Source organism: Canis lupus, chromosome 8 (assembly GCF_011100685.1).
Source record: "Canis lupus familiaris isolate Mischka breed German Shepherd chromosome 8, alternate assembly UU_Cfam_GSD_1.0, whole genome shotgun sequence".
NCBI classification, from domain to species: Eukaryota; Metazoa; Chordata; class Mammalia; order Carnivora; family Canidae; genus Canis; species Canis lupus.
This window is the reverse complement of record NC_049229.1, coordinates 7,690,161-7,762,249: the sequence shown is the minus strand read 5'-3', so window position 1 is coordinate 7,762,249 and position 72,089 is coordinate 7,690,161.

The following is a 72,089-nucleotide window of genomic DNA, read 5'->3' as shown; positions in this document are numbered from 1 at the left end:
GATGAAATGTAATTTTAATAGATTTAATATGCTAATAATCAAGCAAATGTTTTAGTAGTAATAATTCTAAGGCATCCACAACTTGTTCACAATTTATGTTTCAAAGTAGAGGGAAAGTGAAATGAAATGAGATTAGAAACATCTTTATATAGATAGCCTTTTTTCCAGTCCTTGTAGCCTTTAGATAGATCAATGAGTTTTGTTTCCCGCCTGCTCTCTGCCAGCAGTTGCCTGGTGGTGATTTAGCTTTCCTTTTTGTGCTTAATGTGATGCCATATTTTTCTTAAGATCCTCTACATCTCAGATGTGATTTTTCAAAGCATTCGTTTTTCATGCAGTGCTTTTGCAGGTTGCCCCTCCATTTTCAAATGCTGAGTATTATCCTCACTGCTCCAAAGAAATAGACCTCATATTTCAACACCTCATCTAATAGGATTTTTGTTTCTGCTCTGATGAAATGTGGTTTAGATACATTTATTTTCTGTACTCTTTGCTTGCTAGAAAAAGTGCATACCAAGTAATGTGAATGCATTCTTTGTTTCTGTATTGAAGGGTGTTTACAAAGAAATGAGTGACTTTGTATGCAAATGCAATCGTTGGCACAGAGTTCCACCTAGTTAAACACCTAAATATGCCCCCTGCAGAAAATTAGGTGCTGAATTGTGCACCAATGTCCTTAAAGGCATTAATTAGACCTTTAATTTTATCATGTGGGAAATGTGCTCCAGTCAAGAAACACCTGGTGAAGACAAATACGAAAGGAAACAAATTAAAGTGTCTCGATAAACGGCACTGAAATATTAAACGAAATGCATTGTGATTAAACAAACAGGGAGCTACAGACACAAAGGAAAGGAAAACTCATACACAGGCTTCTAACTTCAAGTAAGAAATTTAAAAAGTGAAACACATTACAGGAATAAGTTTTCCCAGAAAGGAAAGAAGGTGCCCTGTTCATTGGGCAAAAATCATCTTAGACTCACTTTAAAAATATTAATACCTGGTATTGAATGGATTTGGGTGCACTCTGCAATTTAAAGGTCCTTTTTTCCCCTATTCACACAATATAAGTAGATGGCAGATTATTTCTACCAAACCTCGGTAATGTAAAAATCTTAAAGCTCCTTCAAACACAACAGTTATGATAATTGAATGTTTCTAAATACAATAACTAGTCAGGACAGAGCATAGTCAAAATATTTTCTCGTAAGCATATGGAAATATATACATATGCATACGTATGTATACATAACTTTTATTGGTTTTCTATGGGGAAAGAGATTCTATTTCTGCATGTTGTTTTATGTTTCATGTTGCCCTCCCCCGTTCTATAAATCATGCTAAAGTTATTCCCACTGAAGAGCAGAGGAAGTTCCCATATTGGGACTCCTTGAATTACCTTCAGTGGGTATTAGTAGGCAAAGAACACAAGCATGAGTCATCAAGTTCCTCCTTAGAACATACATGGAGAAATCTGTCTGGCTTTGTGAAATATGAATATCACATGTCCTAGAAATCTAAAACTCCCCTCTGAACATAAAATGTAGTTTTCTTCATTCTTTTATTCATTTTCATAATTTTCTTCATTCATTCTTCTAGAAACCATTACTCCTTTTGTTAGTTTATCTAAAATAGTGACTTTGGTAACTTCCTCATGTTGATATTATTCCAAAAGCATTACAGAACAAATAAGGATGAAAACTTAATATGCTACATCCCAGCAAACAGAAGTTGCAAGCCTATGTAAATAAAATATTCCAGGTGTTTAGATAACATGGAAAACCTCTATTTTAATATAATTTACACTGCTTTGATTTCTATGTCACTTTTTAGGAAAGGGGGAAGAAAGTGATCTCTAGGACAAGATCAGCAAATGCCTCTTCAAGAGCCAAAGAGAAAGTACTTTAGGCTTTGAAACAGGTATCTAGCCACATGTAGGCCTGTTGTTTGAGAATCTTTGTTTGGCTAGGCTGGGTGTGAGAGGACCAATGATGAGAGAAATAAACAGACCTAAGGAAGATCTAGTTTCTCAAGTAACTCACTGTTTTAGTCAAGCTGCTTTATTGAAGACTAATCAGGCAAAAGTGGTTTAAACCTCAATGGGTCAGATTTATCATTAAATATAAGTGTACACTTCTGTCAAAGGAGGCTGCGGTTTTTAGTTTCTCTCCCTTTTTTTTTTGAATTGTAACTTCTTTGTATTCCCTTACAGTACTTAATCCAAAATCCTTAACATTGGACCCCCATTTGTTTCCTCCTACTCTTCTGCCATTACTTAATGCTATCTCACTAAACTCTTTGTTTCATGATTCTGTCTCATTTGCCATTATGTAGATTGCCCTGATTAAGCTCAGACATGCCATCTCATGAGTTAATATCCTCTTTATCTGGAATAACATTGGGAAAAACACAGTTTACTTTTTCATTACACAACGTTCTCTTTATAAGCTAACTCCCCTGGAAGGAGGTGATGTTTACAATCTTTCCAAATTTGTTTAGGACCTTCACTTGGCTCCCTAGCAGCATATTTATAGCCTTACATGTCATTAAGAAGAAAACTTTAATTTCAGAACAGTATTAGATTTATGAAAAAATTGTGAAGACATTACAAAGAGTTTCCACATATCCACACTAAGTTTCCTCTATTATAAACATCTTATATTCATATGGTACAACTTTTATAACTAATGCACCAATACTGATACACTTTATTGACTAAAGTACATACTTTATTCATATTTCATTAGGTTTTTTCTAGTGCCCCTTTTCTGTACCAGGATTTCATCCAGGGTACACATTACGTTTATTCATGTTTCTTTACCCTCCTCTTGGCTATGAGAGCTTCTCGGGCTTTCCTTGTTTTTGATGACCTTGGCATTTTTAGGACTGTTCAGATACTTCGTAAAATGTCCCTCAGTTGGAATGTGTCTCACATTTTTCTGTGATTGAATTGGGGTTCTGTATTTTTGGGAGGAAGAATAAAGAGGTATAATGTCATTTTCATGTCATCAAATCAAGGATACATACTGTCAACTTGACATCATTGTTGATGTTAATCTTCATTATGTGTTTGGGGAAATATGAATAAGATTCATCCAACAGTGAAGTTATTCTTTTATCTCTCTTTCCACACTTTACTCTTTGGAAAGAAGTTACTATGCACAGCCCACACTCAAGGAGTGAGGAAATTATGTTCTATGTCCTTGAAAAATGTGGTAGGTACAATGAGACCTCTCACAGATATCCATGTTCTAATCGTCAGAATCTGTCACTTTACATGAAAAAATTCAAATGGCATTAAAGCTACTCATCAACTGCCTTCAAAATAGGGAGATTATCTTGGATTTTCAAGTTGGGTCAATTAACTTCAAGGGTTCTTAAAAGTGAAGGAGTTGGGCAGCCCTGGTGGCGCATAGGTTTAGCACTGCCTGCAGCCTGGGGTATGATCCTGGAGTCCTGGGATCGAGTCCCACATCGGGCTTCCTGCATGGAACCTGCTTCTCCCTCTGCCTGTGTCTCTGCCTCTCTCTCGCTCTCTCTGACTGAATAAATAAATAAATCTTTAAAAAAAAAAGAAAAAAAAGTGAAGGAGTTATCAACAAAGTGAAAAGACAACATAATGAATGGGAGAAGATATTTACAAATTATATACCCAATAAGAAGTTAATATCTAGAATACATAAATAACTCAACACCAAAAAAAACCAAAATAATATGATTAATAAATGAGCAGAGGACTTGAATAAACATTTTTCCAAAGAAGACATACAGATGGCCAACAGACACACGCAAGGATGCTCAACAACACTAATCATCAGGGCAATGAAAATCAGAAACACAATGAGATATCACCTCATACCTGTCCGAAAATTTGGTATTAAAAAGATAAGAAATAACAGTGTCAGTGAGGATGTGGAGAAAAGGAACCCCATGCACTGCTGGTGGGAATGTAAGTTGGTATGGACACTGGAAAACAGTATGGCAGTTCTTCAAAAATTAAACATAGAACTACCATATGATCCAATGATTCCACTACTGGATATTTACTCCAAGAAAATAAAAACCCTAATTTAGAAAGATACACGCACCCTTATGTTTATTGAGGCATTACTTGCAATAGTGAAGCTATGGAAGCAACTTAAATGTCCACTGACAGATGAATAAGAAAGATGTGGTGTGCACACACATACACACACCATAATATTAGCCATAAAAAAGAGGAATATTAGCCATAAAAAAAGAATGAGATTCTGCCATTTGTGACAACATGGTTGGGTCTCAAGGATGTTATGCTAAGTGAAATAAGTCAGAAGCAGAAAGACAAATCCCATGTGATTTTACTTCTAGGTGGAATCTAAAAACAAAGCAAAACAAACAAGCAAGCAAACAAGTCAGAAATAGACCTATAAATGCAGAGAGCAAACTGGTTGCTAGAAGGGTACAGGAATAGATGGGCAACAATTGGTAAGGGGGTGTGAGAGTTACAGGATTTCAGTTATAGAATAAATAATGGGAATTAAAGGTACAGCATTATATACAGGGAGTATAGACCATGTTGTACTAGCATTATATGGTGGCAGATGGTAGTTAAACTTGTGATGAACATAACATAATGTATAGATTTGTTGAATCACTATGCTGTACACCTGAAACTAATGCAGCATTGTATATCAACTACACTTCAATAAAAAAATTGAGGGGAATCAGTAAAAGAGACATGACTATGGAAGAATACTGAGATGTAATGTTGTTTGCTTTGATGATGGTGGAAGATGCCATGATCCATGGTATATGTGTGTCTTATAAAAGCTGACAAAAGTAAGGAAAAGGATCCCCCCCAAGAACTTCCAAAAATGAATGCAGCTCAGTTTACACCTTGAATTTTACCTAGTGAGAACTGTGTTGGAGTTCCAGCCTGCAGGATTCTAAGAAGGTTGGAGTAGCTAAATAAATTATTTGGAATTTTTCTTCATTATCACATCACCTCCATCTGTTTTATATTCCATTACCTATATGAATGTGGACTTGCAGATATCTGTTTCATATTTTGAGTTATAATCCAACACTATTTTGTCAAACTCTTCCAGCTTTGATCATTGGGAGCTCTTTCAGTCGGCATCTATGATTTTGATACCTCTAATTGTGTGCGTGTGTGTGTGTAGCACTTCCTTAGGTTTGACATTACAGAAATTTCAGACTCATCTTGTCTACTTCCTTCTCCAATCCTAGAAATAGCCATTTTGTACCAAGAACCTGGGACAGTACTAGTACTAGGAGACAGTACTAGAAATCAAAATCTGAAAGGTAGACTTGCTTGTTGGTACCAGGATGTCTTTCCTTCTGAGTTCTCAAGCTGACAAAGCAAGGACTTACATATGTGTACACTAATCTGTGTGTATAAATGTTCCAAAAATATTTCTATATGTATGCATCAATATTTATATTAAGGTGAACATGAATTCATACTGATGCTTCAGCTTAGATATATTATCACATGATCTTCCTAGTCTTCTCCCCTTATGTATAATCTCTGACTCCAATGGTGAGAAAATTGGCTACCACCAACTGTCATTCACTTAAGAATTTAATTCCAGTATATATGTATATTGGTATCACATTTGTTAACCTATACCCTAGGGAAAACAACTTTACCAATTTGAGTACAGGTTTTATGTGTAGTTCTTCATGGAATGAGTCAGAGATTCCATTCATTTCCAAAGTTAGCTCAGGGTGGTGGTGTTTATTTTCCCCCACCCTATATAGTATGGTTGTTTCAGACAATTTTAAGTGAATGATTTTGTCAGGTCCCATGTTATATATGCATCAAACATAGCTTGCTAAATATGTGTGGGTTATACTTACACTAAAAACATCATCATCTATTGTTTATATGAAATTCAATTTTAAGTGGGTGTCATGTATTTAATCTGGCATTCTACTCCTTCTGTTCTACTAATGCCTCATTTTCACTGGCCATACCTTCGGTTTCTATCCTGAAAATGTAACCCAAACTGTAATAATATCCACAAAACACTAAATTTTACATACATATTGACTGAATGCAGGACTCCTAACTAAAGGCAGAAATATCCCTTTAATGTGGTTCCTCAAAGTCCCACAGAACTAGACTTTAAAAAGAAAAAAGATAAACAAAATAATATATCTAACTATAATTTCATTGTGATTAAATATTGGATAATTAACAAGAAGATTAAAGAATTGCTTTTTTGACCAAGAGACTTGCAAAGATGTAATAATGGTTGTAAAATACCTAAAAGGATATAATAAATTATTGTCTGTAGGTGAAGATTAAACACAGCATGGGCTGTTAGAGTTAAAATCGTTAAGATAATACAAAATCTCTTTGAAGCCTAAGTTGATCATCAGTGGAAATATTTTCCCATTAAATAAGAAAAAAAAAATTCCAAGGTTTTTTTTAAAGCATATCACTTCTAAAGTTTTTGAAGTGATTAGAACATAAATCTCTGTAAGAGAAAGTGAAAGTCAGAGTCAAGTTGGAATAGAGAAGGTTGATTTTCTTTTAATGGTGCTAAAACTGGTGTTTTCAAACAAGCGGTCTCTGGTAGATCTATTATGGTTATCAGCTATTGGCTGATGTCATATTACTTTTAGCTATTAGTTTAAACAGTAGTAAGAAAATGGCCTAAGATTCCTAAATGTAGGAAACTAGAAAATATAGAGTGCCTACTAAATTTGACTATAATAAAACAAATTCAGTTAATCAAAGGATATATGGAGCTGTAAGCAAAAGGCATTATCATTATGTTCATATAACATAGGAGAATGCAGTACAATTGAGTTACCATAATGAAAAGAGATTAGGAAGTGAGATGGTGAGGAAACATCACAATTTATTCTGGTTAAGTGTTGTTGAATTTTCTCTTAGAAATATATTTGAAGTGGGCAGCCCGAGGGGCTCAGTGGTTTAGCACCGCCTTCAGCCCAGGGCATGATCCTGGAGACCCAGGATCGAGTCCCACATTGGACTCCCTGCATGGAGCCTGCTTCTCCCTCTGCCTGTGTCTCTGCCACTCTCTCTCTGTGTCTCTCACGAATAAATAAATAAAATCTTTTTTAAAAGCCCCACAAATATATTTGAAGCTAAATGGAAAACCACTAATGTGTCATGGATATACAAAAGTTTTACCTAATACTTTGATTTTTCTAGTTACATACTCTAATCTAAAGGAGGTGACTTACTTTTTGTTGTTTTTGAAAGCATACTTATTTTTTAAATAAGACCTAAAAAATAATCAAATTGGGCAATCATATCCAAAACTTTGAAAATGTTCTCTCTAAAAAAACCTCTTCAATAATTCACTTACTTATCTTGATGGTAAAATTCCAATATTGTGCAGAACACACTGCTCATATATCTCTCCCAGATGAAAAGTTGAGACAAATTATTACTTAATGGCAGTAATGTGCTTTAACTTTTCTCTTTGACCTCATTATCTCTGGTGAGTCAGTAAACAATTTTTAAATCACCACTTTTGTTGTTTGAGACACATACTATGTCTTGCTGATTTCTGTTAATAAAATGCAAGCATAGGAAGCTAGGGAATACAGAGCCATGCTGTTGAAAGTGTTCACTTTTAAGTATTAAGGGCATTCATTAGATTTCCACACTGGCCATATTCCTTCAAAATACTATGCTAAGAAATTTTAAGGAATTCTTTGAATGTTACTATTATGGGTTGCATTGAGTCCCCCAAATATTTTTATGTTTACCTTATAAGCCCCAATACTTCAGACTTTCTTTGGAAATATAAGCACTGCAGATGTAACTAGTTAAGTTGATTTCATAGTAGAGTAGGATAGGGCACTAATACAACAGGACTTATATCCTTATAAGAAGATAGCCACGCGAAGACAGAGACACAGGAGGAACGACATGTGAAGCCAAATTATTGGAGTGAAGCATCTATAAGCCATGATCACCAAAAATTGTGATAAGAGTTAGAAAAAATTCCTCCACTGGTTTCACAGGGAGTGTGGCTTTGTGAATATCTTGATTTCAGACTTGTAGCCAGTAGAACTATAAGGCAACGCATTTTTGTGTGGTACTTCTTATAGCAGCCCCAGGAACTAATAATAAATGTGTAGCTATATTATGGGTAAGTTTTTGGATATTCTAGTCTTTTCCATTGATCCATTTGCTATCTCAACATGAGTAATACACTGACTTATGATTACAACTTTCTAATATTTTTTTACATCTATTTGGCTAAATCCTCCAACCTTTTTTATTTTCAGAAGGGTGTCTTAGTTATCATTGATCCTTAAGGATTTTATATTTTAAAATCAGCTTGTCAAGTCCATAAAAATAAACCAATTGAGATTCTGAACAGATTGCATTGGCTCCATAGAACATTTTAGGAAGAACTGATAACGATAGAATATTAAGTCTTTCATAGTAAGAAAACAAAATTTACTTTTTATATTTTCTTTAATGTTTTTCTTTATTTTAAAATAAGTGTGACTTCTATTTAATTCACTTCTATGCAATTTATAAAGCTGATGCTAATTAACAGTAAAATTACTAGTAAAATTATTGTTTTATGTTGATTATTGATAGGATATAATTGGATTATAGGAATTTAATTGATTTTAATATACTGACTATGTATTCTAAAAATTGCTATCATTTAATGAGTAAATTTCTTTCCAAATATATACTGGATTTTCTGTCAACCTAGTTACATTACCTGCAAATAATGGCAAATTTTTTCCCTAATCCGCTTATTTTTTCCTTCCTTTTCTTTCTTTTTTTTTTAATATTTATTTATTTATTCAGAGAGAGAGAGAGAGACAGAGACACAGGCAGAGGGAGAAGCAGGCTCCATGCAGGGAGCCCAATGGACTCGATCCTGAGTCTCCAGTATCACACCCCTGGGCTGTAGGCGGCGCTAAACCGCTGCGCCACTGGGGCTGCCCTTTCCTTCCTTTTCTGGATCCTAACTCCAATGCTATGTATAATTGTTACATGTAAATAAGCATCTTTGCTGTACTCCTGGTCGCAAAGAGAAAGCCCTCCATATATCAATATATATTAAGGAGTTTATTTTAGGATTTTATAGTCACCATTTTTCAGGTTAAGTAACTTTCTTCCTGGTTTGCTAGGAGTTTTATTGTGAATCAAAGTAAAATTATTTTCTCATCTTTTGAAACCATTTTAATTTTTTACAAACTCTCCTTTACATTTTAAAAGTGGTGTACTACTGTTTCCTGCACGTTTTCTCACTAGCATTTTTTCAAACATTTTAAACTCACTTTACATTCTTTATATTACTGTGATCATTTAGATATCTGAAGCTTTAGGAATATGCTTATGCTAGGTTGGGGTTGTTTGTTGGTTTTCATACTTTTTCCTTTGTTCCTGGTAATATTTGACTGAACTTATCATCTCTCTTGAAGAGTTATTTGACGGACTGGCCTCAGAGCAACCTAAAATGAAAGTTTATCTTCTGTTTCTTTCAGGCACCTGGGTATAACACTAGCATAGAAACACCTTGAACTAGGAAAAAAATGGCTTGATTTTTTTGGTACCATTTAGAAAATGTTACCTAACTCGGGCTTCACGGTGACTTGCTTTAGTCAATAAAATGTAAGCAAAAGTAACATGTCACTTCTGTGCAGAAGCTTTCAGAGCAATGTCATAATTAGCTTTATCTTCTTTTCCCTCTTCAATCATGTTTCAGATTAAGCCTGTTTTTTTTTTTCTAACCCTGTTACATCAGCCTGTTTTCCAGTAGGAAGAAAACCCAAATGCACACCACACTGTACCTAAAATGACCATGTCGTTTAAGGAATACATCTCCACTGATATGAGCTGTGAGGAATTTGAATTGATTAAGTACTACCATATAACCTAGCCTATCTTGACCCACAGAGGCAGTGACTATGTCATTAGGGAGCCACAGTGGGATGACTCTTCTTCCTCTCTGCCTCTTGATCCAGAAATTTTCTAAGTTTGTGCATGTGAGAAAATTCCTGACTTTTGATGCTATGTCATGTAATGGAGCTCCCAGGACATGACTCATGGAGCCTGAGAGACTTTATATATTGCTCATACGCAGGCTGCAGTAGCTTTCAAAGGTTGGAGATCTGTACTGTTCTTCCTAAGTGATGGCTTATCAGGGCTTACCTCAAGAAACCTTCCATATCTTCCCCTACATTCCTTAAGGCAGAGGAATAAAGCATGCAAATATTCAATTACTTTGCAATTAAACAAAAAGTCATACATAATCATGTTTCCTAACTTTTCATCTAATGCCTCACTAAAGCTGATAAAATAATACATGGAGAGTAATGTCTAAACTATAAAACATCAGTTTTTCTTCATTTAAGTACCCTATCTCCTAACCAATGCTCTTTAAATTCCTAATTTAAATGAAAGTCTTTGGGGAAATATATTTTTTTTAAATTTATTCATGAGAGACAGAAAGAGAGACAGAGGCAGAGACACAGGCAGAGGGAGAAGCAGGCTCCATGCAGGGAGCCCAATGTGGGACTTGATCTCGGGACTCCAGGATCACGCCCTGGGCTGAAGGTGGCGCTAAACTACTGAGCCCCCCGGGCTGCCTGAGAAAATAATTTTTATAAACAAAAGCATAAAATATAAACAAATTATGCTCAAGACAAAGGATTTTCTATTTTTGGCTCTTTATTTTGATTTCTATCTCTTCCTTTACATCTATAGCAATAGAAAAAATCTGTCAATACAAATAATATATTTTTTATTTTGTCAGTATCATGGCTTGCCATTTACAAAGATGCACAATACCTAGAATCTGAAGGACTGTGCCAGTCTGTGATCTCCATTCAGGTCAGTTTCAGGGGAGCGTTATCCAGATGGGTTCTTTGAAATCCAACAGGCAGGTTGGCCCCCAGCCAGTACAAGTCTATGGAGCTGCAGCATTAGGCATTGTCTCTAGCTGCAGAATCACAGTGTCTGTTTGTAGAAGCTGTCAATAGTTACCCATTTAGAAGACGACTTGCCATCTTGCTTTTGTTAGCAAAAAATACAATTCTACATCTGCCTGTTAAATTTGAGTGAAGTTCGAAAAATGGCTACAGTGTCATAATGAAAATTTCTGCTCCATGGCCAGTATTTGAAAATACTACCTGAGAGATGAGTGCTGAATCTATGTATGTGAAAATACCTTACTGTTCCTTTGAATTTAATATGTATCATTAACTGACTTTAATAACTCCAATTAACCTAAAGTTCTTTCAACTATAAGAAATAATTCTAAAGGAAATGACTGAGTTGAATGGTTACCCATCCATATAGTGTAAGATTTAGAAAAAGCATATGCTACTATTTTTGATTTAGGTTATCTAAACAGGTATCACAATAGTTAATAAAAGGAACATTATCTGAACAAAAGGAAATTCAATTTCTAGGCATGGAATTTTATTCATTAAAGGTATGTATTTTCTTTAGTTCTTGATTTCTACAAAAAAGAAAAATAAGTGTATATTTAGTCAAATATTCAGCAGTAATAGCTATCAATTACTCAGGGTTTACTGAGTTTCAAGCATTGTACTAAGCACTTCATAGGTCTGTGTTCATGCAGAGATTCTGAAGCCTATGTAACCTTCATCAAATAGCTTATCTAGTGTAAACATCATATATGACATGGAGAAGCAACATTGATCTTTCTTAAAAACTATGATAGTGGGATGCCTGGGTGGCTGAGTGTGCCTTTGACTCAAGGTGTAATCCTGGAGTCCCAGGATCAAGTCCCACATCGGGCTTCCTGCATGGAGTCTGCTTCTCCATCTGCCTATGTCTCTGCTTCTCTCTCTCTTTCTCTGTGTCTCTTGTGAATAAATAAATAAAATATTTTTAAAAACTACGATAGCTAGCTATGAAATTATAGAGAAAATAAGAACATCCAAAAGAGAAAAGAAAATACTGCACAAGTGTTTTTAATTTTATTATGAAACAATATTTCTGTTAGATGCTTCATTATTATACTCATAATTGCAAATTGTTTTTAAAAATACTAATTTTGAAGTCAAGATTTATACAAGGAAAATCTCCCAAATATACGTAATATTGGGATTATATGTTAGCAAAATAACCTCCTATGAATTTGTATAATAATATTCATCAGCTTCAGGTAAAATTGAATATAAGGCAAAGTGGTCAGTTAAACTATTTTCAGAACTTTTAATCATATAAAGAAGTAAGAGTTCTCCAAATCTCTCTAAAATTGGTATAGTATTTGATGGACTGGGGGTTATTTATCTGTGTTTGGGTTGTTATAAAATATCATGGAGTACAAATCAAATCCTTGGATCAGTTATGTATAATGGAAGCCTAAAATGAAGAGTTGCTCTCTGCAAAGATAAACTCTGTTGCTTATAAATATGTAAAAACTCTAATTGAGGTGAGCATATAGTGACCACACAATACCTATCTAGGCAGTTGTAATGGGACAAGAAGTTTTGTCTTTTTCATATTCTAGCTGCACCCTCCAACTCTGTTTTGGATGGTGTTAATACTAGTAGTTGGTACAGATGCAAAGTCTACAGATGAATTAATGCCAATAGCTGCTACATCTGTCAAAATGGCAACAAATATTCTTGGTTATTGCCATTAATTTTGCCAATTTACATTCCTGCCACTGTCCAGATTGCTGCAACTTTTCTAGGAAATATCCTTAGTAGGCTTGAGCACAACTGGTACAGGGAAGTAACACCAGAAGAATCATGTTAAGTTCTAAAGAAGTGAAATGTAGATGAAAAAAGAATTTGGAGTCTGGAGCTGTATTTCAGGGAAAATTCTTATTCCCAAACTTTTTCACAAATGTGTGACTGCTCCTATCTGTTTCAACTATTGGTACCTAAGTTTCCTTACCAGCACAATGAGAAAATACATTTAGCTCACAGTGTTTTCATGAGGGTTTAAAAAAAAAAAAAAAAAAAGAATGTGGATGAGCCTAAGGAAGATGGAAGCAGAGTAGGAGGACCTGAGGTTAGGCTCCTCCCACAAATATAACTAGATAAATATCAAATCATCCTAAACACCCAATAAACTGACCTGAAGACTGACCAAACAAATTCCACAACAAAAGGGAGAGTAGAGGCCACACTGAAGAAAGTAGGAAGTATGGACATTTGGCTAGGGGAAAAGTGGATCCTGGCATCTGTGGAGGAGAGGGAACCATGATTGTATAGAAGGAAGGGAAGAATTGGGGGAAAGGGAGGAGATATGAAGGGTGGGAGAAGAAGAGCATTCAAAGGAATGCATAGGAGAACATTTCCTCATAGTCATTGGCTTGGAAAATGAGATGGGCTGAATTTCATGAGTTCTTGCAACCAGTGAGGCTGATAGCCTAGAGTTTAAGGGTCTGGGCTAAGATAGAGCCAGAGAGCATTGTGCTGCTTCTGAAGAGAAAACAGCCAAATAACCTGGGGGCAGACAGGAAGAGTAATCTGAAGTGCACCTGGAACACACATTTAGGAGATTATTTGCTCTTCTCAGCGAAGGTCCCTGAGAGACAGCATTCATGGAAACACCTCTCTAGGAACAAAGGATCTACCCAGCGCTATTTTCCTTCCCTCTGCTCAGCATAAACACAGAGCCACTTGAGGGAAACATCTCAGCACCAACACTGGCTGCCTAACTTGCTTATGCTAACTCCCACACCTCTGTGCTCCAATGGAACTGCCCTTCTCAGTCCAGTTTGCCTTAGTCCCAGAGTGGCAGGCTCTTCCCCTAGGGGATCAGCACAAACTCTCCCATACGCCAATTTCCCAACAGAGTTTTCCAGACCTCAGTTCTAGAAGAGGTGGTGACATTTTTCATTTCACAAGCACCTAAGAGCACATCTAGTTAAAACTCACCGTATTCAAGCCAGAGACCAAATGCTGCCCATAGCAGACAAATGGCCTGAAGGACAGAGCAGTCAAAACACAATAGCAGAGCACACACAGCACACAATGGAGACAATTCCTGAATGACCCGACCCTGGGGACTACATGACCTTTGCTTCATCAGGTCAGTACTTCCAGGAACAGAAAATATAAATAGCTTTTCTAACACAGAGAAGGAGGCAGAGACAGACAAAATGCCAAGAGGGAGAAATTTATTCCAATTGAAAGAACAAGAAAAGGCCATGGGCAGAGATCTAACTGAAACAGGTATAAGTAAAATGCTTGATAAGGAATTTAAAGCAACAATCATAAGGATACTCATTGGGCTTGAGAAAAGAATGGAAGACATCAGGAAGACCCTTACCACAAAGACAAAAGAGTCAAAAAAGAATCAGTCAGAGATGAAGAGCACAATACATGAAATTAGAAACACACCCATTGCAATGAACAGAAGGTTAGAAGAAGTAGAGGAATGAATTAATGACCTAAAAGAAAAAGTAATGGCAAGCAATGAAGCTGAACAAAAATGCAATAGGAGAATAACCATAGGGAACCCCATGACTTCATCACATGTAATAACATTTGTATTATAGGAGTCCCAGAAGAAAGGAGAGGGAAGGGGGCAGAAAATTTATTTGAAGAAATAATAGCAGAAAACTTCTCTAACCTGGGAAAGGAAATAGATATCCAGGAGACACAGAGAACTCCCATTAAAATCAACAAAAGCAGACCCACAGCAAGATATATTGTAACTACATTTGCAAAATATACTAATAAAGATAAAAAATCTTAAAAGCAGTAAAACAAAAGAAGTCAGTACTTTACAAGGAAAAACCCATAAGGCTAGCAAGTAGCTTCTCAACAGAAACTGTGAAAGCAAGAAGAAAGTGGCAAAATATAAGCAAAGTCCTGAAAGGGAAAAATGTGCAGCCAAGAATACTCTATTGAGCAAGGCTATTATTCAGAATAGGACATAAAGAGTTTCCCAGACAAACAAAAACTAAAGGTATTCTTAATCACTCAACCAGCTGCGCAGGAACTCTTTGAGCAGAAAGGAGGAACCAAAAGTGACAGTATAAAGGTCAGAAAAACAAAAGCAGTAAACATGAATATTTCTGTAAAGAATCAGTCAAAAATTTAACCAGAAAAAAGGATATAAATATAGCACATACATAAAACTTGAGGAGGAGAGGAAAAGAATGGACTCAAACAAACAACAACTTAATATAGACTCCTATATGCAGAAGAGGTTATACAAAGAACCTAATGATAACTGTATGCCAAAACCCATTAATATAACACTGTATGTTAACTAACAGGAATTTAGATAGAAACTAAAAAATACACTAACAAACATGCAAAGAATAAAGAGAAAAGACTCTAAATAAATCACTACAGAAAATCAACAAAATATAAAAGAGGAAAAGATCAGAGAAAATTTTCAGAAACAACTACTAAACAAGTAATAAAATGGCAGTAAGTACATATCTATAATAATTACATTGAATGTAAAAGGACTAAATGCTCCGATCAAAAGATACAGGATGACATAGTGGATAAAAAGTCAAGATCCATCTATATGCTGCCTACAAGAGACTCATTCCAGACTGAAACACACCTGCAGATTGAAAGTGAGAGACGGAGAAGTATTTATCATGTAAACGAATGCCAAAAGAAAGCCAGGTATAGAAATACTTAGACAAACTCTAAGTTAAAAAGACAGTAACAAGAGACAAAGAAGGACACTATATAAGAATAAAGGTGACAACCTAACAAAAAGTTATAATAATTGTAAGTATTTATGAATACATGGAAGCATCCAAATACATAAAACAACTAATAACAAACCCAAAAGAACTAATGATAATAAGGCAGCCCTGGTGGCGCAACAGTTTAGCACCGCCTGCAGCCCAGGGTGTGATCCTGGAGACCCGGGATCGAGTCCCACATCGGGCTCCCTGCATGGAGCCTGCTTCTCCCTCTGCCTGTGTCTCTGCCTCTCTCTCTCTCTCTCTCTGTGTGTGTCTCAATGAATAAATAAAATCTTAAAAAAAAAACTAATGATAATAATACAATAATAGCTGGGGACTTTCACATCCCACTTACATCAATGGACAGATCCTCTAAACAGAAAATGAACACGGAAACCGTGGCTTTGAATGACACAATGGATCAGATATACTTAACAGATATATTCACAACATTCCATTCTAAGACAACAGAATGCATATTCTTCTCAAGTGCACATGGAACATTCTCCAGAATAGATCACATATTAGGCCACAAAACAGGCCTCAACAAATATAAGAAGATCGAAGTCATATCATGTACCTTTTCTGGCCAAAGTGCCATGAAACCTGAAGTCAACCACAAGAAAAAGATTGGAAAAAAACACAAATACATAGAGGTTAAATAACAAGCTTACTAAACAATGAATGGATCAATGAGGAATTCAAAGAAAAAAAAATACATCAGAAAAATAAAAATGAAAACACAACAGTTCAAAACCTTTGGGATGCAGAAAAAGTCATCTTGAGAGGTAAGTATTTAGCAAAACAAGCCTACATCAAAAGCAAGAAAAATCTCAAGTAACCTAACCTTACACCTAAAGGAGCTAGAAAAAGAACAACAAATGAGGCCTAAGCCAGCAGAAGGAAGGAAATAATAATAAGGATTAGAGCAGAAATAAATGATATAGAAACTAAAAAAATAAAAAACAAAAAAACAAAAAAACAAAACAAAACAAACTATAGATTGATGAACCCAGGAAATCATTCTTTGAAAAAATGAATAAAATTGATAAACCTCTCACTATACTTGTCAGAAAGAAAAGAGAAAGGACACAAATACATAAAATCACAAATGAGGGAGGAAGGACCACAACCAACACCACAGAAATATAACCATGCATAAGAGAATATTGTGAAAATGTGTATGCCAATGAATTGGACCACCTAGAATAAATGGATAAATTCCTAAAAGCATATAAATTACCAAAATTGAAATGGGAATAAATAGGAAATATAAACAGACTGATAACCAGCAATGAAATAAATTGAATCAGGAATCAAAAAACTCCCAATAAACAAAAAGTCCAGGACCAGACAGCTTTACCAGTGAACTCTACCAACCATTTAAAGAAGGTTAGTACATATTTTTCTCAAACTATCACAAACTAAGGGGACGGGTGGAGGGGGAGGAAGAAAACCTCTAATTTCCATTCTGTGAAGTCAACATTAACCAAAACAAAATAAAGATATCACACACAAAAAAGAGAACTGCAGACCAATATATCTGATGAACATAGAGGCCAGAATTCTCAAAAAAAAAAATAGCCTATCAAATTCAATAGTACATTAAGAAAAATCATTCACCACAATCAAGTGGAATTTATTCCTGGGTTGCAAAGGTGGTTCAGTATTCCCAGATCAACCAAAGTGATACATCACATTGATGAAAGAAGGTAAAAAATATATGATTATTTCAATAGATTGGGAAAAGAATTTGACAAAGTACAACTTCAACTCATGACAAAGGAAAAAAAAAAACCTCAACAAATTATGTTTAGAAGGAATGTGCCTTGACATAATAAGAGCCATATATTAAAAATCCACACCTAATATCTTAAATCCTAACATCAACCAGAAGACAAGGTTGTCTGCTTTTGCCACTTTTATTTAACATAGCATTGGAAGTTCTAGCCACAGCAATCAAACAACATAAAGAAATGAAAGGCATCTGAATCAGCATGGAAGAAGTAAAACTTACACTATTTGCAAATGACAATACTCTATATAGAAAACCCAAAAGACTCCACCAAAAAGCTGCTAGAACTGATAAATGAATTCAGTAAAGTCACAGGATACCAAATCAACATAGAGAAATATGTTTCATTTCTATACACCAATAATGAAGCAGAAGAGAATTTAAGGTAACAATTCCATTTATAACTGTGCTGAAAATAATGTGATACCTCGGAATAAACCTAACCAAAGTAGTATAAGCTCTCTACTCTGAAAACTATAAACACTTATGAAAAAAAATTGAACATGACCAAAGAAATGGAAAGATATTCAATGTTCATGGACTGGAAGAACAAACATTGTTAAAACATCTAAATTACCCCAAACAATCTACAGATTTAGGCAATCCCTATAAAAATACCAACAGCATTTCTCACAGAACTAGAACAAATAATCCTAGCATTTGTATGGAACCACAAAAGATCCTGAATAATCAAAGCAATCTTGAAAAAGAAAAGCAAAGTCAGAGGCCTCACAATTCTGGACTTCAAGTTATATTACAAAGTTGTAGTAATCAAAATGGTATGGTACTGGCACAAAAACAGACATATAAATCAATGGAACAGAATAGAAAACCCAGAAATGAACCCACAATTATATGGTCAATTAATCTTCAGCAAAGCAGGAAAGAATACTGAATGGGTAAAAGACTGTGTCTTTAACAAATAGTGTTATAAATACTGGACACTACATGCAAAAGAAAGAAATTGGACCACTTTCTCTACACAAAAATAAATACAAAATGAGTTAAAGACCTAGACATGAGACCTGAAATCATAAAAATCCTAAAAGCCGCAAGATGAAGCCCAAGCCAGAGGAGAGTGGCATGATATTTTCCATGCTGAAAGGGAAAATATGCAGCCAAGAATGCTCTAGCCAGCAAGGCTATCCTTCAGAACAGAAAGAGACAGTTTCCCAGACAAACAAACTAACTTACTAAAGGAATTTGTGACCACTAAACCAGTTCTGTAATTAATATTAAAGGGGACTCCTTGAGTGCAAAGGACAGGCTGAAAGTGACAAAGACAAGAAAGGATCAGAGAAAATCTCCAGAAACAATGACAAAACAATAAAATGACAATAAATACACATCTATCAGTAATTACTTTGCATGTAAATGGACTGAACACTCCAGTCAAAGACACGGGGTGTCAGGATGGATAAGGAAAAACAAAACAACAAAAAACAGCAACTAACATCTATTTGCCTACAAGAGACTCATTTTAGACCTAAAGACACCTGCAGATTCAAAGTGACAGGATGAAGAAGCATTTACCATGCAAATGGATGACAAATGAATGTCAGAGTAGCAATATTTACATTGGACAAATTAGACTTTTTTGTTCTTGTGTAGTTTTTATCCTGCTTTGGTATCAGAGTAATATTGGTCTCATGGAATAATTTTGAATAGGTTCCTTCTATTCCATTATTTATAAGATAAAGATTGCTTTAATTACTGTTTTTTTAATGTTTTGGTAGAATTCAACAATGAAACCATGTGGTATTGGGCTTTTCTATGCTGGAGATTTTTTATTCCTATTTCAATTTTCACTCTTGTTTTTGGTCTAAGAAGATTTCTTACCTCTTGGATTCAAGATTCATGATTCTATCTTGATAACTTGTGGGTTTTTTAAGGAATCTTCTTTTTGGGTTTTTTTTCCTAAGAAATCTGACTTGTTAGTATGTAATAATTCACAGTAATCTTTATTCATACTATGTATTTCTATATTTATCTTTTGTATTGTTTTCTCTTCCATTTCTCATTTTGGTTTTTGAGTCTTTTTTTCTTAGTTAATGCAGCCAAAGCATTGCCAATTTTGTTTAATTTTTTGGAAAAACTGCTCGTTACATTCAATGTTATGTTATTGTTTATTCTGGTCTCTTATTTCTGATTTTTCTTTCTTTTTTAAATATTTTATTTATTTATCCATGAGAAACACAGAGAGAGAAGCAGAGACACAGGCAGAGGGAGAAGCAGGCTCCTTGAGGGGAGCCTGATGTGGGACTTGATCCCAGGTCTCCAGGATCATGTTCTGAGCCTAAGGCAGAAGTTCAACACTGAGCCACCCAGGCATCCCTGATTTTTGTTATTTTCTTCCTCTACTAAATTTCAGCTAAGTTTCTTCTTTTTCTAGTTCCTTATATTAAGTTGTTTACTTGAACTTTTTTTTCTTAATACAACCATTGTGGCATAAATTTCACTCTGCTTTTGCTGCATCCCATAGTTTTGGAATATTGTATCTTTGTGTTCTTTTGTTTTGAGACATATTTTGATTTGCTGTTTGATTTATTTGGCCCACTGCTTGTGCAGTAGTGTGTTAATATTTACATATTTAATATTTACATTGTAGATTTTCTAGCTTTGTTTTATTGTTGATCTTTAGTTTTGTATCACTGTGGTTGGAAAATATACTTGGTATGATTGCAGTTCTCTTAAATTTGTAATATTTTTATGCCTATTTTTATGTGATTTAACCAGGGATTCTTCTGTGTTTACTTGAAAAAAAAAAAGTGTCTATTTGTCCTAGTTGGAATGTCTTATATAGATCTTTTAGAACTGTATGTTCTGAAGTATTCTTCAAGTAAAAAAAAAGTTCTTGTTGAAAAAAAAGTAACTTTAACTGAGAGTACTTGTTTAAAATAAAGCATATTAGAGGGAGGGGGATGGAAGGATTGGTAAAATAGGTGAAAAGGATCAAGACTATACACATCATGATAAGCACTAATTAATGATGTATAGAATTGTTGAATCACTATATTGTATACCTGCAACTAATATAATACTGTATGTTAACTATATTGGAATTTAAAAACTTTTAAAAATGACAGACAAGTTAAAAACAATTTAAAAGGGGGATCCCTGGGTGGCTCAGCAGTTTAGCACCTGCTTTGGCCCAGGGCATGATTTTGGAGTCCTGGGATTGAGTCCCACATAGGGCTCCCTGCACGGAGCCTGCTTCTCTCTCTGCCTGTGTCTCTGTCTCTCTGTCTCTGTCTCTGTCTCTCTCTGTCTCTCTGTCTCTCTCTCTCTCTCTCTCTGTGGGTGTCTCTCATGAATAAATATTTTTTTAAAAAATAAAAAATTGACTAACATAAAATTCAGAATACTTCTTATTGAACTTATTGAGTAAAATAGTGTATACTAGAACTTTGCAAAAAATTTAACCTCCTTTTCATGCAACCATCATGAAATTCATAGGAGACTGTGTTAGTTTGCTAGTGCTGCCATAACAAATACAACAGAGTGGCTTGAACAGCAGAAATTTATTTCCTCACAGTTCTATAGTTTATAAGCCAACACCAAGGTGTCAGCAGGATTGATCATTCTAAAACTCTTCTCCTTATTGAAGATGGCTGTTTTGTTAGTCTTCACATGGTCTTTTCTCTGTGCATGTCTGTTTCCTTATCTCCTCTTATAAATAAATCAGTCTTTTTGGATTAAGGCTCATCTAATATTCTCATATAACCTTAATTGCCTTTCTAAAGACTGTCTCCGACTATAATCATATTCTGAGATAATGGGGGTTAGAATTTCAACAGATAACTTCTGGGGAGATGCAATCCAGCCCATAACAGAGACTAAGAAAAGGGAAGTAACAGACTCAAAGTTACAATGCTACCTCATGGTAGAGCCATTGAGTCAAAACTACCTAATGGTAGAGCCATTGAGTCCAGAGACTAAGAAAGGGAAGTAATTGACTCAACATTACATTGCTACCTAATGGTGGAGCCATTGAATCAAATCTACTTAAATGTCTGTCACTTTAAGAAGTATACAATTTTGCCTAACCATTTTAGGAACATATTGGTAAAATAAAACATATATTTTATTTTATGTTATATATATAACATATATAATATAAATATAATAATATAAATATATATAATGGAATATTACTCAGCCATAAAAAAGAACGAAATCTTGCCATTTGCAATGACATGAATAGAGTGAGTATATTATGCTAAGTAAAATAAGGCAGTTAGGGAAAGGCAAATACCAGATGGTTTTCAATCATGTGGAATTTAAAAAACAAAAACAAAACAGATGAGCATGGAAATGGAATGGAAAAAGAGAGAGAAAGGATGAAAGAAAGAGAGAGATTGAGAAATAAACCAGAGATTATTAATGATAGAGAACAAACTGAGGGTTGATGGAGGGAAGGGGAGATGGTGATGGATATTAAGGAGAGCATATGTTATGTTGAGCACTTGATATTATATGTAGAGGGTGAATCACAAAATTCAACTCCTGAAACCAATATTATACTATAGAATTATAGAATTTAAATAAAATTTTGGAAAAAAAAAAAAAAAGTCAAGCAGAATAGCTAAACTCTGAAAGTCCTGTAAGTTCTACTGTAGGTTTTGATTTTATTTCAGGGGTAATGGATTTCAAAGGTGGTTTTTAAATAGGGAAGCAAAGTGATAAAGTTTTGTTTTGTTTTTTTTGAAACATTATCGTACAGCTACATGAAGAATTTTTGAAGGAGGCCTAAACTGACTGAAAGGTGAAATATTAAAAGAATATTTCAATTACATAAGTTATATGTGATAAAAACTTTAAACTTTGATAAATTAAAAGTGTATCAGTCAGAAATGTTTAAGAAACATTCACTACTCTGATAGAGCAACTTGTCTTAGTACACTTTCCTCCTTAGGAAAAAAATGGATTTAAGAAGAATTACTAATGAATCGTGCTTGGTGGCTCAGGCAGTTAAGCATTTGCCTTCATCTCAGGTCATGATCTCAGGGTCCTGGGATAGCGCACCCCATTGGGGCTCCCTGCTCGCTCAGCAGAGGGTCTGCTTCTCTCTCTCTCTCTGCCCCACCCCAGCTCATGCTCTCTATCTCTTTCAAATAAATAAATAAAAACGATTTTTAAAAAAGAATTACTAATGATTAAGAGGTAAATTTTATAATTATAACATGCTAACTCAGTAGGAAAATGTTAACATTTATAAATTTATTTAAAACATTGTGTATGCAAAAGTAAAAATTGAAAAGGTGTGGTAGAAACTTTTTGAGATTTGCAAACAATTCTTAAAATAACTGATAGAAGCAGATAAAAAAATCAGTAAGACCTAAAAGAAGTTGAAAAATTCAATCATCCAAACTGAAATAAAAGAACTTTATGATACATCATTTTATACATCTGTAGACTTATTCTTTTCAAGTATACAAAGTAAACCATATGCTGACCTAGAAGGCTAGGTTCAGTAAATTTCAAAGCAATTGAATCATACAAGTTTGTTCTCTATTATGCAATTAAAAATATGTCTCCCACTTTGTGAATTTACAATGTATCTAAGGTTAAGTAGAAGGAAGAAAGTAAAAGATATAAGAATGTTTTAAGTATTAGTCAAGTAAAAAGTGTGTATAAAATTAAGAAACTCAAGGAATCTAAAGGTTTGTTCTTTGAAAAGATTAATAGATTTAACAAACTTTTAGCCTGACTCATCAAGCAAATAAAAATCACAAATACCCATATAGGAATTTTTAAAAAGTTACAACCTACATACAAAATATAAATATAAAACAAATTAAGAAGGTATTATGAAAAGTTTTATGTGATGAAATGGACAAATCACAAAATGAAATTAATAAAACAGACATAAGAAAAAAATAGAAAATCTAAATAGTCATAAATCTGTCAAATTTTATCATTAATTCAAAGCTTACCACAAAATCTCCATCCCTGACCAGATACTTCACTAAGTTTTTCCAAATATTTAATGAAATATTATTAAGTCCAAACATTTTTTTCTGAAAATTGAAAGAGTGAAAATATCCTTGTGAAGTCAAAATAACCTTGTGCCTAAACCTGACAAGAGCAATGTGAAAAAGAAAATTAAAGGTATTATCTCTGTAAGCAATGTAAAAAATCTCAAAAGAAATACCACCAAACTGAATGTAGTTACGTATAAAAAAATAATTAATCTTGACAAAGTGAGAGTTATGGTAGGAAAGAAGAGATGCACAATATTTGAAAATTAAACATTGCAATTCAACATAATAGGAAAAAAAAGGAGATAAGTCATAGTTTCTGGGGAGCAGAAGCATTCGAGATAGTTAAAATTCTTTTTGTGACTCAAGCAACAACAAAATCATCTCAGCAATCTTAGAATATAATAATATAATATAATATAATATAATATAATATAATATAATATAATATATAATATAATCTTAGAATATAATATAATATATTTACTTAACCTGAAAAATATACCTTAAAATTAGTAAATAAAAATTAGTCAAAGAATGGTCTAACTAAATATTTCTAAGTTAACTGAACATCAGGTTTTATAAAAGCATCTTGATCCTACCTCACATAAGGCACAAAATAAACACTGGGCAAATTTTAAGCCTGCATGTCTATGGTAAAAGATCAAAGATTCCATCTAAGTGATAATGTTGAAAAACATTATAATCTTGATTTTGCAGATTTATTTTAAACTGGTAGACATTAGCAATAACTATAAAAGAAAATTTAAACATTATTTAATTTACAAATTTAAATTATCCAAAGATATGTTAGAGTATAAAATGTCAACACACAGAGTGACAGAAATTACTTATATTATACTCACAAAGAGCTTGTATTTGAAATATATAAAGGTCTCTTACAAAGGAGTAGGATAAAAGCAAATGTTTTATTTAAAAAATGGATCACAAGCTCTAATAGAAAATTTATCATAAGGATAATAATATTTTCATAAGGATAATAATGTTTCCACTAAACATTAAGGGAATGCAAATTAAAAGTATATAACATTTCACCAATCATTATCAGAATAGCTAGAGTAACTTTTAAAAAAAAAATAGGAAAACTTGTAATACTTAATATCTGTGAGGTAAATAACTGAAATTCTTATATCTTTCTGATGAGAACAAAAACTGGCACAAATTTGAAAAACTATTTGTTAGTATGACTAAATAAACATGAATATATGACCAGCAATTCTGCTCTCAAGTATATTCTCAACAGGAATGCATTCACATGTTCACCAAAAGACATATATTAAAATGCTCACAGCAACACTGTTCAAAAGCACCAAAACCTGGGAAAAAATTAAATATCTACCAAGATTACAACAAAGAATTTGTTGTAGTATATTTGTTTAATGAAATAATAATACAAAGCAATAAGAACAAACCACAACAGCATATGATATAAAACCTCATAAAATCAATTTTTCAGTGAACTATTTCAGATACAAAGTAGAACATGTTTATATAATTCAATTTATGTAACTTTTAAATCAGACAAACCAATCTATAATGAAAGTGGGACTACAGGAAAGATAACTGGGCTCAATTTTGTTAATCATGTTTTTAAGTGGACCATAACAGGAAATACCAAAGGAGAAAGTACACTTTTCTATATCAAGAATTTCCACACTTTTCTATTTCCTTCCTAACTGCTTCCTAAAAGGCAAGAAGTTATCAATCTGATTGATCAGAGTTCAGGATATTCACTAAGCCAAATTTCACTAGTGAGTGAATGACAGAAAATTAAAATGCTCCTTATTGTATGTGTCTTCTCTTATATTCCTACTTCCTGTGCCATGTATTAAAGAGAACTAGGCAAGGCCTAACAATTTGAGTTCATGATTGGTTAAGTGCCACACTCTTTTCTTCATCAACTCCTGTTGCATACAATGGCAGATAAAAAATAAAGACTACAAGTATCATGCCAAATGATTTATTATTTTGCTCAATGGACAAGATGTTCAGATATAATTCACTTCCTAGCCTGTCTTACAACTTGCAAAAAGATCCTTGTAATGAGTGAATTATAAATTTTGAAGTTAGATTCAACTAGATTTCTATCAGATATGATATGGAATGTGAGGGGAATAGTAATCATTAACCTTTGTTAATCAGGTTAACAAAGTTGTTGAAACAGAACAATTGAGAGGTTGATGTTGTAAATAACCGTGATAAAATGAATAAGTCTTAGAAAAAATTTAGTGTTCTTTTTTAGCATGTTAGGTGTAAAGTTTTTATTATCTAGCTAAGTGGAGATGTTAAGCAGTCACTCAGATTTAACAGACCTGGACTTCAGAAGAGAAAAATGAATCCTGGGGAATTTTATCAATGATAGGTTAAGGAGAACATGAAAATCCAGCAAAGGAGAACTAAAAGTGATAAGTGAAATAGAGAAAGAAAATAAAAAGAAAAATGAGAGATATGCTGTCCTCAAAGTCATGCGAAGAAAGATAATCAGGAATCAGAGAATGACAACTATGTCTAATGCTTTTGTTGGTAAAACAAGGTAAGAAAAGACAATCTGACATGGGAGGTAGCACCATGGAAGCCAGATGACCTTTTGAAGTTTCAATGGAACTGAATGAAAGCAGAAATCCAGTGGATGAAACAGGGTTTTCTTTGTTCAGTTAAGTGGATAGAGTTAGAGACATGTAAAGAGTGTCTGCATAGATCTTGAGATTTAAACTAGGAAAAAAAAAAAAAGGAGAGAAAGAAAACCAAAGAAGTGAGAGACTGAAAAAGGTGATCTAGAATGACTTGAGTATGCTTGTGAATTGAATGACTTGGAAGGGGCAAGATAGCAGAAGAGTAGGGTCCCCAAATCACTGTCCCCACCAAATTACCTAAATAACCTTCAAATCATCCTGAAAATCTAAGAATTCGCCCTGAGAGCAGCTGGAATGCTACAGTGAGAAGTTTCGCGCTTCTATCAAGGTAGGAAGATGGGGGGGGGGGGGGAAGGGGGGCAGAGAAATAAAGAAACCAAAGGCCTCCAAGGGGGAGGGGCCCCGTGAGGAGCCGGGCTGAGGCCGGGGCGAGTATCCCCAGGACAAGAGAGCCCCGTCCCGGAGATGCAGGAGCTGCACCAACCTTCCCGGAGGGAAAGGGGCTCGCGGGGAGTTGGAGCAGGACCCAGGAGGGCGGGGATGCCCTGGGGCTCCCGGGGACACTAACAGACACCTGCGCCCGGGAGAGGCGCCAAGCTCCCTAAGGGCTGCAGCACGCACGGCGGGACCCGGAGCAGCTCAGAGGGGCTCAGGCGGAGGAAGTGCTCCACGCGGAGGGGGCTGCGGGGCGGGAACAGCTCGGAGGGGCTCGGGGGCGGTTCCGCGGAGGGGGCTGCGGGGCGGGAGCGTGAATCCAACAGCGCAGGCGCCGGAGCACAGGGCGCCGGGACACAGCCCAGGATCCGGCCTCCCCCGGGACAGGCAGAGGCCGGGAGGGCCCAGGACAGCAAGGACGCTCCTGCCCGGAGCTGAGCAGATCAGCGGCCCCGCCCCGGAGACTCTAGGCCCTGCAGACCGAGAGCTCTGTAGTCACTGCGGGAGCTGACTCCAGGGCTGCAGAGCTGGCCTCGCCACTGCGGTTGTTCCTCCTGGGGCCTCACGGGGTAAACAACCCCCACTGAGCCCTGCACCAGGCAGGGGCAGAGCAGCTCCCCCAAGTGCTAATGCCTAAAAATCAGCACAACAGGCCCCTCCCCCAGAAGACCAGCTAGACGGACAAGTTCCAGAGGAAGTCAGGGAATTAAAGTATACAGAAATCAGAAGATATACCCCCGTGTTTTTTTTTGTTGTTGTTTTTGTTTTTTTTTTCTTTTTGATTTCTGATTGCTTCCCCCACCCTTTTCCCCCCTTTCTTTCTTTTTCTTTCTCTTCTCTTTTTTCCTTTTTTTCTTCCTTTTTTCTTTTTTCTTTTTCTCTTTTCTTTCCTTCTCTCTCTTTTTCTCCTTTTCCCAATACAACTTGTTTTTGGGCACTCTACAATGAGCAAAATGACTAGAAGGAAAACCTCACCTCAAAAGAAAGAATCAGAAACAGTCCTCTCTCCCATAGAGTTACAAAATCTGGATTATAATTCAACGTCAGAAAGCCAATTCAGAAGCACTATTATACAGCTACTGGTGGCTCTAGAAAAAAGCATAAAGGACTCAAGAGACTTCACGACTGCAGAATTTAGATCCAATCAGGCAGAAATTAAAAATCAATTGAATGAGATGCAATCCAAACTAGAAGTCCTAAGGACGAGGGTTAACGAGGTGGAAGAACGAGTGAGTGACATAGAAGACAAGTTGATGGCAAAGAGGGAAACTGAGGAAAAAAGAGACAAACAATTAAAAGACCATGAAGATAGATTAAGGGAAATAACCGACAGCCTGAGGAAGAAAAACCTACGTTTAATTGGGGTTCCCGAGGGCGCCGAAAGGGCCAGAGGGCCAGAATATGTATTTGAACAAATCATAGCTGAAAACTTTCCTAATCTGGGAAGGGAAACAGGCATTCAGATCCAGGAAATAGAGAGATCCCCCCCTAAAATCAATAAAAACCGTTCAACACCTCGACATTTAATAGTGAAGCTTGCAAATTCCAAAGATAAAGAGAAGATCCTTAAAGCAGCAAGAGACAAGAAATCCCTGACTTTTATGGGGAGGAGTATTAGGGTAACAGCAACCTCTCCACAGAGACCTGGTAGGCCAGAAAGGGCTGGCAGGATATATTCAGGGTCCTAAATGAGAAGAACATGCAACCAAGAATACTTTATCCAGCAAGGCTCTCATTCAAAATGGAAGGAGAGATAAAAAGCTTCCAAGACAGGCAGGAACTGAAAGAATATGTGACCTCCAAACCAGCTCTGCAAGAAATTTTAAGGGGGACTCTTAAAATTCCCCTTTAAGAAGAAGTTCAGTGGAACAATCCACAAACAAGGACTGAATAGATATCATGATGACACTAAACTCATATCTCTCAATAGTAACTCTGAACGTGAACGGGCTTAATGACCCCATCAAATGGCGCAGGGTTTCAGACTGGATAAAAAAGCAGGACCCATCTATTTGCTGTCTACAAGAGACTCATTTTAGACAGAAGGACACCTACAACCTGAAAATAAAAGCTTGGAGAACCATTTACCATTCAAAAGAAAGCAGGGGTAGCCATCCTTATATCAGATAAACTAAAATTTACCCCGAAGACTGTAGTGAGAGATGAAGAGGGACACTATATCATACTTAAAGGATCTATCCAACAAGAGGACTTAACAATCCTCAATATATATGCCCCGAATGTGGGAGCTGCCAAATATTTAAACCAATTAATAACCAAAGTGAAGAAATACTTAGATAATAATACACTTATACTTGGTGACTTCAATGTAGCTCTTTCTACCCTCGATAGGTCTTCTAAGCACAACATCTCCAAAGAAACGAGAGCTTTAAATGAAACACTGGACCAGATGGATTTCACAGATATCTACAGAACTTTACATCCAAACTCAACTGAATACACATTCTTCTCAAGTGCACATGGAACTTTCTCCAGAATAGACCACATACTGGGTCACAAATCGGGTCTGAACTGATACCAAAAGATTGGGATCGTCCCCTGCATATTCTCAGACCGTAATGCCTTGAAATTAGAACTAAATCACAACAAGACGTTTGGAAGGACCTCAAACACGTGGAGGTTAAGGACCATCCTGCTAAAAGATGAAAGGGTCAACCAGGAAATTAAGGAAGAATTAAAAAGATTCATGGAAACTAATGAGAATGAAGATACAACCCTTCAAAATCTTAGGGATGCAGCAAAAGCAGTCCTAAGGGGGAAATACATTGCAATACAAGCATCCATTCAAAAACTGGAAAGAATTCAAATACAAAAGCTAACCTTACACATAAAGGAGCTAGAGAAAAAACAGCAGACCCTACACCCAGCAGAAGAAGAGAGTTAATTAAAATTTGAGCAGAACTCAAGGAAATAGAGATCAGAAGAACTGTGGAACAGATCAACAGAACCAGGAGTTGGTTCTTTGAAAGAATTAATAAGATAGATAAACCATTAGCCAGCCTTATTAAAAGAAGAGAGAAAAGACTCAAATTAATAAAATCATGAATGAGAAAGGAGAGATCACTACCAACACCAAGGAAATACAAACGATTTTAAAAACATATTATGAACAGCTATATGCCAATAAATTAGGCAATCTAGAAGAAATGGACGCATTCCTGGAAAGCCACAAACTACCAAAACTGGAACAGGAAGAAATAGAAAACCTGAACAGGCCAATAACCAGGGAGGAAATTGAAGCAGTCATCAAAAACCTCCCAAGACACAAGAGTCCAGGGCCAGATGGCTTCCCAGGGGAATTCTATCCAACATTTAAAGAAGAAACCATACCTATTCTACTAAAGCTGTTTGGAAAGATAGAAAGAGATGGAGTACTTCCAAATTCGTTCTATGAGGCCAGCATCACCTTAATTCCAAAACCAGAAAAAGACCCCACCAAAAAGGAGAATTACAGACCAATATCCCTGATGAACATGGATGCAAAAATTCTCAACAAGATACTAGCCAATAGGATACAACAATACATTAAGAAAATTATTCACCATGACCAAGTAGGATTTATCCCTGGGATGCAAGGCTGGTTCAACACTCGTAAAACAATCAATGTGATTCATCATATCAGCAAGAGAAAAACCAAGAACCATATGATTCTCTCATTAGATGCAGAGAAAGCATTTGACAAAATACAGCATCCATTCCTGATCAAAACTCTTCAGAGTGTAGGGATAGAGGGAACTTTCCTCAACATCTTAAAAGCCATCTACGAAAAGCCCACAGCAAATATAATTCTCAGTGGGGAAGCACTGGGAGCCTTTCCCCTAAGATCAGGAACAAGACAGGGATGTCCACTCTCACCACTACTATTCAACATAGTACTGGAAGTCCTAGCCTCAGCAATCAGACAACAAAAAGACATTAAAGGCATTCAAATTGGCAAAGAAGAAGTCAAACTCTCCCTCTTCGCCGATGACATGATACTCTACATAGAAAACCCAAAGCCTCCACCCCAAGATTGCTAGAACTCATACAGCAATTTGGCAGCGTGGCAGGATACAAAACCAATGCCCAGAAATCAGTGGCATTTCTATACACTAACAATGAGACTGAAGAAAGAGAAATTAAGGAGTCAATCCCATTTACAATTGCACCCAAAAGCCTAAGATACCTAGGAATAAACCTAACCAAAGAGGTAAGATCTATACCCTAAAAACTATAGAACACTTCTGAAAGAAATTGAGGAAGACACAAAGAGATGGAAAAATATTCCATGCTCATGGATTGGCAGAATTAATATTGTGAAAATGTCAATGTTACCCAGGGCAATTTACACGTTTAATGCAATCCCTATCAAAATACCATGGACTTTCTTCAGAGAGTTAGAACAAATGTTTTTAAGATTTGTGTGGAATCAGAAAAGACCCCGAATAGCCAGGGGAATTTTAAAAAAGAAAACCATAGCTGGGGGCATCACAATGCCAGATTTCAGGTTGTACTACAAAGCTGTGGTCATCAAGACAGTGTGGTACTGGCACAAAAACAGACACATAGATCAGTGGAACAGAATAGAGAACCCAGAAGTGGACCATGAACTTTATGGTCAACTAATATTCAATAAAGGAGGAAAGACTATCCATTGGAAGAAAGTCTCTTCAATAAATGGTGCTGGGAAAATTGGACATCCACGTGCAGAAGAATGAAACTAGACCACTCTCTTTCACCATACACAAAGATAAACTCAAAATGGATGAAAGATCTAAATGTGAGACAATATTCCATCAAAATCCTAGAGGAGAACACAGGCAACACCCTTTTTGAACTCGGCCACAGTAACTTCTTGCAAGATACATCCACGAAGGCAAAAGAAACAAAAGTAAAAATCAACTATTGGGACTTCATCAAGATAAGAAGCTTTTGCACAGCAAAGGATACAGTCAACAAAACTAAAAGACAACCTACAGAATGGGAGAAGATATTTGCAAATGACGTATCAGATAAAGGGCTCTTTTCCAAAATCTATAAAGAACTTATTAAATGCAACACCAAAGAAATAAACAATCCAATCATGAAATGGGCAAAAGACATGAAGAGAAAGCTCACAGAGGAAGACATAGACATGGCCAACAAGCACATGAGAAAATGCTCTGCATCACTTGCCATCAGGGAAATACAAATCAAAACCACAATGAGATCCCACCTCACACCAGTGAGAATGGGGAAAAATAACAAGGCAGGAAACTACAAATGATGGAGAGGATGTGGAGAAAAGGGAACCCTCTTACACTGTTGGTGTGAATGTGAACTGGTGCAGCCACTCTGGAAAACTGTGTGGAGGGTCCTCAAAGAGTTAAAAATAGACTTGCCCTACGACCCAGCAATTGCACTGTTGAGGATTTACCCCAAAGATACAGATGCAATGAAACACCGGGACACCTGCACCCCGGTGTTTCTAGCAGCAATGTCCACAATAGCCAAACTGTGGAAGGAGCCTCGGTGTCCAACGAAAGATGAATGGATAAAGAAGATGTGGTCTATGTATACAATGGAATATTCCTCAGCCATTAGAAATGACAAATACCCACCATTTGCTTCAACGTGGATGGAACTGGAAGGTCTTATGCTGAGTGAAGTAAGTCAATCAGAGAAGGACAGTGTATGTTCTCATTCATTTGGGGAATATAAATAATAGTGGAAAGGAATATAAGGGAAGGGAGAAAACATGTGTGGGAAATATCAGAAAGGGAGACAGAACATAAGACTCCTAACTCTGGGAAATGAACTACGGGTGGTGGAAGGGGAGGGGGTCAGGGGGTGGAGGTGAATGGGTGACGGGCACTGAGGGGGACAGTTGATGGGATGAGCCCTGGGTGTTATTCTGTATGTTGTTAAATTGAACACCAATAAAAAATTAATTTATTAAAAAAAATGACTTGGAAATGGAGCCAGAGGGTGATATTGATGTAGATGGTTGTGATTTGAGAGAAGGATGAATGAATTTTAGATTATGGAGGAACCACATTATTGGAAAATCTGACATTACCGGGGTATGGACGTGGTTGAAGAGATGGGGAACAAAGTTACTACAGAAGAAAAGTTCTAGACATTCAAACAAGCAGTCTGTATATGGAAATCATCAGAAATTGAAACAAAACACATTGGAGAGAGGGAGATGGAAGCACGGTCAGGCTGATAGGTAGATGACTGTAACAATGAGGTATAGTCTTTGATAAAATAACTATATTTTGGTAAGACATTCAGAGGTTGTAGATGGGGGAGGGTTTTAAGTATGGAAATGCAAAATCCATTGCATGTGGGCTCCTTGGTCTCACTATGGATGGTTGGATAAATACAGCAGGTCTGGCTTAAGAATCCTGTTGTCATATTGGCCATTTTTATTTCCCATGCTAGAACACAGAACAAGTAATGTGATATTCCAAGGCTGTATTATACCTTTTCAAAGATTGCAAAGTTTTACAAGTGTCCTAGACTACATTCTAATAACTATCACATATGTCTTTTTGGGTCAGCCTCATTGTGCATCCTAACATCATATGGCTCATAGTTAGTAGAAGACTCTTATTCAGCAAATTGAGTATTTTAACTTTGCTGCCTATACTTTAGGGTCCTATACAGAACTCTTATTCAAACTCCAGGGGATGCAAAGGGAAAAAAAGGAGCTATTTGAGGAGGATGAAAAATTTAGGCTAATTCATGGAAGCTGCTTTGAGAAATTTAACAGAGACCTCTGAACTCTAGACATTAAAGTTCCTTTTTTAAAAAAAGACGTTATTTATTTATTCATGAGAGACACACAGAGAGAAGCAGACACACAGGCAGGAAGCCTGATACGGGAATCTATCCCAGGACCCTGGAATCACAACCTGAGCCAAAGGCAGACACTCAACCACTGAGCCACCCAGGTGCTCCTAGACATTAAGTTTCAAAGCTAATGAACAAATGTACCTTAATTTTATACTTCCAGTTAAAGAATTCTCACCAGCTCTTACTGACATCTAAACCTCAATATCTGGTATTCAATACTAAGAACTCCTAGTCCCCTAAGTCTTTCTCAAAACTCTTTTTGCTTTCCTTGCTTGCACAATATTCTCTCCATTCTCCTTCTCTTCCCCTCACCTATCGTTTCTCCTCATTGTCCATCTAGTAATGATTAGAGCCGGATCAACATACCTAACTCACTGAGCCAAAATTTTTACCTGTAAAATTATTTACTACATGGAATTGTTGAAATGATTAAAGGCAGTAATGGAGTCAAAACACCCAAAAGAGAGCCTGACCGATAACTCATCAGAGTTGTGTCTCTTCTTTCTTTCCCTGGTTTCTCTTCCTTTGCAGGCCCTTATTTGTAAACATTCCCCATGTCTCTTTCCTACACCAGTCTTTCTCAGGCAACTGAGTTAACTTGAATATTTTAATTATTACACAAATATGAATGATTCTTAAACATGTCCAGTTTTGACACAGAAATAGTCTCCAAACTTTTCATTGTCCACAAAATTTCCATATGCATGTGCCAGACACCTTCATGTAGATATTTAACAAGTCAAATTAATCACATTATTTCACTGTTTTCAGATGAATCATCACTCCCTTGTTAACATCTTATTTCTCTCTATGCACTTGTATGCTCTCAGGAATTGAGGCTGAGAGTCCTAGGTAACTTTCAGTTCTAAAAATGTTACTATTTTAATTAAAAAGAGAGGAGCATTTGAAGGATAGTTAACTTTCATTTGTATAAAGTTAAACTTCCATTCTAATGAAACTTGAATGTTCAGGTAAGTCAACTATTGAATTAAGATTTAAATATAGAAGGGATACATCATTTGAAGTACAGAAACAACTCATTTGATATATTCCATTTTAAAAATAATGCCAGTTCTTAGAAGGCAGAAAAAAATGGTATCAGAGAACAAAACGGATACCATGATGAAAAGAATATCCAAATTCAGAATTGCCAGGCTACAGGGAACTGACTATCCATAAAAGACAATTACACAAAATTTAGAGGTATTTTCCAGTTTGTTGTGTAGATCATGCAGTAGCAAGAGTCTTTGTATGCATTTATAACTGCCTGGAGAATAGACTGGGGTAGAATGGTAATGTGTATATATTATAAGGAACAATTCTTTTGATAATCCAGGGAAGAAGATGGAGAATTAGAGAAGCAAATAAAAGGGCCTTCTGTGTGCTGGAAATAGCAAATGAACAGGCCACTATTGCTTCAATTTGAATAATAGGGCTATCTCTGACCACTGTTATCTACTCTCTGAGCAGCTGGGTAATGGGACAAAGGTAAAACCCTTGCATGACAGAAAAGTCTCTCTAAGCTCTTTCTCTATCAGCCACTGAGTCTTTCCAAATTGCAGTGAGAAACATCACTCATCTATTACAAGCCTACTTGCCATACACAGTAGCTTTGAATAATTCCAATCTATCCCCCTGAAACATACAGACATGTGCTCACTGCTTCACAATGCTCTATCATTAAAGCAAAGTCATGGAAGATAAAACGCAGAATAGCTGGACCTATAATGTATAATAGCAGGCATTTCTATAATAGCCAAAGTGCTGTATGTATCAGAAGTCATTTTCTATAAGAGCTCACAATGAAAAGGAAGGAAAATTATAACATGAAAATGAAGGTTCAAAGTGGATGATGCTTTAAAGCAGCGATATTCTGTTACATGTCATTGGTTGACCTCACCTGTTTCATTTTTAATGCAGAGTGAAAACTTAAAACATTTAATCAAAGTGACTGAAGTGAATTTGTACTTTTCCCCCCACTCCTACCTATCATTTCTTCTTCCACAATCCTTTAGAATACGGGTTTCCCCTCTTACTTGAAAGTGGAGCAGTCCTATGAAGATTTTGGTAAGCATAAATGGCTTAAAGCAAAGAAGCAATTACCATTAATACAGCTGGGAAAATTTGTGTGTGTTCCCAGACCCAAAAAATAACCTCTCTTAGGCTTTTCTGCTACCTTAGGACTCGTCTTGCTAATGAATGCACAAAACAAATCGAGATAAAACGCAGATGCTTACAGATACAGTTCAAAGCTGTGGCAGCTTGATGCTGACATGTTGCGTGTAGTTCCCAGGGACGGAGCTCAGCTGGGCCCCTCTCACTGCTTAGCGGTGTGCACTGCCTATATAATGGCTCAATGCAAAACAAATGCTGAATGTTATTTTATTCTCACCTTTTTTCATAAAGCAAAAACCATCTTCATATTTCCTTTGCTTAGGGAAACATAATAATGTAGGTCTTTTGTAAAAGCAAAGTGGTGAAACGCAAACTTTCTAAAAGCAAGGGAGATCAATGGCTACCATATTTTGGAATGAGATAAGGAAGTACTAATACTTATCATTTTACATATAGATAGATAAGTATATCACACACGCTTATTTATAAGCTTATATATATATGCACATCAATATTTTACATTCACTTTATACATACATACATTTATTCTGAAAAGTAAAGTGTCACAAAGTAAACTGAGCCTCATTAATACAGCTGAACATCACTTGTACCCACCATTTGCTTCATTGTGGAAGGTACTGGAGGGTATTATGCTGAGTGAAGTAAGTCAATCGGAGAAGGACAAACATTATATGGTCTCATTCATTTGGGGAATATAAAAAATAGTGAAAGGGATTATAAGGGAAAGAAGAAAAAATGAGTGGGAAATATCAGAGAGGGTGACAGAACATGAGAGACTCCTAACTCTGGGAAACGAACAAGGGGTAGTGGAAGGGGAGGTGGGCAGGGGGATGGGGTGACTGGGTGACGGGCACTGGGGGGGGGCACTTGGTGGGATGAGCACTGGGTGTTATACTATATGTTGGCAAATTGAACTCCAATAAAAAAAGATACAAAAAAAATTTAGACTAAAGGGTTAACTTGGAATAGTAAGGGAGAAGTTACTCATAGGAAAAAAAAATATAAATTTAAAAGTGAATGAAGATATTTGGTGTTACTTGTTTAGAGGATGCAGTGTGGTCACATGGCCATTTCAGACTGTCAGCTAAATGTGATGACTAGTAAGTGTGGTGATGTCAATTGAACTAGGCATGGAAGTTTACAAAGGAACAACAAACATTAGAAAGTACAAGTAGCAATCCATAATCATGTATAAAATTCTCATCTATTAATTTCTATTACTTAAATGTATTATGTATTATCAGTGTAGAAAAAAGTGAGTATTATGGTTCGTGTCTGAAAACATGAAGAATTGAAGCCAGGTCACCTTTTATTTTGAGTATTTGTGGCACTGATAATATGTTATGATCAATATCGTTCTGAAAACAAAGTTTGAATATTTTAAAGTGATCTTAGTTTTATTTTTGTTTTATCATTTATCCATTTATTGCCTGCTAAGACAATCTGTTTTACATATTCTCTTCTATTTTTCTCTTATTCTTTTTCATGGAATTAAAAGAATAGCCACAGAATCAGTCACTCTTGTCACTGATCTTAACTGCAGCTAAGGCTGCTTACCTCCTTCTTAATTAAATTAATATCAATGAGGTATTAATTAAGTGAGAATCATGTCATTAAAAAAAAAGGGGGACTGTTGGACGCCTGGGTGGCTCAGTGGTTGAATGTCTGCCTTTGGCTCATGATCCTGGGGTCCTGGGATCAAGTTTTGCATCAGGCTCCCTGTGGGAGCCTGCTTCTCCCTTTGCCTATGCCTCTCTCTCTCTCTCTCTCTCTCTCTCCTTGTCTCTCATGATAAATAAATAAATAGATCTTTAAAAAAAGGGCAGTATCAGTGAAACTTATGAATTAACTTCTCATCTAAAAATGTTATGGTGCTGTGGAAAACCAGCTATTTAAAAATTACACAAGCTTTACACATTAACAGCAGGTATTTGAAGAAATATATTCCTTCAGAAATTAGGAACTTACCTTGTATTTTTGCTGTTTAAACTTTGGTACAATAGTAAGAAGCCTCTTTTATTAGAGAAGTCATGTTGTGGGCCCTTGCTTTATCAAGGCATGATTTAATTACAGTTTGCCAAGAAAAATCAGTCATTACTAATATATATACTAGATCAGTGTCTGGTTTATAGAGTTTAGATAATGAGCTCAGAGGGTGGTTTTAGAGTGAAAACAAGGGCCTATTAGGTTAGCTAAGGAGAATCTGTACCTCTTTAACCATTAGCCAATTTAATGTCTTCACTCTGAAATCAATGAACCAACTGGCAAGTCTGTCCCCATCAGTAACATGTAAGAATCATATTGCCCCTACCTTCTTCTGCTTATGAGGCATTTACGCACTAACATGCTCAAGTTATTTAAAAATTTCATTGCTGTAAAAACTGATTAATGACCTAGAGATGGCAGAGATTACGATCTTTTGTCACCTAATGACTGCTAGGGCTTCTGACTTAGCATGTTTTCATTGTTTCTTTTGTTGTTGTTGTTGTTGTTGTTGTTGTTGTTGTTTTCATTGTTTCTTAATCACTAAGTATGTTCTGGGGAGTGAGCTAACTTTGAGAATGAAACAATGAGTAGAATATGGTTGTCACCTTTCAGGACTCTAATTCTAAAAGGAAAGATTTATTCTAAACTCCAATATAATAGAGTAATAAATACTTGAGATTTTCACAAAAGTGCTGCAACACGAATTGGTGACAACTACCTCAGAGTTCTTGGGCATAACTTTACTCGAGCGGGGGTGACTAACAGACTCAATGAAGAATATGGATTTTCCAGTCAGAAAAGTTGGATAAAGAGCTGGGAAGTGGACGTTTCAGAAAGAGGGAATAGTTTCTTGATATATACGCACACATGCATATTATATGTATGTGCATGTATATGTGGATTTTTCTATTCTGTCAGGAAATGTGAAATGATTGGATCTGAGTATATGCTGAGTATAACTCACAACACACTTTAGCAACACTTTCTATGCTCCAGTTTCCCAGGGCAACATGACATGAGCCAGTGTGCAGCAGGCTTGCATCACTGCAAAGGAAGCTTAAAACTATGAAACCCAGAGCATATATAAGTAGCTGACACACCTGCTCCCTTCTCCCCTCCAGGGAGAGGAAACAAAGAGAGACCTTTATTCTGGAACATAGACAAACCTTTTCCTGTTAGGAGAGAATAAGATCTCTCTACTGGAATGTGAGTAAACAGATCTGGGGGAGAAGTCTCTAAATCTCTTGGAGTAATACAGATCTCTAACTTCTAAGGCATGGCTGCCATTCAATCATCTATGACCTTGTTTTTCAGTGTTGTTTGCTCAGAAATCTTGGACTGTGAAGAAATGTAAAGATACTTATGGAGAACCATCTCCAAAAATTGACTCTGTGGGAAGAGACATGGAATCCTGAAGTGCTGTTAGAATGTAGGTAACACAAGCAGGTTTCAATATCAACACAAATGATCCCTACAGTCCTTATTTTATTGTGGAATAATATTTGAAAAAAAGAAAAGCTTATTTGAATTCAAATCAGAAGACATTCCCTATAGTGTCATGGTATTTTCTTATCCTTTCAAATGAGTCAGTTGCTATATATGATACGCAACAAACACACCCTGAATAATGCCTGCACTTTTATCCACCTAACAAGTTAATCTTGAGTTTACTTTTTATTTAATGATAATTATTCTCATGAGACATTTGGGGGAAAAGTGATGTCATTTTAGTAAGTGACAATTTGAGAAAGGGAGAAAGTCAGCCTGTGAACTCTGGCTGCAGCTCTTTGCTATTGATTTAAGTTGACAGAAATTGTATTCATATTTAAAGTTGTCACGGTAAATGTGAGTGCAAACCGTTACCCTGAACTCCTTGATGTTCTTTGATCCAGCTTTCTTAGAAGATAAGGGTGCTATGTTACTAGAGGTATTTCCTTGACCTTAGTCACATGTTAAGAAGGGAGTTATGGTAGAGGTAGAAGCAGGATGGAATTATGATGCTGAAAACCGGAAGACATAAAAGAGACTCTGACCTGGGGCATTCTAACAGATAAGGTTACATAGAGGAAGCCGCATCTCTGGGTAAGAAGGCAAAGAGCACAAGTTTAATCTTCACATCTATTCTTTTAAAACCTATTCTCAATTTTCTTTCCCTGAATCCAAACACTATTTCTGTTTAACTTCTATACCAAGATGCAACAATGCTTGGGTAAGAAGAGCACAGACCTTGTCTTTGTATTCAGATTTCCTGTATCAGTATGTCATCGGTGGGGGGATAAATGCTTCTTCATGGTCTTGGTATGGGAGTCAAATGGGATAATAAATATGTAACAATAACCTGGGAGAACACAGCTCATGTGGTACATTCATAAAGCACCACATTTTTGTCTCACATTATAATCCTAAATTTATTTACAGGGGCTCATTCTTTCTGCTTTCCTGGATGAAAATCCTGACAGAACCATGATTTTGCTGTTTCTTTAAATCCGTGGTTCTAAACACTGACTGTAAAATCACACAGGGAGCTCTTAAAAACACCAATGCCTAGGCCTGTCATTGAAACAAGTCAGAATTTGTGGGTAAAGGGCTTACATGTACATGGATTTTAAAAACTCCCAACGTGCAGTTAAGGCTGATAACTGCTGCTTTTACATAATAAATCATCTCGCTATCATGCTCATTCACAAAATAATATATTGATTCTGATATTAGAACATCAATTCTGAAATTAATATTCTGAACTGGATTTCAAGTTAAATTTCTCTTTGCTTGAGCCAGCTATGTATGGGTAATCTGAGTAGGGAAGGGGATATGGTTGGCTTGTGTCTTCTGCACCCACATCCTCCCTCACTCTCAAGATGCTGTCCTGGACTCTTTCAGGACTAGAGGGAAGAAAGGTGGTGGGAAGGGAACATTCTGAATAGACTGACACCGTGGTATGGACCTTTCATACAGCATCATGTTATAGGCCTGGCAGGCATCCAAAGCTGGGTCTTCCTGTCAGTGATGTCACCATTAGTCAGAATGGATACATTTCTGTTCTATCTGGTCACTTGCTAATTTGCTATTTCCTCTCTCTTAGCCTTTATCAGTTGACAACTAATTGCTTTCCAGTCAAACCCCTTAAGCAGAACATACAGTCACTCCACACAAATGGTTTCTAACTTATTTCTGGTTCTCACATATTCCCTGCAAAATACTCAAGCCTTGTTTGTCCTGACAAGATCCAGCACACAGGCCCATTTCCAATTCAGCCATCTGTGTTCAAGCTTGCCCACTGGCATTGAGCCACTTTTTCTTCTGACTTTAAATTTTCCAAGAAAGTATAAAATAATAGGTCACCCATGTAGCAGAGACAAAAGTTAGGTTGAAGCTCCTCTTACAGGCTTAGGTGACATCCAGGCAAACTCTACCCTCCCTCCTTGGGGATGCCTGTTTTTAGGAACTAGAACACAGCAACTCCAAAAATCTGATTCAAAAATCCTCCTAATTATCACTTTCCCATCATATAGCTTCAGTGTGGATGAGAAGTTTAAGAATCAAGTTTTTTGTATGTGCATGTATTGTTTTTTTGTTTGTTTTTTCAAGAGACAGGTTGAACACTGACTTTTTACATTCTCACCTTAGTCTGGTACCCATGGGGGAACTTAATATGCTCATTTCTAGAGCTCTCACTAACACAGTTTCATTTTAACTCTTGTTACATATGGAAATTGAATCTCAAATGAGTCATCAACAAATATTATTGGCAATAATCCTGTCAATATCGTGTTCTATTGCCTTAAGAGATTCTGAAAATATTTGTATCATGACTAAGCCAATGTACAAAAACATAATGCCAGTGTCATCCTAGGAACTAATATAAAAGTGAGTATTTCTCATTAATTGGTAGTTTATGGAATTCAACATGAAGATCAAAGAGTTACTACTCTGACACACTAGGCACAGTTCCTTGGAGATTTGTGAGCATTTCTTTTATTTTTCTTTTTTCATAATCCCCCTGGATTCACAAGAAAAAGAAAATTTATTCAATAAACCCCACTAAACATTGCTGCTACCATGACACACCTGCCTTGGCAAAATAATAGTAACCCACCATTTTTATAAGTCATTTTAAATATTTCAAAAATTTACATCTGTTCTAGATGTGAAGGTAAATGGAGAGGAAATATTCACCTGAGTTTTTGCCTTGAAAAAGAAAAATAAACAGGTGTACAAGTATTCCTCTCAAGGGTGGATGGAGAAAGTCTTCCAGGATTTACACATATTTGCCTAACCAGCTATCTCCCATTCCTTACCAGGTGACAAAATTAAATTAATGCTATGTGAAGAAAGTAAAGGAGATAAGAATCTATTACTGTATACTTCTGACATGAAAAGAAATATTCCATTTTAATCATTTGTGTAATAATTCCCTTTTGTCCTTTCACAGTCTTTATTCAAAGAAAAACATTTTTTTCTTTGAACTATTTTTCAATTTATATTTAAAAAGACAAAAAATATGTTAGATGAATAAACAAGAACAAGAATGATATCAATGCACCTTTAATATTCCTTAAATTGCATTTGCCAGTCTATTAATGGAAGGTCAGAATGGGAAGGGAAGCAGAAAGGTCTGAAAGCAACAGAGAACTATCAGAACAACCACAAATAAGACTAAAAATTAATGACCCCCCCCCCCAAACTGGGCATCACTCAACCACTTTCACTCCATTTCCAGGCATTTCATTTGTAGTATTTGTGATAATGTAAGTTAACTCAAGGGTAACAAAATAAAAATGTAGAAAGATTGTCTACAAACTGGTAACAAATATATAGATCTTGTAAATATTCATGTTTTGTATTTGAGAGAGTCCTTATTGTGCCCACCTGGATTATAAGATAAGTCAGGTAGATATATAAATTATCTATCTTAGAATTTCTTTTTCCTTAACTGTCCAAAATAAGGGTACTTTACAGACTACTAAGAACTTTTCTGTTTTCATTGCTCTTGAAAGCACGGGTACTTTGCACATATTAATAAGTACAGTGAGTTAATAAGCATATGTCATTGACTGTATCCTATTAACTATTCATATTGTCACTTTATAATTTTCTATTGTCAATATTACAAGAGTTTCTTATCTAATTTGTTGGTTTTCTTTTGGTGGATTTTTGCTGTCAAGAGTATTATTAGAATGTGGATGTTTATTCAATTCATCACTTGAAATGTTGTGGATGCATAATTGACTTGAAATTACACTGAGCTAATAAATTCAGGTTTTCTTCACTTTCTCTTTGGCAAGTAGGAAAAAGAATGCCCTACAAGCTAAACATTCTATCACATTTATATCACCATCATTTTAATTAGACATTTTTAGCTAGTATCATCGTCATGTTATTTTTCAACTTGAAGATCAACTCTCAATAACATCACCACTGGGTGAAGGGATCACTTAAGTGTGTGGAATGACCCTTATTATGAGGATAATCCCTTATCTTCTTCCATCTGGGGTTATCTCACTGTTCTCGAAATAGAAAGTGGGCACTTCAGTGCAGAACTTTCAATCTCAAGACCCAAGACTCTACCATGCCCTCCTTTCATCTGAGAAAGAGTTTCACCTACCTCAGAGTAGGATACGTTCTGTTATAAAAGAAACTACGATGAGGAAATATACTCTTGTCCAGTCTCTATAACCCTTTCTAAAGAAAAAAGAGGAGGTCCTATGCTGTCTGTTTATTGTTCTAACACCACTGTTTCAGACATAAATTTAATAATGTCAAACTTTTTAAATGTTTGTGAAATATCCATTAGAGAATTGATATGTGGACAGTTTGCTTAAAGATTTCATCCTATTATTTATCTTTTGGATACACCAAACATAAATAGAATTATATAAATGCTAATAAGAACTTTGTTGTATCTGAAATGGAGATGACTTTTTTAAAAAAATATATTGTTTTAGGGCAGCGTGGGTGGCTCAGTAGTTTAGCGCCGCCTTCACCCCAGGGTGTGATCCTGGAGACCTGGAATCTAGTCTGACGTTGGGCTCCCTGCATGGAGCCTGCTTCTTCCTCTACCTGTGTCGCTGCCTCTCTCTCTCTCTCTCTCTCTCTCTCTCTCTGTGTGTGTGTGTGTCTGTCATGAATAAATAAAATCTTTAAAAAATAAATGTAGAGAAAGTTTTAAATATTTAAACAATGTGTTTATTACCCATTTATTGCTAGAACATAAAATAAAAGGTAAGCCCAAATCTGTGTTTCATATATGCCATTAAATATTTTCATTTTATGCATTATTTCATAATAGACATATTTTGGAATGCATTCTCTTTGTTCATATCATTTTGTCTTTTTTGGTATAAATGCTCCAAAAAGAGGCATTTTTTTTCTGTAGGACCAGTTTAATTGTAAAGAAATTGGATATTTATATAAAGAAAAGAATAACTGAAAACTGATACAGGTATATAATTTGTTTTAATGAGCTTCACTTTTTTGTACTTCACAACTAGTACATTTTTTACAAACTGAAGGTTTGTGAGAACCTCATATAGAGCGAGTCTATTGGCTCTACTCTTCCAAAAGCATTTGCTCACTTCATGTCTGTCACATTTTGATAATTCTTATAATATTTTAGATTCTTCACCATTATTATAACTGTTATGGGGATTTATTATCAGTGATCTGTGATATTACTATTGTCATTGTTTGGAGGTATCACAAACCACACCAATGTAAGACACAAGCTTAAATGATCAGTGTGCATGTTCAGACTATTCTACTGACCAGTCATTCTCCATCTCTCTCTCTCTCTCTCTGCCTTTCCATGGGCCTCCCTGTTATCTTAGGTACAACAATATTGAAATTAAGCCAATTAATAGCCCTATAGTGTCCTCTAAGTGTTCAAATAAAAGGAAGATGTCATATGCGTCTCACTTTAAATTGAAAGCTAGAAATGATTTAGCTTAGTGAAGAAAACATGTTGTAAACTGAGAAGCTCAAAATTAGGACTCTTGCACCAGTTAGCCAAGGTGTGAACACAAAGTAAAGTTCTTGAATGAAATTAACAAAGCTACTTCAGTAAACAAATTATAAGAAAGTACAAGAGTTTTATTGCTGAAATGATGAACATTTTAGTGGTCTGGATAGATCAACCAGTCACAACATTTCCTTAAGCCAAAGCCCAATCCAGAGCAAGGCCCTAACTCTCTTTAATTCTACGAAGGATACGAGGTGAGGAAGCTGTAGGAAACAAGCCTAAAGCTAAAAGAGGTTAGTTCGTGAGGTTTAAGGAATGAAGTTGTCTCCATAACATAGAAGTGCAAGACGAAGCAGCAAGTGCTGATGTAGAAGCTATAGGAAGTTACCCAGAAGACCTAGTTAGGATAATGAATGAAGGTGACTACACTAAACAGATTTTCGCTGTAGACAGCCTTCTATTGAAAGAAGATACCATCTAGGACTTTTATAGATAGGAAATATCAATGCCTAGCTTCAAAGCTCTAAAAGGACAGGCTTTCTGGTTAAGGGCTAATGCAGCTGGTGACTAAGTTGAAACTAATGCTCATTGACCATTCCAAAACTCATGCCCTTAAGAACTATGCTAAATCTACTCTTCCAGTGCTCTGTAAATAAAACTACAAAGCCTGGATGATAGCACATCTGTTCACAACATGGTTTACAGTAGTTTAAGTCCACTATTGAGGCATAATGCCTATACAGTTTCGCCTATATATTTGCAAAATTGTATTCTTCCCTAAAACACAAGACCAAGATTATAGGCAGAAAGAGGTAAATGAGAATAGATAGAAGCAGAACCTCTATCAACACAAGCATTTTCTGGAAGTCATCCAGCTGACTTCTGCCATTGATCTCATTGACTGTCCCTGCAGAATCACTCCTACCTGAAAGGGAAGCTGGGAAATGAAGTTTTAAGTTGGGTATATTGATGTTTTAATCAAAATCAAAATCAGCATTGTATTAAGCAAATAGTGGGAATGATGTTTGATACGCAATAGCAGTGTATACTTTGGAGATTAAGAAATCTGCCTCTGGCACAAAACTGTGGAGCTTAAAAATTGTCAGCAGTCAAACATCAAATAATGGAGTCAAACACCTTATCACAAGGAGTTTCTCCATACTCTCATCAGCATTTGGTTTTTTCACTCTTTAAAAAAAAATTAACCATTTGGATAGATTTGTACTGAGATTTCATTGTAATTCTAATTTGCATTTCAGTAACACCACATGATGTTGAACATCTTTGCATGTGTTTACTTGCTACCTGTAATTCCTTTTCATTGAAATTTCTGTCCATGTCTTTTGCCCATTTTCTACCTAGATTGTTTGAACTTCTATTTTTTAGTTTGTTTAAAGTCTCCAAGAAAACACAGGATACACTTGCAGAGTCAAATATAAACAATAAGAGAATTAGCAATCAATTTCTCCACTACTTTCCAATTTTAAATATTTAATGTTTCAGTTTTAGTGATGTGCTTCATATTTTAGGGAGCCTTGAAGAGTCTTCAGTGAAGAAAACCTCCATACCATCAATCCAGTAAGCTATAGTAGTAGTTCCTTACTACTAAGCATTTTTGGTATTCTTGTGATCACTAGTCCTCTAACTAGAGCCCCTGGTTTGGCTGAATCTTTCTTTCTTTCTACTTTTTTTTTTTTTTTTCCTTATGGCAGCTCTCTTGAGTTCTGTATTCCTTGGTTGTTTCTACATTTGGAAAGGAGTGCTTATCCTCCTTCCACTTTATTGACAAGCTGGCTGGATTCAGTACACTTGAAACCTATTTTCTTTCCCTTAGCACTTTGTACACATTTATCTATTCACTTCAGACAATGGATGTGGTTATGAAGAAATCTGATTACCCTATTTTTCCCTTTCTTGCAATCCTCTCTGAATTCTTGAATATTTTACATTTTTGAAATTGAATCATGTGACTAGGATATATCTCAAAAGTTGATCATTTTGATGCAATTTTCCAGCAATATTGAAGGCATTTTGTTACCTGCTCTGTTCTGTTCAATTCAGGAAAATTATCTTGTATTTTCACTTGAGAATCATTTTCACTTTTAACTTGTTTGACTTGCCCCTCCATAGATTCAAAGAAACAGTTTATAATTCTCCTTTTTTTGTACTATGTATTATCTTGTCTCTTATTTTAAAAATTGTTTACCATTGTGTTATGCTATTTATCTTACTACTTTGTCAATAATTTGCTTTTGTATTGCATCTATTTTTTTCATGCTCAGTCTTGATTTTTATTGTTCTTTATATATCATTTTCTTTATTTCTCTACATAGAGTTTTTCCTTATTTTCTTTATACAGGGTTTTAAACCATTCTTTCTTCAATATACTTTTAGTTGAATTAAAAACATTTTATAAATTATTTTATAACACAATTCTCAGAGATGCTTCTTATTTTCCTTGGATTGTATTTGTTTCCATAGCCCATTCATAATAAATTGAAAATTTATTTCAATCTATTGAATACTTATTCTAATATGAAAATCTATTTTCAATACTGTCACTTTTTTCCCCTCTAGTATATTTGCATAGATACCATGTCATTTCCTTCCCATATTGTTCATGCTTAAAACTAGCAGCCTTTTCTGAGATTTTCATTTTTCTGACATGTTGCATATGAATTATACTGGCTTCCTACCTTCTCTTACTGGCTTTTCATCTTCTTTTAAAGGTTAAAGTTTGAGCAAAGGGTACCTGGGCCCTGAGAGTTTGAGTGTGTTGGAAGACTCAGATGTCAGCTGCGACGGTCATACAGGGTCTGTGTCCTTTCCTTCTCCTACCCAAATATTTTTCTGTGCCTGAGTTCATGCCACTTTCTTTGCATATCTTCTCCAATATGGAGCATCCTTGGGCTTCAGGTCTAAACAATCTCTGTAGAGACCTAGAACCCCAGCTTTCTGTATACTGCTATTATGGGTCTACCCCTTACCCTCCTTTCTCTCTTCTCTTATCTTTTTAACAGCAACTTCCACACAGCAGAATGAGGAGGAAAAACGTTAATGAAAGGTTACTTTTAGCCTTATCTTATAATTTCAGAAAGGGTTAGCACACAAAAGTAAATGGCCTGCTGCATGAACTACAGGAGCAAAACAAGTGTTTATTTGGGAGCACAGAGACAAGAGCCATGGCTGCTATATAGTTTTCTCTTATACCTTGTACTCTGGCATTCAGCATACATTTTGATTTATTGTTTGAGCAAGAAGGAGGGAAAGAAGAGAAGGTCCAGGGGCTTCCATTTGTCTCTAACTTTGTTAATAGCCTTCACTTAATGGGTCAAGGAACCAATGTAGAGATTCCATCAGTTACCGTACATATCTCTTTGCACTGTATATACTTGGAAAGAACATGAACCCACACAGACACACACATGCATGCACACACTGAATGTGCCTGTGATGAATGGACCTGTGATCCCACTGAGTCCAATATTTACAACTCAGCCTCTACCATTTTGGGATTACATTAATTGCTTTCCCACATTTCAGTAGGAAGAAATTATAGACTCCTCTACTGACATCTCTTGTCCAGAAGAACACCACCAGAAAGAATTTCCAGGTTGCTGGGTTTTCTTTTTTGCTTCTATTTCTAAAACTTGGTGAAAAGAGTTTACTCTTATCTATTTATAATGGGAGAGGTAGTTTGGTTAGGAACTATCTAAATAATTTGCAATGGGTACATTCCAGTATTTCCATCTCTCTGTGCCTCCCCATTCCTCCCTCTGCAGCCCACCAGGCAAGTCCTCACACCCCAACTTTTCTCCTTATTGCAATGTTTGGAACTGCTTATGATGTAGATCATATAGATAGGACATCAGAGCAGCTTTAAGAGCTGAAAGTGACCACTGCCAATAGTCATCAAGAAAATGGGGTTCACTCCACAACCACAAGAGGCTGAATTCTGCCAACAACCTGAGTTGGAAGTATGCAAGAGAACCTGAAACTCCAATGAGAAAACAGCCCTCCTGACACTTTAATTTCAGTTTTGTGAGAGACTCTGAGCAGAGAACCCAGTTATTCAGTGCCTAGCTTTCTAATCCAAAGAATTTAGAAGATAATAAATGGGTGTTGTTTTAATGTACCAAAAATAAATACATAAAAAGAATCACTTTGGATAAATTGTTAAAAGAATAGATTCCTTTGGAGATTCTAAGTGTTTAGGTTTCTTAGGTTTGGGGGGGGGGGCTTAAAAACCTCTATTTTTAATAAACATGCCACATGATTCTGATGCACATAGTCTAAAAACCAGTTATTTTATCATTTTAATATGTTGTTTCTTGAAAAAATATGCGTGTTTTTTATATTTAAATCAGGGTCTTTGTAGTTCAAAAAACTGGTATTCAATTAAGGAAACAGAGAAGGTATATATCAGACATAACGGGTTAAGCAACGCTTTCTCCGGTGTCGTACTGTCTGTACTTGACAAGCTGATACCTATGCTGGACCACTGCTAAGATTGATGCTGACATTGCATTTCCTCTGTGAATATATTTTATCCTTCTGGTGTCATTTCTGGGTCATCCCTCACTAATAATATTGTATTATCACTAAACCTCAGGCTCTTGGAGCCTAGGAAACGGGTGGGAATTGGTGATCTCTGGGTACACATTTCCATCTGGGGCCTTTGGTCTGATTTCTGAAGCCAAGCATCCAGGTGTCATCTATTATTCTTACTCTGCATCTTTTTTTTTTTCTCCCTCTCTCCTTTTGCCATGTCTTTTTTAAAGAACCTTTCATCTATAGATATCATTTCTAATTGCCTTATTTTCTACATGTTTTTCATTTCAAATTTCACAGAGAGTTGAGGATAGATCAAAGTCATGTTTATTCTGTTTTGTTTTGTTTCTCCAGGTAACATCAGTTCATTCTCCCACCTTCATGTTTGTTATCTCTAACGCAAAAACCCAGGGTTAATCTAATAAGCTGTGGCTGGGGCAAAATATCCGCATAACGTGTACTGTTTTAGTAGGGAATATGGATGGGAAACTTCCACTTAGAAACCACTAGCATATCAAACACCATAACTGCAAACCTAATATACTCAACAAAATAAAAGGGAACGAATATGCAATATGCCATCACTTTTCTTTATCAGTTTTTTCCCAGTTTATGCATGAGACCAAGGTCCATTGTCAGAACATTCGGAACCAAATTCAAACAGTGACACATCCTATTAGCTACTGAATAGAATCTGAAAGTTTCCCACAAACTGAAGAGCCTAAAGCAGATAAACTACTGTATGGAATCAAGAACTAAGGAAAAGCAGTAAGGTGAAAGCAAGTGTGGCATTACCTTATACAATTACCAGGCATTTTTCTTTTATATTCATTCAAAAATGGCAGATAAGAGTGACAATTGGGTTTTAGATGAATATCAGGAAAGACATCTTTAACTTTTTCACTAGAGGAAAGTAGGTGTGAACTCACCAACACAGTGGGGGAAGGGAGCAAAAACTAAAACCAGAAGAAAAGAGAAATGGAGTATCTTATAACAGCATTTTTTTTCAAGTAGGATTAATATGAAATACTATTTTATATTAAGCCAATTAGAATATAAAACTAAATTACATTTGGAATGGGTGAAAATAAACCTTTACAGCAAATTTTATTTTACCATACTAGGAAGTTCCTCCCATTTGTGATTAAATTCTGCTTTTAGTAGTCAGTGTAATTTATGCACGGGTGTATGAGAAAAGCATTTATACAAGCATTTAAAGCCTTTAATGACATTGTATGACCTATCCTCCAAAAGGAACAAATCAATATTTAAAATTTCACAAGTATTCCCACTGATAACATTATTCCACTCAAATGGAAGAGAATTAATGAGTTTGACAAGTTCTTCCTTCCTTGATAAAAGATAAACAGGAGAAAGAGATTAGAAATAAAGTTAGAATATATCAAGTCTCCGAAGAGGAAATATTTTCATCTATAGATTAGATTATAACACTGATAGGGTAGTACTCTACAACATGGGTTCAGCTGATGGCCAGAGGAATTTTCTGAGTTCAGAGCCTATTGGAACGAAATCCAGGGAAGTGGCTATGACAACTATCTTTCTCTTTTATAATCCATTCTTTGTTACTGTGTTTAGATTGATAGTATGCTTTCTGCTAGACCAGTGGCCTATGTCAACAGGCCAAGGCGATAATACTAAAGTGAGATTTTGAAGACGGGCAAAGAAAATGTGTAGCAGATGAAAATGACAAGGCAGTGCTGATAAGTGGCATAGTAAAATGAAATCCATTCCCAATGTCCCTTAGCAAATGCAGTACCAGAATGCTCTATTCCACAGGCATGTTGGTGAAAGGTGATAAAAAACTCCCAAGTTTTAATAATCTTTCTACCAATAACAAATTCATAGGCAACCTTACAGCCCTACACAAAATTATCTCTTTTTCTCCACAAATCCTATTTTTTTTATTATAAATTATATGAATTCCATTTAAGTATTTCAGAAAAATAAATTTCAATTTTATGGCATGTAACGTGTATGTTAATGCAGGAGTATCAGGTATTGATAAGGATTTTGCTGCAAATATTTTAGAAAGCCTTTAAAAATTCACACTCTCAGTTACTTAAGTTTCCCAGTTTTAATCATAATGGAAAACCATTCTGTAGTCATTAATTGAGCACCTACTGTATGTAGAATGCCATACTTACTATACTTGAGGTTATAAAGACAACCTTAGGTAATTAAGCCTTTTCATATCCATGGGATTATTCATTGTTGCTTTAAATAAAAACTTGTAAATGCACTTCAATATACCTGCCATACTTTTGTACTTGAGATAGATTGCTCTCATGTAGCTAAATCACACAACAATGACCTGAGAAAATTATCTAGATAATCCAGGTTTAGAAATAGGGAATTGTGAAGAAAATAGAGAAGAAAGGAAAAATCCAGTTCAATAATCTGTACAGTGGGGTGCCTGGGTAGCTCAGTTAGTTGATCTTGGACTCTTGATTTTGGCTCAGGTCATGATCTCTGGGTGGTGAGATTGAGCCCCATGTCAGGCTGCATGCTCAGCACGGTGTCTGCTTGAGATTCTCTCTCTCTCTCTCTTTTCCTCTCATCCCCCCCCCAAACAAATAAAAATCTTAAAAAATAATAATAATCTATACTGACTCTTCAACTGCATTTGAAATAATGGTTTCATAGTACATATCTAAATTTCATTTGTTTATACAGACAAGAGAATTGATCTTAATATAATGTTTTGTTATAACAGCAATTATCACATTCAATTTTTCATTTTTATTAGTTGACCTTTGAAAATGTTCAGTTATGAAGAAAAGTTCTCAAAAATAATGTGAGCTACTCTTAGTTGTGAAATGCTCTCTGGAGTTCTAATTCTTCCTTCAAAACAAGGAATTCTTCTCCCTTATTTCAAGTGTGCAAAGAGTGTAACTGTTTTCCTATTGTCCAGTGCTTTCTTCTTTTATTATTTCCACTATTACTGCTAACACCAAAGCAAGTTTGTTTGCCCGTATTTGGGTTACAGTGGGGACTTTTAGTATTCCATAGGCAGTGAAACTTTGCATTTTTTTCTCAGGATTAGGAAGAAGAGTTTGTGAAGAGTCAAGAATAGGAAGACAATCTGATATTTATTCTTTTTCCTGATCACCTGATTATACATATACCTGAGTCTATGAACTACAGATTTATAAAAACCATATAATTAGAATAAATAACTGTCTTTTAAAGGCAAACATACATATTTCAAAATGAAATCTAAAATGAAGAGTATTTTTGGGCTGAGTTTGTAGGCAAAATCAATACATAGAAAAGCTGAAGTGATTTGACGTAACATTGGAAAATAAATGCAAGAATACAGAGTAATAGAAAGATCTTAAAATATAGGAAAATCTTCAAAAACTTTAAAACAATCAAACTTCATGGGCATATATGAAAAAAGCTATAGGGAAATGTTTCAAACTACAGGAAAATATTTGTTACTGTATCACTCTTATTTTATAACTGTCTTATTCCTAGTTCTGACAGAAAATAATCTGATCCTGATTTTGATCATGCTTTAGTCTCTGAGGACTTGACATTTGAATATGTTTCCATTACCATTTGAATGTAGATTCTGACTTCATTTACTTGTACCTTCCATTCTCAAGGCATAGCCTGTGGCTTTGCTTGAACTATAGTTTCAGAGCTCATTGAGCAAAATCTTTGACCACAATCCCTGAAACATACATATAAGAAAGCTTTACAACATTCATTGCCAAAGGAGCTAATGAATAAGTATGCAGCTTTTCCCATAAATATATAATAAACATTCACTGATTGTTTCCTGTCTTTTGTGCTAGGATCATAAAGATTAATACCTCTATCAGTTAAAGTAATTTTGATTAAAAATAAAACTAAAAGTATGATTCTAAAAAAATAAGTGGAAATTATTGGCTCACTTAAATTGTAAAGTTTGTGTGTAGAAATAACTGATGGGGAGAGTTGATTCCATAGCTCGACATGGATAACTTGATTTCTCTTGCTTCTTTGAAATCTTAGCGTTAAATATATTTATAATTTGAATCTTTCATAATTTCAAGACAGCTTCCAGTAGCTTTTTGCAGTAAATGTTCCCTTTTCCTGGCAGAAGAAAGGGGTCTTAAGCCAGCACTGCTAATAAAAGTCCTGACTCTGCTCACTAGGCCATATTTCCTTACAGAGATCACCAAACAACAGCCTTGGATAAAACTCAGCAAGTGATCTCTATTTCCAGGAGAAATTTATAATGATTTTTACAGTTCTAAATGACTATAAATAGAAGACAAGAAGGATATGCAACAGAGAACTCTACAGCCTGCAAAACCTAAAATATTTATGTGGCCCTTTTCAGAAAAAGTTTGCTGACCATTACCTTGAACATTCAAATTGATTAGGTAATGTGATACAGTAATTTGCTTAAAGTTGGGGCATATGCCAATCCTTTAATAACTTATGTTGATTAAAGGGTTGAATTATGCTGATGGGGATTGGGAATCGATTCCATGGACACTGAAAAGCTGAATTAAGAGAACAGGTACATTTCCAGAGTAAAGGCAAACACATGGATGATGGATAGAAAATGAAAACTTGCCTACTATCCTTTCGTTGAGGAAGGTATGTAGTGGTAGAGACAAATAAACACAAGTAAAACATGACAAACACCATAGTAGGAGCAAAAATAAGATGCATAGTTTTAAAATACAGATGAAGAAATAGCCAATTTCATACATACAAAACAAGTAAATTTCATTTAGGGAATGAGGTAGTGCAGAAGGCAATCTGAATAATAAAGATAGGGAAAATGTAAAGGAAATCTTGAGAGACAAAAGAATGTGGAGAGGTCTAAATATATACATGGCTAACTATACTGTAGTTGCAGTAGTCTTCTAAGAAATCAAATACAAAAGCTGTAACCTGTTTTTGTTTTTACACAGGGATTGAAGGAGACATCCAAAATAATCTGGACTGCCTCTTTGGTATTTTTAGAATCTGGATAGGCAACTGAAGAATCTGTGCATACACATATTTTATCTCTTCCTTAACTTTCATGGAAATCAGGAACTAAACCACAGGTTATATTAATGACGTTAAATAATATGTTTCATGCATTAAACATATCTTAAGTGACTTAAATTATGGCTATACAGTTATATATACAGTAATATATGTATACAGTATATACAGTAATATACAGTATATACAGTATACAGTATATACAGTAATAAATACAGTATTCTTCATAAACACTCGATAGGTATATCTAGGCATATAAAGAACTTTCTTCAACATGATGAAAGATATTTTTGAAAAATCCATAGCTACTATATTCAAATGGTAAAAGACTAAAACCTTCATTCATATTAGGAACAAGACAAGGATGCCCACTTTTACAACTTTGGCTCAGCATCATACTGAGCATTCTAGATAGTGCAATTAGGCAAGAAAAAGAAGTAAAAAGCATCCATACTGGAAAGGGAAAAATAATTTTGATTCCCTGATGAGAAAATTCTATATTTAGAAAACTCTGAAGAATCTACAAAAAGCTTCTAGAGGAAAAAAAAAATCAGCAAAGCTTCAGGGTACAAAACCAATATACAAACATCAGTTGTGTTTTTTTATGCTGGTAAAAAACAATCCAGAAAATGAAATTAAGAAAGCAATTCCATTTACAGTAGCATTTAAAGGATAAAATACATAGGATTAAATTTAACCAAGGAGGTGAAAGATTTATACACCAGACATGAAAAATATTGCTAAAAGAAATTAAAGAAGACTAAAAGAAAAAAACATCCTATTTTCATGGCCAGAAATACCTAATATTTTTAAGATGTTAATACCACTGAAAGAAATCTATAGGTTTAATGTAATTCCTATTAAAGTTCCAATAGCCTTTTTCACAGAAATGGAGAATAATCTTCAAATTCCTATGGAATCCAAAGGGGCTCCAAATGGACAAAACAGTCTTGATAAAGAACAAAGTTGGAGTACTCACACTTTCTGGTTTGAAAACTACAGTGTCACAGTAATCAAGATAGTGTCTATCCTATTACTGGCATAGGATAGACACATAGACCAATGGAATAGAATTAGAAATCCAGAAATAAACTAATACATTTATAGCTATTTTTGGCAATGATGCCTCATCCATTGAATAGGGAAAGAATCTCTTTTCAATACAGGGTGCTGGGCACTGAATTTCTACATGCAAAAGAATAAAGTTGGAACCCTACTTTTACCATTAACAATTAAAAATGGATCTATAACTCAAATATAGGGATGCCTGAGTGGCTTAGTGGTGGAGTGTCTGCCTTCGGTTCAGGGTGTGATCCTGGGGTCCTGGAATCAAGTCTTGCACCGGGTTCCCCATGGGGAGCATGCTTCTCCCTCTGCCTATGTCTCTACTTCTTTCTTTCTGTCTCTCATGAATAAACAAAATCTTTTAAAAAATAATAACTCAAATATAAGAGCTCAAATGATAAAGCTCTTAGAAGGAAGATACAGATAAATCTATAACTTGGTAATAGACTATTAGATATGACACCAAAAGCACTAACAAAAAAAGGAAAAATAATTAAATTGAACTTCATCAAAATTAAAACCTTTTGTGCATTAAATGACATTACATACAAAGTGAAAAACAATCCACAGCATAGGAGAAAATACTTGCAAATCATATCTCTGACATGGCTTAATATCCAGGATATATAAGGAATTGTAATTCAACAACACACAAAAAAAAAACAATTAAAACAGGTAAAGGACATCAGAAGATATTTACCCTAAGAAATTATGTAAATAGTCAATAAATACTTAAATATTCTTAGTCATTAGGGAAATGCAAATGAAACCCACAGTGAGAAATCACTGCACACCTGCCTAGGATGTCTGTCTATAAAATATAAAGCAAAAAAAAAAAAAAAAAAGCAAGAGCTGGTGAAGATATGGAGTAATTGGAATGCTCATACATTGCTAGTGGGGATGTAAGATGGTACAGCTGCTGTGGTAAACAGTGTGGTACAAAGTATAGATTTACCATGACCCAGGATTCTACTCCTATGTATATAAGAATGAATTGAAAATAAGAGCTCAAAGAGATATGTGTATGCCAATGATCACTCTAGCATTTTTCACAATAGACAAACATGGAAGCAACAGATTTATGTATCAATAGATGAATAAACAAAATGTGGTGTATAAACAGCATGGAATATTATTCATATATAAAAGGTTCTGATACAAACGACAACATAGATTAACTTTGAAAACATGTTAAATGAAACGAGCCAGTCACAATAGGATAAATGTATGATGCCATATATATGAAATATCTCTAAATATCTCTAGAAAATCAATAGGGAGAGACTATAGATTGGAAGAGCTAAGGAGAGAAGGAGAAGGAGGAATGGGAAATTTTTAACCTAACGGGTACAGAATTTCTGTTTGAGGTTATTAAAAAATTTTGACAGCAGCCGCTGTGGCTCAGCGGTTTAGCACCACCTTCAGCCCAGGGCCTGATCCTAGAGACCCAAGATCGAGTCCCACATCAGGAGCCTGCTTCTCCCTCTGCCTGTGTCTCTGCCTCTCTCTCTCTCTCATGAATAAATAAAATCTTAAAAAAAATTTTTTTAAATCTTAAAAAAAATAAATTAAATAAATAAAAAATAAAAATTTTGAAAATGGATCCTGATGACTGTTGCACAACAGAATGAATCTAATATCACTGAATTGTACACTTAAAAATGTTTAAAGTGATATATATTATGTTTTATATATTTAAATAATAATAATAATAATAATAAACAAAATAGGAATATATTGGTAGAATCATTGTACACCCATATAAGATATTTTCCAAAGTACTTCTATTTATCATAGAAAATTTGTCATCCATATTATATGTGTTATCATTGCAAGGCAATTAGAAAAAACAATTGTGTAAAACCACATGGAGTCTATTTCCATAGATAACCACATCTGTCCACACTTGTTATTTTGTATGTGTGTCTACAATGTGTGTGTGTGTGCGTGCACACACACACAAACACACACACAAAAACTATTTGAAATGAACATGATAAATCCTGGGACTCCATTTGATTTAGTTAATGGATAGATCTCTATGTAATAGGGCAAGAATGTTGATTTTATGATTCAGGAACTTAGAAGAATTATGTAATCCTTTACTGATTTTATTTTTTAAATGTCTTGCTTAGAAGTTTTCAGAGAAAAACAGAGAGATTCCTATAAATCTTCAGTAAATTTACTAAAAGTGGAGGAATGTGCTACAGCCACTGAGTTCTTACTGTTAAGGAAAGAATTACATAATTTTAAATTCCTTCAAGGAAAATATGTTTAATTTATTTAGGTGGTTATCCCTAGTGGCCCAGTAAGTAAGGGAAGTAAGAAAGACAATATGGAAGGATACAAAAATTTGTATCAATAATCAAGTTGCCGCTGTATGCCATTGAGATAGAACATCCCCTTGGAAACCCTTGGAAAAGTTTTGTAGAGCAAGTCCTATAATTTTTGTATAAAACAAAAAGGTAACTGGTTTATTTTACATTTTTCCACTGATTCTCAAACCTCACTAGTTAAAAATTATGGCTGGGGCATTCAGTACCTGGCAAATATCTGGCATTTATGTGATGTCAAAAATATGAGCTGACCAAAGTCCTCTGGCATTAAAGAAATCTCCCAGATGGACAAGCAGAGGCTCAGGGACTTGAATTGAGAAGCTACCAGGGTACTAGCAACTGTTTAACACACCCCCTGGTTAACTCAGAAGTGGCCTGAGGAGATAAAGGGTGAACTAGCAATAGGGAAGTATCTCTATATAGTCTACTCCAAGCTATCCTTCACTGCCACAATTATGACAAGTTCATAACTCTTTCCAAATTCAAAGTTTGAACATTTCAGAACATCATTATATTAGTTCCAATTATGTCTGTGCCTCATGATAACATATATTATTGTCTAAGCAACCAAAATAATTTGGTTTATGTATTACTTTGCTACCCAGAACCTGGAAATTAGCAACCTTAATTTCCAACTTCAATACAGGGTTGTTTCTTAGGCTCTCGGATTGAGTCCTTCCCCGCCACACACAATAGCACTGCAGTTGTCTACTCCAATCTCCAGAGATAGGGGCAGACATTCATTTTCTTATGTTCCTAGCTCTCCCCTGACACTTACAAATAGGAGCTCCATTTGTTGGGTTGGCATAGAGAGTAGCTGATGCTAACTTTCTTCTCTTTCTCAAATTTCACTGGCAAAGATCAGCATCTATCAGTTCACACACTGAGACTATCTGGCCTACTATTATAGAACACTATTACAAATTTTCATTTGCACAGGTGAGCTCAAAAGAGTAAAATAAGTATTCAGCAACATAAATGCGTATAGTTGATTCTCCTCCCCTCTTGGGAAAATAATCCATTCAAATACAGAAATAAAAGAACACGGGGACTTTCAGTTTCAGCTACAACATGTAAAGAGCTTAGAAGTTGTCACTCCTATCCTTAGAACAAGAAAAGTTGGACAAACTAAAAATCAGTGACTTTCTTGTACCCATCAGAAAATTAAAGTTTCAGGGGTAACTGCCAATCCAATAATCTGGAGAGATAGGCAGATTCAGAGAGATATAGTAAAAGAACTCTGAAAACTTGCCTTCATGAAACAGAAATCACTATAGCAGAAAATCACTGATAGGAAAATAAATTAAAATTTCAGAGAATTGCTGGAAGCTGAATATAAATTAACATGAGAATGAGAATTTCTGGAGACTATGATCAGAGGGGTGCAGCTATATATATCTATGGGGACTATCGCTCACCAATTTCAAATAGTTAGGATTGAGAAAGATTCTACCATGGCCCTGGAAGGTGAAAGGAAGGAAGATCATTAAGAAATAGGCCCAGGACCTTCTCAAGAAATGCCTATTATTTCAAGTAAAATAGTTTAGTAGAGCCTTATCAGAACTAGGGAAAAGGCTGATTCACCAAAGCTTTCCTGTTTTACCTAAAGGAAGGAGAAACATAGTCAACTGGGGTCAAGACTTCAAATAAACAGACTGAGAATAGTAAAGCCAGAAAAGAGAGTAGGGGTCAGTAGGGCAAAGAAGCTAAACCACTACAAAACCTTTGTTTATGACAAGCCCAAAAATCCGAGCCCACGAAAACACAGAGATTTAACCCAAAGGTTACTCCTCTTTCCCAAACATTACCACCACACCAATAAGGTCTCATCATCCTAACAGTAGATTATATCAGAGAGAGCTGTGAGACACAGACCGCCTTTGAAGAGGAGTGGTAATGGAAGCAAAATGTTAAGAGGAGAGACAAAAACACAGATATTAGAAGTATTTGAACCCTCTGCCACCTGTAGCTACAGAAAACATTAAACACAGCTCCATTCCTAACCAGACAGACAAAATTTCACATAAAAGGCCTATTTGAACCAGTTCCTCTTATCTGATATAACATCTGGATTTCAATAATAATTAAGAAGAATGGGGAAAAAAAGAAGAAAAACACCGTTTAAAGATATAAAGTAAATATAAGAACTAAGATGACACAGACATTGAAATGTTCAGATAGGGAACTTTAAATAACTATGATTAATATACTAAAAACAATAACAGTAAAAGTAGAGAATATATAAGAACAGATAGGTAATATTAACTGAGAGAAAACTCTAAGAAAATGTCAAAAGGAAATGTTGGAGATTTAAAAAAGAAAGAAAAAAAAAACAGTAATGAAGAGAGTCTCTGATGGGTTAATTAGTAGACTGGACAAAGCCAAGAAAAGAACCAATGACTTGGAAGATAGATCACTATAAACTTCCCAAACCAAAAGTCAAGGGGAAAATAGGAGTGGGAGGGATCCCTGGGTGGCTCAGAAATTTAGCGCCTGCCTTCGGCACAGGGCGTAATCCTGGAGTCCCGGGATCAAGTCCCACATCAGGCTGCCTGCATGGAGCCTGCTTCTCCCTTTGCCTGTGTCTCCTCTCTCTCTCTCTCTCTCTCTCTCTCTCTCTCTCTCTTTGTGTCTCTTATGAATAAATAAATAAAATCTTTAAAAAATAAAAGGAAAATAGGAGTGGGAGAATGAGAGAGAACATCCAAGGACTATAGAATGATTTCAAAAGGTGTAATATACATGCAGTTGGAACAGCATAAAGAAATCAAAAAGGAAATGGGGGAAGAAATATTAAAAATAGTGAGCAAAAACTTCCCAAAACTGACAAACACCAAACCAGAGATCCAAGAGGATCAAAGAAGATGGAGAACAAAGTCAAACAAAGTCAAAACAAAAAAACAAAAATAACTTATTTCAATGCAGAAAATGAAAGACAAAGGAAACTTAAAAGAATTCAGGGAAAAAAAAAAGGGAAATCTTATACATGGAGAAAAAAAAGACTAAGAATTACAGCAGACTTCTCATTAGGAATAATGCATGCAAGCATATAGAGAATGTATATATAGTATTGAAAGACAAAAACTCACTAACCTAGAATTCTATATGGAGTAAAATTATCCTTTAAAGATGAGGAACTACTTTCTTAGACAAGCAAAAGTGAAAGAATTCATCACAAGCAGCCTAAAAGGAGAATTTTTAAAAGTTTGTGAGTCAGCAGAAAATGAAACAGGTTAGAAAATTGGATCTATATAAAGAAAAGAACATCATAAATAGAGGAAAAGAAGGTGAAATAATGTTTGATTCTTAACTGTTCTAAAAGATGACCATTTAGGGGCACCTGGATGGCTCAGTCGGTTAAGTGTCTGCTGTTGGCTCCGGTCATGAACCCAGGGTCCTGGGATCAAGTCTCACTTTGGTCTCTCTGTTCCTCCAAGATCCTGCTTCTCTCTCTACCTCTGCCTGCCACTCCCCCTCCTTGTGTGCTCTTGCTCTCTGTCAAATAAATAAATAAATAAATATCTAAAAAACAAAAATAATAGTAAAAAAAGGATGGCTGTTTAAAGTAATAATTTATTTGGTGATTAAGCATGTAGATAAGTGAAATAAGTAATTCAATGTCAGATGAGACAATGGGAGGAATTGGAAAAAAAAGCTATACATAAAGTTGTATAGTGTTATTTGAAGGTGGCCTTAGATTAGATAGAAATGTATATTGGGAAATCTGTACCCAGTATCCACCCAAAATGAATGAAATAAGTATAATTAATATGCTAGGAGAGTAAGTAGACTTAAGCTTATAAAATTCTCAGTAAAACTTGAGAAGGCAAAATAAAAAGTGGAATAAAAGAAAAAAGAACAAATGCAAACAAACATGGTAGGTATTAACCCAGCTATTTCAATAACCACTTATTATTTAAAGATTTATTTATTTATTTGAGAGAGATTGAGGAATGAGAATGCAAGGGGAGGAACAGAGGGAAAGTGAGAGAGAGAATCCTCAAGCAGACTCCCTGCCAAGCAAGGAGCCCCACTTAGAGCTCAATCCCAGGACCCTGAGATCATGACCCGAGCCAAAATCAAAAGCCAAGTGCTTAACCAACAGAGTCCCATAGGCACCCCTCAACAAACACCTAAAATGTGAATGATCTCAGGGTGCCTGGGTGGCTCAGGTTGGGTGTGTGCCTTCAGTTCAGGTCATGATCCCCGAGTTCTGAGATGGAGCCCCACATCAGGGTCCCTGCTCAGCAGAGAGTCTGCTTCTACCTCTCCTTCTGCCTCTGCTTGTACTCACTTTCACTCTTTCTCAAATAAATAAATAAAATCTTAAAAAAATAATAAATGTAAGTGGCCTGAATCCACCACTTAAAATATAGAATTATTAGAGTAATTACAAAAATCATGACTATGTTGTCTATAAGAAACCCACTTTATTAAATATAAAAATATATTTAGGTTGAAAAAAAGGGGATGAAATAGATATAACATGCTAAAACTAGTTAAACGCAAATAAGACAGACAAAGCTGATTTCAACACAAGGATGATTAGCTGGAATATAGAGGGGTATTACATAATGATAGGGATCCATTTTCCAAGAAGACATAACAAACTTTAACCTGTATATACCAAACCAAAGAGAGTCAAAATAAATGCAAATATTGACAATACTAAATAGAAAATTAGAAAAATCCACTATTATTTTAAGAGACTTCAGTATCTCTATGGCAGGGAGTGATAGATTAAACAATTAAAAACCCACACAGATTGGGGTGCCTGTGAGATTCAGTCAGTTAAGCGTGTGCCTTATGTCCAGGTTGTGATGTCAGGGTCCTGGGATCAAGCCCCATGTCAGGCTCCCTGTGCAGTGGGGAGTCAGCGTCTCTCTCTCCATCTGCTCTTCTTCCCACACTGTGCTCTTTTGCTCTCTCTCAAGTAAATAAAGTATTTTTAGAAAATAAACATAGATATAAATTATCTATTGGGGATCCCTGGGTGGCACAGCGATTTGGCGCCTGCCTTTGGCCCAGGGCGCAATCCTGGAGGCCCGGGATCAAATCCCACGTCCGGCTCCCGGTGCATGGAGCCTGCTTCTCCCTCTGCCTGTGTCTCTGCCTCTCTCTCTCTCTCTCTCTGTGTGTGACTATCATGAATAAAAATTTTAAAAAAAATGAAAAAATGTTTTAAAAATAAATAAATAAATAAATAATCTATTGGCACAATCAACTTGATCTAACCAATGTTTTTACAATACTCCATTTAACAAAAACAGAGTGCACTTTCTTTTCAAGCTCTCATGTTTTATTCATTAAAGTATACCACAAAGCACCCCACAAAATATTTGAATAAATAGAACACATAGAAAGTATGTTCTTAGACCATAAGGGAATTGAACTAGAAATCAGTAACAGAAAGATAGCCAGAAAAATCCCGCATCTCTAAAATTGAGAAACACAGTTTTAAATAATCCAGGGGTTAAATAAGAAGTCTCAAGAGAAATTATTATTCTGAATCAAATAAAAATGAAAACATATTTCCTAAAAGTTTGGGGATATAGAGAAAGTAGTACATAAAGAAACATTTATATCAATAAATACATCCGTTAGAAAGGAAGAAAGATCTAACATTAGTAACTAGGTTTCAACTTCAGTAAATTGGGAAGAAAAATCATCAGTCTAAAGCAAGCAGAAGAATAAAAATAATAAAATTGGAGCAAAAACCCAATACAATTGAAAACAGGAAAACAATAGAGAAAATCAATGAAATGAAACCAAAAGCTTGCTATTTAGAAACACCAATAAAATTCAGAAGCCTTTCTTATGGACTGAATTGTATCTCCCAGTCCCAAAATTCACATGTTGAAGTACTAATTTTCAATGTAACTATTTTTAGAGATGGAGACTTTAATGGTATAATTACAGTTAAATGAGGTTATAAGAATGGAGCCCTAATCCAACAGGAGTAGTGTCTATTATGAAGAGGAAGAGACGCCTAGAGTGCACATGCACAGAGGAAAGGCCATGTGAAGACATAGTGAGAAAGCAGACATCCACAAGCCAAAAAGAGAAGCTTCACCAGAAAGCAATCCTGCCGATTCCTTGAACTTGGACTTCCAGGCTCCAGAGCTGTGAGGGAAAATAAATTCTGTTGTTTTAATAGCCACCTAGTCTGTGGTATTCTATCATGGCAGCACTAGCCAACTAATATATCGCTAGCCAGGCCAACAAAAAAAGGGAAAAGACACAAATTACCATCACTAGAAATAAAGGAAAGTTAGCACTACTGATCACATGGACATTAAAAGGATAATAAAGTAACTCTACAATTATTTCCCTACAAATTTGATAATTTATACAAAGTTGATCAATTCCTTAAAAGATAAAAATTACCAAAATTCATATAAGGAGAAGCAAGTAACTTGAATAGGACTACACATACTCAAGACATTTTATCAATAATTCTTAACCTTCTAAAAGAAAGCACCAAGCTCAGATGGCTTAACTGGTAAATTTTACCTAACATTTATAGAAAAATTATACAATTCTCCATCATCTCTTCCAGAGAATAGAAGACACTTTTTAACTCATTTTATGCATTACCCTAATACCAAAAGCAGATAAGGACATTGCACGAAAGGAAAACTACAGATCAACATCTCACATTAATGAATATAGATGCAAAAATTATCAACAAGTATTAGGAAATTGAATCCAACAATGTATAAAAATAATTACACACCACAACAAAGTGGAATTTATTCCACATATGCAAGACAAGTTTAACATTCAACCAATATAATCCACATCATCATCAAGCTGAAGTAGGAAAATTATATGATCATATCAATTGATGAAGAAAGAGGACTTTAAAAGAAAGTTCAGCAATTATGATTAAAAACTCTTAGGAGGGGATCCCTGGGTGGCGTAGCGGTTTGGCGTCTGCCTTTGGCCCAGGGCGCGATCCTGGAGACCCGGGATCGAATCCCACATCGGGCTCTCGGTGCATGGAGCCTGCTTCTCCCTCTGCCTATGTCTCTGCCTCTCTCTCTCTCTCTCTGTGACTATCATAAATAAATAAAAATTAAAAAAAAAAACTCTTAGGAAATTAAGCATGGAGGAAAAGGTCCACAACTTGATAAATAGCATATTCAAAACAACCTACAGCTAACATCATACATAATATTAAGGAACTGGATGCTTTTCTCCTTAAACAGGGAGAAAGGCCTCCAAAATGTGAAACAAGCTGTATTCACTATCATCCTGGAAGTTCTAGCTAGTAAATAAGAAAAATAAAACAGAATGGGTTAAAAGAAGAAATAGAACTTCCTTTATTCTCAGAAGACATGACTGTATGTGTAGAAAATTCTAATAAGTCAATACACAATCCCCTGGTAATAAACAAGTATAACAAGGTCTCAAGATACAAAGTTAAAGTTACTATATACCAGCAATGAATAATTAGAATTTGAAATTATATATACATATATATACAAGTACATATGTGTATACTTTAATAACACACAAATATTATATGCTCCCATATAAATCTAACACTATAAATATAAGGTTAATATGCAGAAAACTATAAAACACTAATAAAAGAAATCAGAGATCTACATAAGTGAAGAGATATTTCGTGTCCATGGATTGGAAGTTTCAACATTGTGAAGATATTAATTCTTCTTAACTTGATCTACAGATTTAATGACAGATTCAACAATTTACAGATTTCCAATAAAAATTCCAGCAAGCTAGTTTGCAGACATGGACAAACTGATTTTGATTTTTAAATTTAAAGGCAAAAGATCTTGGATAATCAATACAATACTGAAGAGCAAAAAGGGAAGGAAGAGGAGAGGAAAAAAGGTGGTAGCAGCTGGAAAACTCAACACTACTCAATTTCTGAATGTTGTATAAAGCTACAGTAATCAAGACAGTGTTTTACTGGTGAAAGGATAGACACATGGATGAAGGAAACTAAATAGAAAGACTAGGAGTAGACTCACACAAATATAGTCACACAAATAAAATGGCAAAGGCGATTCAATGGAGAAAGGACAGTCTTTTTAACAACAAGCCTGAATAAATGGACATCTATGTGCAAAAAAAAAAAAAAAAATGAACCTAGATTTGTTCTTGCCCAATTGGTAAGAAGTAACTCAAAATGAATTATATCAAAATATAAAAATGCAAAACTATAATATTTCTAGAAGTTGGAGAAAGTTTACATGACCTAGGATTCAGTGCAGTAGTTTTAGGTATAACATCAAAGCACAACTTGATCTTTGGAGTTTTATTTAAATTAAAAACTTCTGTTTGAAAGAAACTGCAGATGGAGTAGAAAGACAAATCATAAAATGGGAGAAAATATTTGCAGAACCTACTGGACTACAGTTGTATATCTAAAACATACAAGGAACTCTTAAAACTCACCAATTTAAAAATGAATGACAGTTCTAAACATATACCCCACAAAGCAACATATACAAATGGCAAATGAGCACATAAAAAGATGCTCACAATCATTTGCCATTAGGGAACTGCTAATTAAACAACAACAAAATAACAATGCACATTATTAGAATGGCTTAAGAACTGGACAACACTGAATGCTAACAAAGACATAGCATAAGGGGTACCTGGGTGGCTCAGTACATTAAGCAGTGGACTCTTAATTTCGCCTCAGGTCATGATCTCAGGATGGGGAGATTGAGCCCAATATTAGGCTCCATGCTTAGCAGGGAGTCTGCTTCTTTCCCTCTGCTTTTGCCCTTCCCCCAACTAATACACACACGCTCTCTCTCTCCCTCTCTCCTACTCTTTGTCTCTCTCAAATAAATAAAGAAATGTTAAAAAAAAAAAAAAAAAGACAGCACAGAAGGAACTTACATGAATGCCAGTGGCAATGCAGGCTGCTACAACCCCATTGACGACAGTTTAGCGATTTCTTACAAAGCTAAACATAGGCTTGCCCTGTTATCCCGCAATCATAATCCTATTTACCCAACTTATCTGAAAGCTTATGTTCAGACAAAACCAGCATACAAATGTTTATAGCAGCTTTATTTATAGTCACTCTAAACTGGAAGCAACAAATATGTCCTTCAACAGGTGCATGAATAAACAAACTGTGGTACATTCACACAATGGAATCTTACTCAGAAATTTTAAAATAAGTAATTTTAGAAAGTGCTCTAAAATTAAAAATAGCAATACAAAATATTTTAATAAAAAATGAAATATCAAGCATGAAAAGACATGGATGAATCTTAAGTGAATATTGCTAAGTGGATGAAGCCAGTCTGTTATGGATACAACATGTGATTCCAATTTGCTATTCTGAAAACAGCCAATCTATAGAGAAAGTGAAAATATCAGTGATTGCCAGGAATGTAGGGAGAAAGAGCTGAATAGATGGTTGCAGAGGAGTTTTTTTAGGGAAATGAAACTATTCAGTATGATACCATAATTGTTGATATATAACACTATGGATTTGTGAAAACCAAAACACACAACACCATGAATGAACCTTAATTATTCAAAATTTTAAAAAATTCCTTTAGGTGATGAGGGCATATCAGGATGAAATTCATAATGTTACCAATAATCTAATGCTCTTCAGAATACATGTAACAACCTCACTAAAGGGGGTGGACAGAGAGGTGTTCCATCCAACCCTGAAGATGACTGGTATCACTAAGACTAAAAAGCAAAGGAACTCACATGAGCACTGCATTCTTTTTGATGAACTTGTTTTCTACAAGAATACAGATTAACAATTCTGGCACTGCTAAATATGTATACTTGAATTGAAAATTCAATAAATGAATGATGATCATGGGAGCCAGGTTTTTCTCTCTTGGAGTGAGAGCTTATAGACAGGCAAGGGGAGAAGTTTAGAATGATCCATGTATGTGGTAATGGATTAAAATTTAATATATTACTATGAACTCATGCTTAAAATTTAATATAAATATACATGGCTACACAGAGAAATATTTATAAAAAAATATACATATATGGGTTAGTACACACACACACACACACACACACACACACTTCCTTCCTCTGTCCACTGAGAAAGCCTAGAAGGAAGGAAAGATACCATGGAAACAAGTATACTGATAACCCAAATCTTGGTTTTGAATATCATGGTCCAATTAAAGGAATCCAATATGTCTGAAGAAATCACTGTTTCTAGGAGTTAAGCAAAAAAATATACAAGATGATAAACTGGCACACTTGTGGGGCAGAAAATATGGAAGTGCTAAAAAGAATAAAAAAACAAACTGAAACAGACAAAGAAAAAACCCACCCACAATTATGGAGGGTAGGTTAAAGGAACACAGATTCAATGGAAAGCATTCAACATTTGATGACCAGAGGTGGATTAATTTAGAGGCAAAAAATAAACAAAGTAATATTGGATTTTAACCCTAAATATAAAACTGTTTTCTTTAAGCCATACTTATATAAGTTAATTATTAAAGAAATAAATAAATTGGGAAAAGAAAAAGATCTCATATGTGGAAGAATTCCAAATAGTTTATGTTGATACTCTTATCCTCAGTGAGGTGGAGCACAATTCTATTAAATGTGAGGTGCACTTAATGGCTTGCTTCCAAAGAATGTAACATAGAAAGGGAGAAATAGAGGAACTTCACAATGGAGACTCTGACCCATGTGACCCTCAGTCAATTGATTGATATCAGTATCAAATAGTATTGAGTGCGTATATAGTCAATATGATGCAATAAGAATGACACTTTACCTCTGAAGTCTTTCTCACAAATACCATAACTTCAATCTAAACATAAGAAAACTCGGGATCCCTGGGTGGCGCAGCGGTTTGGCGCCTGCCTTTGGCCCAGGGCGTGATCCTGGAGACCCGGATCGAATCCCACGTCGGGCTCCCGGTGCATGGAGCCTGCTTCTCCCTCTGCCTGTGTCTCTGCCTCTCTCTCTCTGTGTGACTATCATAAATAAATAAAAAATAAAATAAAATAAAATAAAATAAAATAAACATAAGAAAAACATCAGATAATCCCAATTGAAAGACATTCTACAAAATCCCTGATCAGTACTCTTCAAAATTGTCTTAAAACTCCTCAAAAACTTAGGAACTATCACAGACAAGAGCCTGAAGAGGTTCAATGACTAAAAATAATAGTACCCAGGATGGAATATATGATAATATAAAAATGATACCAGGTTAAAAAAAATCAGTAAATCTGAATAAAGTGTAGACTTCAGCTAATGTATCAATATGGATCCAATAATTACCATCAGTGTACTGTATTAATTTAAGATACAAATAATGGAGTACAGTAGGTGTGGAGTATATAGGAACCTCTGTGCTATCTTTGAAACTTTTTTGTAAATTTAATATTAGGGTAATATAAAAATTTTATTTAAAAATATAGAAGTAGTAGGGGTGCCTGGATGGTTCAGTCAATGATCAAGTGTCTGACTCTTGGTTTCAGCTCAGGTCATGATCTTGGGGTGATGGGATTGAGCCCTGTATCCAGCTGTGCACTAAGCAAAGAGTCTGCTTGGTATTCTTTCCCTCTGCCCTTCTCTGTTCCCCACTTGCACCCTCACTCTTTCTCTCTAATAAATAAATAAATCTTTAAAAATATATACAGAGAGATAAATAAAATGATCAAAATTGTGCAAGGAATACAAAAAAATTCTGCTATCAGAATGAGGATTTCAAGAAATCTTTCTTGATTGTTTACTGGTCAGTTAAAAACTTAGAATATAGAATATTTGAACCAAATCATTAATATGGGGAATGTATAGAATTTTATATCCAGAGACTGATAAATGCATATTCCCCTCTAGAACACATGGGATAATTACAAAAATTGACCATGTACTAGGCTATCATGCAATTATAATATATATAAAGAAATCAGTATCATATATATCAAAATACCGAAATCAGTATCATATATATTCAAAATACCGACTACAGTGAAATTTTTAAATCAGTAACTAGGAACCACAAAAGCATTCATACTTCAAATAACTCATTGGTCAAATTAGGTATTATACTGAGAATTATAAAATATGTAGAACTGAATAAAATGGTCATAAAACATAGCAAACTTGTCTGATTCAGATAAGGTGGTTGTTAGGGAGGAAATGTATAACTTTAAGTTGTCATATGAGGGGAGAAAAGGGCAAATTGAAGTGAACTATTCTCCAAATCAAGAATTTAGAAGAATAAATAAACATAATAGTCTATAACACAGGAAATAATACAAATAACAACAGATACTATTGAGATAGAAAGCAAAGACATAAGATAGAAAATAGGTCCTTAAGAAGAGAAATACTGTTGTCAAATTTTCAGTGAGATTAACCAGAAGAAACAGAAGATCAGAAAATGATTTAAAGGTGAAAAATATGGATAAATAGAGGCATAGTAAAGACAATAAAAATAAATTTCTATGATATTTTCATGTTATTTTGCAAAGGCAAATTAAATGGACAAGTAGTAAGAACATACTCTTTAATACATTTTTTTTAAGTGGGCTCCATGCTATGCAGGGTTTGAATTCACAACACTGAGGTCAAGATTTGAGCTGAAATCAAGAGTCAGTTGCTTCATAGAATAAGCCACCCAGGTGTTCCTAATACATTTTTTTAAAAGAATGTTTTGAAATATCTGATAGAATTTTAATTCTTGTAAATATTCTTGTCCTGTGTCTTAAAGATATGACCCTCAAGAGGAGGGCAATAACACCCAGAAGGAAAAGTCCTCCATTGACTTATTCATTCACTCATTTACAGGTATTTACTTAAAAGTACAATGTTCTGACACTGTACTAGGTATCTAGGATACATGTATGATCATGACATTTTTGTTTGTTTGTGAAGATTACAACAAACAAAAGCAAATGTACAATAATGTTTCTGAGAAGTGCTATAATGAAAAATGAAAAGAGAACATAAATTAGAAAATGACTTGAGCAATGGAAGGAAAGAAAAGTTTTAGGTAAGGTATTCAGGAAAATTCTTTGAGAAGACATGTAATTGAGCTAAAGATGTAAGCCATCCAAAGGCATGGGAACTGGATTTTAGTCAGCAAAAGCAGGTTGAGATGAATTTGGGGTGTTTCAATTGCCAGGTTAGGATGGCTACAGCACATTGAGAAACAGCAGGAACAGCCATATACAGGATTGGAGGGGAAACAGGCATTCCATTATATGGGGCCCATTAGACTATGTTAAAGAATGAGGATTACACTCAACTATTTTAAGAAACTGTAATAAGAGACAAAAGAAGGATACTATAATATGATAAAATGGCTAATCCACAGGAATACACAGCATTTCTAAGTATTTATATACCCAATATAGAAACACTAAGTATATAAAGCAAATATTAAGACATGAGACCTAAAGGGAAAAAATAGACAGCAATACAATAATAGAAGAATTCAATACCCCCTTACATCAATGGATAAACCTTCTAGATACAAGATCAAGAAGAAAACATCAGTCTTAAATGACATGTTAGACTAGAATACCTTAACAGATTACAGAACATTTAATCCAAAGGCAACAGAATATATGTACTTCAAGTGCATATAGAACATTTTTCAAGATAGGGGTGCCTGGGTGGTGCAGTTGGTTGAATGTCAGACTCTTGATTTCAGCTCAAGTCATGATCTCAGAGTACTGAGACTGAGCCCCTCATCAGGCTCCATGCTCGGCATAGAATCTGTTTAAGATTCCCTCTCCCTGTCCCCCTGCCCCTTCCTCCTGTGCTTTCTCTTTCTCTCTCAAATAAATAAATAAATCTTAAAAAAAAAAAAAAGAACATTTTCCAGGATAGATATGTTAGGCCACAAAACAAGTCCTAATAAATTTAAGATTAAAATTATATCATTCATCTATTCTGACTACAAGAGTATGAAACTAGAAATCAATTACATGAAGAAAACTGGAAAATTCACAAATATGTGAAAATTAAACATGCTATTGAGCAACAATGGAGCCAGAGAACAATCATAAAGAGAGAAAAAAATACCTTGAGACAAATGAAAAGAGAAATCTAACATAACAAAATTTATGGGACACAGCAAAAGCAGTTCTAAGAGGAAAGTTCATAACAATACCTACCTTGAGAAACAAAAAAAAGTCTCAAAAATCTAATTTTACACATCAAGGAATTAGAGAAAAAAATAAAGGCCAAAGTTAGCAGAAGGAAGGAAATAAAGTTTAGAGCAGAAATAAATGAAATAGAGACTAGAAAGACCATAGGAAAAAAATTAAGGAAAGTAAGAGCTGATTCTCTGAAAACAAAATTGACAAGCCTTACTTAAACTTATAAAGAAAAATAGAGAGACACACAAATAAATCAGAAATGAAAGAGGAGATCTACACTACAACTAATACTACAGAAATAAAAAGGATCATTTCTATGAACAATTATATGCCAACAAATTAACCTAAAAGAAACAAAGAAATTCCTAGAAACCTACAACCTATCAAGACTGAATCAGGAAAAAATAGAAAATCTGAACAGAACAATTACTAGTAAAGACATGATTTAAATCAGTAATCAAAAATCCCCCAGCCAACAAAACTCCAGGATTAAATGGTTTCACAGGTGAATTCTAGCAAACATTCAAAGAATTAATACCAATTATTTTCAAACTTCCAAAAAG